We start from the raw sequence: 55,793 nt of genomic DNA, 5'->3' as shown, positions 1-55,793 counted from the left end.
AACACTTAACGTTTTTATAGTATGTAAATGTGCGCGCCGGATGGACTCTTACAGTTGTGCAACTAAGCAACACGTTACTTGTTTTTTTTTACAGCTGAACATTTTTTTTCCTCTTTTTCGGAAATTTTGAAGCAAGAAGAAAATACAGAACAAAATTGATCGCAACTGTTGGTCATGTAGGCAAAACGATGCGCGCCCCAGAACAGTAATATTACTGCATCCTTTGGTGATTAGTTTTCCGTGGTTTAGCTGCTGGCCGCTATTATGATGCATAAAAGACAGCTACAGGTATAGTAGATACGAGAAAAACGATGCCTCAAAATGGTCAGTATCTTTGTCGTTCTGAAGGATTGCTGTTTCTGTGAACGTTTCATGACAACGGGTTTGAATGGTTCTGAAGCGCAATTCGTACTCCGGTCAAGATTATTTGCAACGATCACAAAATGCGACTGGGTATAAGGATAAAAGAAATGCAATTTCCAGATTAACCAACATTTTCACAACTAAGTATTGTAAAGATTCCTTCGATTTTGGGCGCCAGTGTCCTTCTTCTTTCAGGACCTAAGCCCAACAAGTATATGAATGTTTACCAGATAAGCACAAACTAACTATCAAGGTAAGTACAAATATTTTGTTTTCGTAAAGAACAAATAGATTTAACTCTGTGTGGGAGCAAGACGGAATATAAGCTGGTGAGTGATATTGTTGCGATCAGCAGAACTGATATCTGTGCAAGAGAGGCAGCCATGAATGTAAGAACATTTGCAAACAAAGTCCGAAAGAATCACTCACGTTTACCCCAAATGCAGCACGTGGCCAAATAATAAGACCAGCTATCCAAGAAAAGCATAGATCGGTGACCAGCAAGTGCACTTAAAAAACTCTTGAAATTGAGCAACGTCTTTGTTTTGGCTTTAAGAAGAACAATAAGAGACAAAGTGGGGGGTTACCGATTGTTCCGAAAGTTAATAAAGGCAGGGAATACCTATCCAGTAATAAGTACAAATATATTTTATACTCGATAAACTGGTCTAAAACTGCCATTTTTAATTTGATACATTGACTATCTATTTTTTCTTATGTCATTAGAATTCGGGTTGCCGGAGTACTGTCATCATTTTTACAACACTCCCCTGGCTTGCTCTTTTCAAACACTAAACTAATATTAACAGTGTGTCCATAAAACCATAGTACGCCTGTCCATGTCTGCCTATCTGAAAAAAGAAGTTATTTTATCAGACTTTTGTTTTTACAATGAAAGATTATTTAATCTGCATTAGAAAATAATTATGCGGTTTAGATTCAATGACCAACAAATGAATAGCTATAAAGCAGTTTCGTGAATATATGATCAAGCCATCTACAATACATTAAAGAATTGTTAAGCGTTTGTGGAGTTGGTAGTTTCCTTTAATTAAACAGACCAAAATGCGTTGTTTTGGTATTATTTATCTTCAATTTTTTTCCGAATACTGTTTATTTTATTTCAAATATTTCCAATTATTTATTTTAATTTACTTTGTTAAGGACACGCATGCTGTTAATGGTCATTTTGGAAAAAATGTTTCAATTGAATGTATTTATTATGTTGATAGCAAAATTTATCAATTTCAAATCCACTTTTGTTTTAGAATTTGTGATTCGCATTTAACATACTGCACAGGACATAAAGACTATTAAGAGAAAAAAAAAATGTATATCTTTCTTCTTCATTTAATTTTTATAATAAAAAAGCTGAAAATGTACATAGCAATTATTAATGTGTTGTGTTAATGTTTTGGTAATTACAATATGTTTAAATCAAAGATTACCGACAATTTTGAGCAGTGTTTCGTATATGAAAATAAGTAAGTAAACACATATCTAATTAATGCACACTGTCATGAGTAAATATACTGAAAACAAGAAGAAAAAAAAGGAATACAGCATTCTTACACAAGTATATACCTTGACATTGTGTCTAATTGGGAATTTGCTTACAGTTATTCTCCCACACAAAACGGGTCTAGAAACATCAACATATTGTTCACAAACTTGCCAACAGTGAACTATGCAGTTTCCCCGAGATAATTGTGACGTAACGGTTGTTAAGTTTCACTCGACACATAATATAAACCCGCCTACTATCACGCCCGTTATCATGTCGCGAGTAGGACAACTCAATCTAGGTAGAATTTACTACTTAAACGCCAGTTTGAAACAGTATTAAAACGATTTTTTCTTCTTTATGTCTCTTTTTATAGACATAATTGTGTATAATATACTGTGCAGAGGTCGATTGCAGATAAAAATCTTACTAAGCGCACAACTGTTCTACGGGCAACCAACATATCTACTTACAACCAGTTAACGTGTGTGTTTATACACCTAGGTCAAAATTTACAAAATAAAACGTTGCAACGGTTTAAAATAACGGCATGATAAACATTGCAAGACGTTGTTTCAACAGACAAGACATGTATTAGTCATCTAATTTAATATAGATGTACGAGCCTGTCGCGAAATCTTTTCTTTTGATGACATTTTATTCCAAAAGAATTAAATTTACTATGTGTGGGATAGAAGGTTTTAATTGAATAACATTAATTTTAAAAATCAATATCAGATGTAAGTTATAATGTATTATTTGGCGAATAAGTGTGAAATCCTTTTATCAACATATATCACTAAGGATTAAGCATGTATGTTGGGAAAGTATCATTTTAACCTGATACAGAAAACAACTATAGGATTGGCGATTCAGAAGACTGTAAAACATATAACACGTTAAATGAGTATATGCATAAAAACAAGATAAAAAGCAATACTGTTGAGACTGTTAAAATTACGGAATATCTATAAGTGAATATAGTTATATTGTATCTTTGCATACTTGTGACAAGTACTTTAAACAATGCTTATTTAATTCAGCCAGAAAAAACGTGATTTTTTTGCATTTTACAGTCTTTTCACTTTACTTTGAAGAAAAAAAATCATAAATGATGAAAATGAAATCTGACCAAACATATTCAATATAATAAGCGTAGCAAGAGTAGAAAGGTATTATTGATAAACTTGTAAGAAAATCAAATAAAAAATCAAATTGAGGATTTTGATTGATTTGAAAAGTACATTGACATGGTAAAAGCTTTTTCCTAACATTTGTTCCCTTTAGATCATTATGTTCATTACAAATAAGACACGATTACTTTTTAATTTTCGAATAATAATGACAATTCATGTAAATGTTTTACAGGTAAGGCTTATTCCAAAAAAAAATTAACATCGTTTCTGGCTATTCTCTCTATGTTTATTTGTAAAACAAAAACCTTTATTTACTTATTTTTATTTGCTAGTACAACACGGAAACACGCATATATTTTAAAGCTTCTAAATACCGTTGTAGAATATAAATTGATAAGTTCAATCAATCTTTATTTAAGTAGAAAGCCTCCAATATCAACGCAATTCATTCTGCATTCCAACGAATGTCAATGTATTCCAATGTGTTCCAAGTTAAATGAGGTTTTCAACGGGGATAAGTTTTAATAATTTAAAGATATTACATTTAACTGCTTTCAAAATTGTTAAAAAAATTGTATCGAGAATATAGTATCAATAGACCGGTGACCGTCGAAGACCGGAGACCCGAGGACACTTATCAGTACCATCCAGACGTTTGAGCTTTCTTTTGCAGACGCCTTGATGATACAGACTACAATACTATTTTCATATTAACATTTAATGTTTTTGGCTTGCAGCCACGGCTGCAAGCCATTTCATATGGAAAACTTGTTCCGGTTAGGTGGTTTCCTGCTTACATCTGTTGGTGCATGATTGAACGGGAAACCACCTGCAATCGTGCCAATCGCAACCTTTCGGCCTTTTCCGTCACTCTTCGGATTAATGATAATAGCCGATGTAGTTCCGATTGCAATCGTGACAATTCGGGCGATTCCGTCATACTAAGTAATATAACGGAAATCTAAGCTATTTTAGTTACTTCGGTAATCCCAGTTTGTTTATGTAAATAGGATTTCTATTTTTACTTGATTACCGTAATAAATTATAAACGAAATTGTTCCGTTTCAATTGTTTTTCAAGACGCAAAGGTTAGTTTCTTTATTATTGTTTTTTGTCTGTATCAGTTTTATACAATAGAGAATGGTAGTACTTAGTATTCCGTCTTCAAAGGGTGGTCCTGCATGATCGAGTTATATTTAGATCTACTGAACTGGTGAGGTAATCTAAAAATAGCCCATGCATATCATTAACCTTGCCACATAGCGCATCGTCTATTTGTGATCGTGTAACATAGTTGATACATGCTTATTAATTAGTGCAGAGACATAGATGTTATCTATGTCTCTGATTAGTGCATTTACTTGTCTATAAAGCAAAGGAATGATTTCGCTGCGAAAAAGGGGAAATGAAATGTGCACACTTGTTTTCCTTCAGTATCACGTTAGTATTTTTACGATTGATCATTTTCTTTATCAGTTTTATACAATACAGTAGAGATAAGAGAACTAAATAAACCCTTTATGATATACAAATACCGTAATTAAAAAAAATGTGATAATAAATTGAAACCAAAAAAAAAAACAATTTTAAAGGGTTGGGATGAATTAAGACACAACTGTGCAAGCCTTTCCTTTTAAAAGGAAACTTTATTAATATTTTAATGCACTTATATATTTTTTCTTGTACATATTTGAAACTACCATATGCACATGAAGTATAGGTTTCAATAATTTATTTAAAAAATAAATTTACAACTTTGACTAACCAATCAAGAACTGTTTACAGATCACGTGCTGCTACATGTACAGAAAACAAGTTATGTGCTCCTCCCTGCCTTTGAAATTATTCGCATATCAATTCCCTGCAGGCTTTAGCCTGCGGGGAATAAAGGTGAGGCTTCTTATACGTGAAATTAAACACATGGAACAAATATCGCGACGCTTTTATCGCCTTTGCATATTCATTTGAAAATTGATCTTTAGAAACGCAATATGAAGTGTTTTATTGTTCATTTGTTGCAGTGTGATAGCGTGAATATCTTTTTCTATTTTTGATAGGATCGCACTGAAAACGAGTTATAGATATATAAGTCAAAGGTAATCATTTGCGTTCGAGTTCGGTTTCATAAGCCAAACCTTATCTTCTTTGTAATGGACTCTACTACTTTATCAGCTAGAAAAAATCCATCGATAAATCATAGAAAGGTGGAACCATTTCTTTACTGATTCATTTTATAACGCATTTATGCCATGTTATTAAAGCGGGGCAAAGACTTCAGTGTTGTTATATGTTTTTGTCATTCAGGATCATTGTGTCCACTACTGTTACATGTTGACAATTTAGTACAGCTCAAGCCGTGCTAGTGTTGCACTTTTACATTATCCGTCATGTACAGATATTTGTAAAAACTGGTCATAAAATCGATCCACTTTATTGCAAAGGAAATATAAACGTTATCATAGAAGACGAAAGAAAAGAAGAAGACATAATTTTACATATTTTATATAATCCTGTTAAAATATATAAATATATTTGAGTATGTTTAATTCCATTCAAAAACAAAATGACTGTAATCTTTATTTCATTTCGATTCACGAAACCAATAAAGCCAATGGTGGAGGTTTTACTAAGTTGTGTTATAATACTAGTTTACGTTGTTTCATCTAATTTGTTTTCATTACTTTGAAGTAACAGACGTTAATGAAAAAATCATAAAGATGCCACACCAGGCATAGAAGTTAAATAGCAAACAATTGTTTTGTTAAGTGCCGTAAACATGTGTTTAATAAATATCATTTCATCATGTTCTTGTTGGTTACACGTTACATTATGATCGACCTGGGGTCATTTTTAGCCTCTCACAAGTCCTAAATTTTCTTGGCGATGAGGGGGACTCCGCCCCCTTCCAACCCCCCTTACATAAGGGGGCACATCCTCCTTCTGGCAACCCCCTGATGTATCTTTTAGATGGGGGGCGGCACCAAAAAAGTGCTCATTTTTTTAGCAACATTTCTCAAACGAAAACATGTGTTTGGGCCCAAATAGGACATTTTTTCACTATTTGAGGCCTAAAAAAAGGGGGGGGTCGAAAGTGCGTTGTTTCGCGTATATATGAGGTAAAGGGTTAACAAATATTAAAGCTGTAACGCTTGTACCTTCAGGCAATAAGATTTTTTTTATTTACTATATATATATATATATTGAAAATCAATGAACCCCGGGGCCAGGGCAATTTTGACCCCATGGCTATAATTTGAACAATCTTGCTAGAAGTTCACTTCACAATGTTTCATGCCAAATATCTAAAATCTAGCATTTGTCAATTGCTAGAAGAAATTGTTTTAAAGTTTTTACAATATTTTTTTACTATATTCATTTAAGGAAAACCAATGACCCCCGGGGCGGGGCCGATTATCATCCAAGGGCTATAATTTGAACAATCTTGGTAAGGGTCTACCAGACAATGCCTTATGCAAAATATCTAAGCTCTAGGCTATTTGGGTCTTAACAAGAAGGTATATTAAGTTTTTACTATATGTACATATAGTGAAAATCAGTGACCCCCAGGGCGGAGCCGATTTTGACTCCAGAGCTATAATTTGAACAATCTTGGTAAGGGTTTACCAGACAATGCCTTATGCAAAATATCTAAGCTCTAAGCCTTTTGGGTCTTTACAAGAAGGTATTTTAGTCTTTACTATATGAACATATAGTGAAAATCAATGACCCCCGGGGCCGGGCCGATTTTGACCCCATGGCTATAATTTGAACAAACTTGGTAAAGGTCTACAAGACAATGCCTTATGCAAAATATCTAAGCTTTAGGCCTTTACAAATATATTTTTTAAATTTATTCTTATAATTCCTTTTGGTTGCCATGGCAACCAGATTTCTGCATGGAATGAAATTCTTAAAAAGCTTTGGAAGCCCTTTACCCGAGGATCAATCCTGCCAAGTTTGGTTGAAATTGGACCAGTGGTTTTTCACAAGAAGATTTTTTAAGTTCACTATATAATCTATATTACACACACAAACACACACACACGCACACACCAACACGCACACCAACGCACACACACGCACGCACACACGCACCCACACACACACACACACACACACACACCCACCCACCCACACACACACACACACACACAGGTGAATCGCTATATGCCACCGCATCGCAGATACTATTTACCTGTTTTGTAAATGTCGTATACAGAAGGGCCTGGTTATAAACTTTTACTTCTATGCGTGCAGATTTATGTAAATCTTCCGTCGGTACAAGAAACCAACAGTTATCTATATCTAATATTTGAGAGTCTATGAAGCAAGTTTTCAACACACAGTTGCATCTCTCAACTTGTTCACAAGCGTCAGAAGACTGTAATAAAATTATTTCGAAATGATAATTATGTTATAATTAAGAAATAATATATCCCAAACTGTGATTTTATTGCTCAATAATATCACTGTTTGGAGTTCGGATGCAGGGAATTATATCACGAGGGCGTAGCCCGAGTGATATAATGATGCGCATCCGAACGACAAACAGTGATGTTATCAAGCAATAAAATCATCGATTTGGATATATTATTTCGATTCTAACACGACATCAACAAATAAATGCTACCGTACATGATAATTAGCTAAATTGCGTCTGATTTGTTTCCGTACTTATTGTCAGTGCGTCACATTTTTAGTGGTTACGTCACGTGTATAATGATTACGTCACATGTCTAAATATAGAACGTTAAAACAGTGATTTTTTAGCATATTTAACACAAATTTCGGTTTCTTTTCAATGTTAAAAAAAATGGGGGAAAAATTTAAAACTTTTTAAAATTAAAGGGTTGGTATTTAACAAGGGGTTAAAATTGGGGTTTGAAAATATATGAATATTTGAAATTCTTGTACATATTAATTAATTTACCAATTTTATTTAAATAAAATAAAAATATATTTTTGTTACTTAAATTTTACCCGGAATTGTTTTTTTCCCAAAAGTTTTTAAATTATTTGTTAACCCCCTGATCATTGAGGGTTGAAGAATTTTTTTGAAAATTAAAGTTTAAAAATATATTGTATTTGGGTTAGTTTATTTTATAAAAATTTATTTGGGGTTCTAACAAATTAGTATTTCTAAAATGAAATTAGAAATTAAGTAAATGTTATAAACTTACTACCGATAAAATTTTATATTATAGTTTTCCTCAACTTCATTTATTATCAAAAACTTTGTCTTTTTTGAGTTCTCTCCATGTAATATTTATATGTTCATGGAAGCTGCACTTATAATTAATTTTATAGTTTTCATGACGGAAAAACGAGAGAGCATTTTCAACTCTCACTAAACCTAAGTTTAGTAATATGGAGTGAATATTGCGTTCGAGGGGCCTGCTAAGGGTTTTATTACTGACTGTTTTCATAAACCTTTTTTAAAAAAATATCGAAAAAAGTTTAAAAAAAATTTCAAGGTTAATTAAAAAAGCTCCTGTATACATAATGCTCTTAAAATAATCGCGTTTTATACAACTAAAAATATAATACAAATTTAATATTTGAATTTATCTAGAACATTCACTTCCTTCACTTATCAATGGGAGACAAACTGCAATAAATGATTAAGAATGCACAACCAATGCCAAACTCCAGAATCGTAAGAAAAATACATGAATATCTTTGTCGTGCGACTTAAATTTACTGAATAGGACAGAAAATACCTTGAGGTATGTGTATAAGTTCCATTGACAATATTTGTATGTAAATGATCACTAGCTACTACAGGAGGTGTGTTATCTATGTGCACTTCTGGGTAATCGGCAAGGGTGTGGTTCATGATATCTGTTGCTCGAACCCATAACCTAACATGACTACCATCATCGAGTTCATTAATTTCATATTTTTCTGACAAATCGTGTTTTATCCACCCTGATTGTGGCACCTTTCGCAAAGTAAGAATAAGGTTGTATAAGGTTGTATAAACATACATTATTTCAGAATCTAAGTTATCTAAAGGTGCTTTAAGTTAGTCAAGATACTTAAGTTTGATAATAGTTTCCGTCTTTAAATCTTCATTCAATAAAATGTAATTATGTTATAAGTTTGTAAATTAATAACCCTCAACAGAATCCTAGATATAATAAAATAAGCACTAGGTAAATTAGAAATAATTTTGTTAATGTATCGTAATTTTTTAAACGTATTCATGTCATGTGGACATACGTTCACCAAATTTATAATTGGATAACATTTATTGTACCTTTCTATCATCTGTGTTAACCTTGTTTATTTCAAATTTTACAATTCCATGAATGTTTTCAATGGCACTGCGTGTTCTTGCCCCATCGTCATCTGTTAAATTCACATACTTTTCGCAAATAGATTCAAGTCTACAAGGAAATATATATTATGATTAATAAAAGCAAATCAAACTAATAAATTAAAGCAAATCAAAAAAGATGTGTGGCCTAGTGATTATAGTCGTCGAATTCAAACCACTTGCCTATTACGTATATAGGTTCGAATGCAGCTAGAGATATTGATTTCTTTCATATGAAGAAGGTAGCTTCCTAATCTGTGCTTCTTCTTAATTGTTCGTTTGTATCTGAAACGATGCAAAGACTGAAATTTAGGAATTCTTCTACCAGTTAAGCTGGAAAGTTGTCATACGAAAGCTAATATGCAGTGTATACAATTAATTGTTACATTATTTATATGAATCTATTCCACATTTACACCAAAATCACGTTAAAGCATTTAGTTTCAATTTTGAAAAAAATGCATTACCAATGTATTCCATGCGAAGTGTGTGGTTGCTTTTTGATTTTAGCAAGATATGCCAAATGATTAAGAAAAATATACTTTATTATAAATTTGCTGTGGCCATCAATATAGGAATAAGTAACGACACACCGGGGGAATTAGAATGCAAATAAATATTATAACCTACTTCTTTCTGATAAGGTCACCTTCATTTTGTATTTCTACAAACTGTGCAGTGTATGTCAATACCCTATTAAGTAACTTGTCTTGGTCATAAATTCTGTTCACAAAGTGGTTTCCCAATTCAAAACAATCCGCGTTTTTGTATCATTATTTGAAGACACATGTATCCAGTTTCAGGTATAGCTGTTATCACATGCATACCACCATCTCCAATCTTTACGTCTGACACGTCAATCGACATGTTTGGATTAAAGGCAGGTTTAGTTAAGGTTATAAAAGAGTCGTTGTCATATAAGACCAATCTCCTTGCAATTTTGGAGTTACTTTAGTTTAAACATATTTTATTCATAATCATACACAGTACATAATATACAATCATTCAATATATACAATGATGAAATGGATTAGAATGAAAGATATAAAATCTTATATAGTTCTTCTCCGACTCTTTTTTGAATTAACAACAAAGTGATGAATTCATATACATATATTAGATATACATATGTTAGAGAAAAAAAACCCTTAAGGATACATACATATTCAGACATATATAATAAATTGGGGGAATTAGTTGTAATTATAACGTTATCCTAGCACATTAAGAACTGACTTGCTTTGGCTGATTCTGGAGAATACAAATTTAATGGTAAAAAAACGACTGTGATAATGAGTACAAGATGTTTCAATAAATCATGTTTCGAACCTCTTACTTAGTTTGATATATTTATGAACTGCAGAAAATATAATCTCATTTGCTTCACTTGATTTGGATTCAGTTCCGCACAAGATGATCTCTAGTGAAGGAGCTATAATATTTGATACTGTATTAAACAGAATACGTCTTATTTTATCAAATCTTAGACATTCATAAAAATAGTGGTAGGTTGACTCAATTTCACCACACTGACAAAGGGGCGACTGAACAATATTCTTTAAAAATAAATGTTGATTGAGAGGGCTGCAATTTCTCCGGAGTCGCGTGTGAAGTATTTGATATTTCCTGTCACCGTAATAGAAAAAAGAATTGCTTTTGCTACTTTCCTGATTTAGGAGAGACTTAAAATTGTTTAATGAGTTTGCATTTCTTACATTGAGTGGTAACTCATTCCATTCTTTTAATGTTGAAGGAACAAAAGAATTAGCGTATAGAGAAGTTCTTGTAGGTATAATTTGGAGATTTGTTGAGTTACGAAGATTATACTGACTTGTTTCACCTACTGTATTAGGAACAAGATTACACAGATATTCAGGAGAAATCCCATTTACCATCTTAAAGAAAAAAAATAATCTATGTTTACGACGGCGCTCAGCAAGACTTTCCCAGCATATTTCGTGATAGAGCTCTGATATGTAAACAAGTTTAGTGCATCCACTACAATTCTTGCAGCATCATGCTGTATCTTTTCGAGTTCTTCCTTTTCAAAGTTTGAACAGTTGTCCCAAACTACATCAGAATATTCTAAAACTGGTCGAATAAAAGCAAAATATATAACCTCCAATGATCTACGATCAAGCAAATACTTAAAATGTCTCATAACATTTATTCGTGACCAAGCCTTGTTTTTAATGTAAGAAATATGTTCATGCCAGGAATTTTGGAATTATTAGCTTTGTCTGATACTTGCAAAAGTATGGAATACATTCCTGTTTCAGGAGGATAGTAAGTTGGAAAGTTTATAGAAGACGTTTTGTTTGTTTTGAACTGATGAATTGGATTTAATGGCTCTAGTTCCGTAAGCTCAATGTGTGCATTTGGTTCCAACTTGAAAACCTCAAGGTAGTAATAAGCTATTCCAGATAAAGCGTCCGACCATCAATCCCAACTGATGTGAATAGGTTTCTAGATCGAAAAAAAAAACACTTTCAAAACAGTTACAATAACACATTTTGAAAAGAAAAGAAAATTGAGTATTAACTAGATTTGTATTTAGAATATAAAAAGGTGTTCAACTATATCTACCTGCGTAATATCATTTCCAACATGAATGGGTTTTTCCCCGTTGTTACACATGTTTCTGGATATTATTTCAGAACAATGTTCAGGCGAAATGAAATCGAACTTGAATTCTATGATTTTGGTAGTACTTTGTCCCTTGTAGATTTGTGTTGACCCAATTTTGCCAGTATTCGTGTCCAAAAGCTTCCTAAAGCCTCCACTTTTTGTAGAGAACGTGACAGTCAAACTAGATAACATTTAAACAGAAGTGTTTTATTCATTTGGAACAACAACATCAGAGACCATTATAAAAACTATACTTGCATGTGAGCATAACAGGAAAAATCGTTTTGTTTTCTTCTAAAGAACCCGACGAGTGTTTGCTGTAAATTCTCCGCGAATTTCAAGGAATTTAATAAAGTTAAGGAGAGAAATATAATGTATTGTGATCATATGTACAAAGAAGCCGCATTTTAACAATCTTTTGTAGCCTTAAAACACTTTCAAAATGACTAAAAGAAGCATAATTAAACCACATCAGTTAATTGTTAGATTTCCCGATAACAATTAAAACAAAGTTTAAAAAAAGAATATATCAGGCTCAGACAAATTTAATTGGAAATGTAAAAGTAAAGTGCAAACTTTTCCAGTCATAATATCTACATAACATGTTTTTATTCATAGGATTGCTTTCAAACAACTGAGCTTTGTATGAGAACGCCGATATAAAATTGTATACAGCATCATAACATTTTGAAACTGTATCTTGGATATCTTGTGGACTAGCTAACTTACAAGTCATCTTGTTCAGTATGAATTTGGCAGTTTTCCTCGATATCTTTACATGATGAAATATTCTCTTCAGGTGATACATCTGATACGTTTGCACATTTGTAGTCCAAGTTGAAATCAACATGCCTTTCGTTTTTATTATCTAAATATTTATAAAAGTATGTTTAAAAAAATGAAAGAAAAAATATATATTAAATAAATAAAAATTAAATAAATAAATAATAAATATTAAATATTTTATAGATATGTTTAACCGAGTTTATGCCATATTGACCGCAGGCTATAATTTCTTTTGTTAAGTACTACACAATGACCATTCAATAACGGTCTATTCATAATTGATGTAATTTATCACCTTTCTAGCGACTGTGTTTCAGTTCAATTTTTGATTACTATACAGTACACACGTATTGAGATTTTGTGCTCGATTGTGTGCACATTATACATGTAATACACCCTGATGAAGGCATTAATACGCCGAAAGTACTTGGGTATTTATACTTTAGCACTGTATGAATGTTTATTTCCTCCAAATTTATTATATATAATATAAATTTAAAGTTTCGGCTGAAGATATGCGAAGAAAGCATTGAAAGCGCTACCGAATTTACATAGAGTTTGTTATTTCTTAAACATTATAACTTTATATATATATTTATATTTTTTGGCCCAAAGTTTTAACCTAATATATATATATATATATATATATATATATATATATATATATATATATATATATATATATATATATATATATATATATATATATATATATATATATTATATTTTTTGGCCCAAAGTTTTAACCTATTATTTATAATTCGTGTAAAGAGTTTAACAAGACTTCTTAAAAGTGTTATACCACGATAATTTTCCACATTGTTTACACTTCCCTTTTCATGCAGTGGAATAACAAAGCCTTCAGACCACCTTGTCGGAAAATGACAAATTTCAATAATCTTGTTAAACAATATATAAAACACATTCTTCAAAACATCTTTGCCTGTAGTAAAAACTTCATTTATCAAACAATCTGGACCCCCTGACCTATCATTGTTAAGTTGTTTAATGGCTGTCGTAATTTCAGTAACAGATATACACGTGTTTAATTCATTAACCATCATTTTAAATTCATCACTTTCATATATTTTAATACAATATATAACATTTTCATCAGGTGAAAAATAACCATCATCTGGATTATTAAAAGCTTTTAAATACTTCTCAAACATTTACATTGGTATATTAGACTGTTTAATATCCGCAGCCTCTTTCAACATATTCCAATATATTTATGTGTCTATTACTCAACTATTTTATGCCTTTATCGTAATTGTATCTACATTTTCTAATGGTTGACTTATAATCTGACATGGCTTTTACCATATTTACTTTCGTACACTCGTTTTGGATTATTCTGTATTGATTAAGACATAATTAAAAAAATATTGTTTTCGTTAAACCAGGGCTGTGTGCTTTCAGAGTTAACATAACTGTTGTTATCTGGTCAAATGCTCGAACAAAAGGGAAGGCTACTTTATTAAAAATGCCATCAAAAACATGTATACAATTATCTATATCATCATCATGTGACGTGCTAGCTATTATATTGCTCGTTAAATCATGTAAATCTCTTAAGCTGTCGTCGCTCTCTAAATTCTCAATATATTTTGTTTTCTTTTAATTGTGGTGCCATACATGCTTATGATTTATACGCTCAAAATCGTTTTAATCACAAATATTATCATTATGTTCCGTTATATCATTAATAAATATGATTGTGTAAATTTGTACAATGAATGATTCACATGAACAACTACATAATTGTTAAGTTTCGAAAAATTTAATAAAAACAAGTTATACAATATAAAAAGAAAATGTAAAAAAATCATGATTAGAAGTTTTGAAACTAACGCTAGTAGGCAAGTGCTACATAGTTACTTCAATATTGTCAAACAATAAATAAGTTAAGCGATTGACCTCTTTTAGGTGGTGCTAAAGCTAAAAGTAAAAAATCCTTTGAACATCATCATCTACTGAAATAATTGATTTGTTACACCCAAGGTCAATGTCACACTTACAGGTCAAGTGTTTCAAAGTCTACATTTCGCGTCTGTCCATAACAGTTAAACCGCAGCGATGTTTTTAAGATAACTTGCCAGATATGATCATCATTATGACACCATTGGCAGAGCACAATTATAAAGTCACAACCCTGAAGGTCAGGATCACACTCAAAGATCCAATGTTAAAAAAAACATCTTTTTTTCATGTCCGCTCTATAACTTAATGACAATTCAAAGGTTTTAAATTTTCTTTGAACAAATGATCACCACCATGACACAATCTGCAGGTTGCTACCCCTAAGGTTTAGGTTATATGTTCTCAATAACTTTTTTTACTTTATGGAAGATTTTAAATAACATGGCACAAATAATCATCATCATGAGACAATAGCTTATGATATGCATGGCATAACATCAATTTCGTGGCTGGTAAAAGGTCAAGAAGTACACATTCATGTTCAGTGCGGAAGGGCATTTAGCTGTCATTCAGACTCCCTTGTACACATTGACCTGGTTTGATACATGTTGATCTCTAACCTCTGTTTCACCAGGGGGGCGGTCTCGCGACGAAAGAAAAATTCAGAATACCGAGGTGAGTTCAGTAAGATCACACATCGGCACAACATCTTAATAGCGTTTTAAGCATCCTGTAAACAAATGCTGTTACTTGGTGTTCTGATAAGAATGCAGTGAGATCGCAGTAAGGACGCTGTAGCAACTCAGTAGCATCTCCTTCAACGCAACAGGAGCTTTATACATGTTGACATGACATTATACACACTCACCTGACATTAGATAGATTGACCTGGCTTGATACCTGTTGTCCTGACATTATACACATTCACCTGACATGAAATACATTGACCTGGCTTGATACCTGTTGTCCTGACATTATACACATTCACCTGACATGAAATACATTGACCTGGCTTGATACCTGTTGTCCTGACATTATACACATTCACCTGACATGAAATACATTGACCTGCTTGATACCTGTTGTCCTGACATTATACACATTCACCTGACATGAAATACATTGACCTGGCTTGATACCTGTTGTCCTGACATTATACACATTCACCTGACATGAAATACATTGACCTGGCTTGATACCTGTTGTCCTGACATTATACACATTCACCTGACATGAAATACATTGACCTGGCTTGATACCTGTTGACCTGACATTATACACATTCACCTGACATGAAATACATTGACCTGGCTTGATACCTGTTGACCTGACATTATACACATTCACCTGACATGAAATAAATTGACCTGGCTTGATACCTTTTGACCTGACATTATACACGTTCACCTTCTCTGGCCTGCCTGGTCATATGGTCTTGTGCACAAGACGAAGGATTGTGTTACAGTTTTTTTATTCTCGAAAGTTTCAGATATGACCATGCATGATACTTTATTGATACAGAAATACAGATAAATATTACAGTGTGTAATCATTTCTTTAAAATGTGTTGTATATCATTTGATAGAAATATACAAGGCCAAAGTAGAGTATTTTGGGGTACCGAATCCTGGCTCACGGAGACAAGCACTACAGTTCAAAATCAACGCGATTATAGAAGTTACACAGAAAGAACATGATTGGTGGAGAGGAAAATATGATGATAAAGAAGGCTGGTTCCCGTCTAAGTATGTGGAGGAAATAAGAAGTGAGTTCAAAGTGGGTACAAGCCTGTCTTAATATAACAGTCAGAAAATATGTAATACAACAACAATTTACATTTATAACAGGTTTAGTATGGTATACAGAAGTATTACATTTATAAGGGATTTAGCAATGTATCTTTGGAAATATTACATTTAAAAGGGGTTTAGATATGTATCTATGAAAATATTACATTTATAAGAGGTTTAGCAATTAATGTATCTATGAAAATATTACATTTATAAGGGGTTTAGCAATGTATCTATGGAAGTATTACATTCATAAGGGGTTTATGAATGTATCTATGGAAATATTAGATTGATAAGGGGTTTAGCAATGTATCTATGGAAGTGTTCCATTTATAAAGGGTTTAGCAATGTATCTTTAGAAACGTTACATTTTTAACCGTCTTATCAATCTATCTATGGAAGTATTACATTTAAAAGGGGTTAAGCAATGTATTTTTGTTTTATTTGTTTTGGATTTTACGTCACATCGACACAGTATAGGTCATATCGCGACATTCCAGCTTTACTGGTGGAGGAAGACCTCAGGTGCCCTTCCGTGCATTATTTCAGGCATGAACGGGCACCTAAGTAGAACCACCGACGTTCCGTAAGCTAGCTGGATAGTTTCCTCACATGAAAGAATCCAAAGTCCCTATCGGGATTCGAACCCACAGCGGTGAGGGCAAGTGATCAATGTATCTAAGGAAGTATTATATTTATAAGGGGTTTAGCTATGTATCTATGGAAATGACATTTTTAAGGGGTTAAGCAAGGTATCTATGGAAGTATTACATTGATATGGGGTTTAGCAATTTATCTATGGAAGAATTACATTTATAAGGGGTTTATCAATGTATCTCTAGAAACATTACATTTATAAGGGGTTTAGCAATGTATATGTGGAAATATTACATTGATAAGGGGTTTATCTATATCCATGAAAGTATAACAATTTTAAGGGGTGCATCCGTGAAAGTATTACATATATATGGGGTTTAGTAATGTGTCTATGGATGTATTACTTTTATGATATGTTTATAAGTGTTTCTATGTAGGAGTGTATTTACAAAAGTTTTATCAGTGTATCTTTGGAAATAATTTACTTACAATAAATTTATCGGTGTATCTATGGAAGGATTGTATTGAAACCTTTTTTGTATTTAAAAATAAAGTATTATGGTAGTATTGTAAATATATATACATTGAAGTTTTATATTTATGATTGTTTTATCTAAATACATACTTTCCTTACATACAAATTTGTACATGGGAATGTGATAAAACATGAAAACTTTTGTCACTCTTGCATGTAGTTTAGTGAAATACCATATTGGTTCTAATAGTGATCAGCAAGAAACAGCTTTCGTCTTTCATTTAACATTATCCTGCTGAATTCTGAGGTGATTAGCCTTTGCCACCGGTAAAGAACCTATGTGGCATATATGTGCAAATTGACCAGGCTTTATTCTTTTAGTAGTTTGATATTGAAATCCCTCAAACTTCAAATAGACTGTTACAGATTCAGATTCTTTACAACCCATTGCTGCATGTTCAGTGCTATCTATTCACTTGTTAAACATGTAACATGCTCTTAAACCATTATCAAAACTTTATGAAACAAGCGCTTGTCTTTTCTAGAGAATATTGATTTGATTTTCTGAGGCATAATGTGCCTTGTGTAGTATAGTGATGTGTTTGTTTATAAGCATTAAGGGAATTAAGTTGCTCTGGCCCGGGGTAGACAAGTGACAGATTTAGTATCAACAGATTCAGTATTGGTTAAAGTGTAGCTGTTGTCAGCAGTGATTTAGGAAACTACATTTGTCTGGCACGACACATTCGTACAACCGATTTTATCGAATGCTGACTTAACAAACATAAGCCTACTAAGTGGTTGACATTATGTTTTGACTCTTTTCTCAAGAAGGAGTATAAAACATTAAATTAAATAGATAATACTGAGTTACAAAAAAGGTGCCGATAAATTAATTGTATCATAGTTTGGGGAACTTTCTTTTGAAAATGTTTCACAGTTAAATCGTATACATATAGATGCACAGTGCGTTAACTGGAGTGCAGGTATTAGTTACCCACACTCCAGAGCATGCCCATTGATTGGCTCATTTTGGCTGGGGTTTACATATTGTGACGACAGAGAAAGGGAAAGCGACAAAAATATCATATTAAGATGCTTGTTCATTGGTTCCTATTTGCCGGGGTTTAATATTATGACAACAGGGAACGTGTTTTTATGTTTGACTATGATACAAAATAGTAAGAACATCAAAACACTCGGCGAGCTGATTAATACTCGTGGGGTACGCCTCCTCGTACAAATCAGATAGCCTCGTGTTTCGATGCTCTTTCTATTACTTATAATTAAAAAAAAAAGCACCACTAAATTTGAAACAAAAACTACCATCTTATGAGACAACATATAATTTCAACCACTTATTCTAGCATTATATATGTATTTCAAATGTAAATTGTTTTTGAATTGTGTGTAATATTTACAGATTTGTCTTTTACAGTTTTGCTCTTTTTATAAAAATTCAATTTTCTGAACAAATTTTTTTTTATTCCGATGATACCTTATTTTGTATTTTTTACAGGAAATCAATGTATAGAAAGCTAGGCGTACGTTATAAGTCATAAGTTATTTTGGCAGGTTATATTGCCCAGTATAACGAGCTTTAAGTATATAACCCAAGTCACCAGGTGATGGTTATATAGCAAACCACATTTTATCATCAACCATATAACATTTCAGAAGTCATTATAACCAAATTATAATATTTCTCTCCTGTCGCCATTATTTTGAAACAAATCAATTTGCACTTGCTACAATTATGTTTATTCTTAGTTATAAACATTCTGGATTTGTTACGGCTGTTTGCATATATAACCCGAGCTGCTAGGAGAGAATTATTTAGCTTACAACCTTTTATATTAGTAGCTATAAATATTTTTGACAGGTTATATGGCCCTATATTAACGGTTGTATGAAAATATAACCGCTAGGCAAGGGTTATATTGCAAACAACCGTTTATATACTGCCATATAACATGTCAGAAATATTTATAACGAATTTTTAATACAACACGCCTCATGTTTAAGAGAAAAAAGCGAGATGTCTTTAAAAATCAATAGCAGCCGTGTATATTATACAAATATGGACTTTTTAGCTGTTGAATATGATGTGATATGTACTAAAAAATTAACATTGACCGAGGCGATAGCCGAGGTCAATATTAATATTTTAGTACATATCACATCATATTCAACAGCTAAAAAGTACATATCTGTTTTATTATATAATTTATAAATAGCTTTTATATGGCTTATCACATCTGCCATTGCATACGACGGAAATCATTATTTTTCAGCTTGTCTACTGTTTCCATAATTCATGTAATTTGGCCATTTCCATTGGCATGCTAATCCCTATTGTTCTTAAAAATGAAAAACGGCAACTAAAATAGACTAATATGACTCTTATGTACACCCACACAAAGTTTTATTCAGAATAATAACAACAAATTTGGCGTGACGTCACGTAAAAGTCTCGCGTCTTTAAGGGATTTCCAGAAAATCTATTTTTAGAAGAAAAACCGGTGAATATACTCTGAAAATCTATTTTTAGGGAAAAAAAAACAGTGAATATACTCTGATATTGACCTGTTATTTTTTACAAAAAGTTGCTTGTTAGCCAATCAGGGAAAGGCATTTCAAAGCTATTTATAGATTATATAATAAAAAACTATATAAACGTCAAGATTATCCATTGAAAAGCGACGTTACAAACGTATTATAAACGTTTATAGAATCTTATAATGAATTTGTAATACAGAAAACATCCTTCATTACAGAAAAAAAATATATTTCATATATTGACATATATTGAGCGGTGTATATAGTATATATAAATGTCATGAAATGTCATGATTATCCAATGAAGAGTGACATTTCGAGTATGCAGTATTATAAGAATTAAACATGTATATATTGTATATTTGAGTTACCATTGATTTAATTTCAGCTAGTGAATGTTTTATCTTATTTATAAATAATCATTGTTCGGAGTGATGTCACTTTAAAGCTGCTTGCCTCATAGATATGGACTACTGTAGAATATTGTACAATTTGGAGATAAATTGATGACAATGTTAGCAGACTTGAGTATTTTAATTACAATACATAGTTCACTTCTGACCAATAGCATTCACAACATGAAATTGCATATTTATTCTAAACTGTACATAATATTTACAATGGATAAATATGATACGAATAGCATGCATTTTAATATTATAATAATAATTATAAACGTCAATTTTTTCTGAAGAAGACTAAACGTTGAAAGCTTAAGAAAAGCGTTTGTTTTTATTGAACTGATTAAATATTATAATATGAATTATTCATTTTTTGTTCACACAATAATCATAACGTTTGGCTTATATCAGCTTGAATATTTATGGATGAATATTTTTCAAAGATTAGAGTAAAAGGAAATCCTTAAAGAACGCCCAAACAGACAAAATTAAAAAAAAATGTTGCAGGCTCGGAATTATTAAGGTTATTGCCGTTCCATGTGTCTTTGTTAATATACAGTAATTGATAGACATAATTTCACCAAGGGAGATAATTATATAGAGGATATTTGTTTGTTTTGCATGAAATGGAAAATAATTTTACTGAGTGGACACAAGATGCAATATTTTTTCTTATATGTAAAACAAATGAACTTTTTATTTTATGCTTTCTAAGTGATTATAAGTACTTTTTACTGATTTTTCAGCGTAACGTCGCGCATTCTCCTTTGTGACGTCACATCATCAATTTTGAAACATAGGTATGTTTAATTTTTCTAATTTTGTTACATTTTTAACATGATGTATGATGACATCGACTTTCTTTTCTTAAAGAAGTAAAATTTACGCATGACGACATTATTTTTGCCTGTCATTCCATTTAGTTATAATTTACTTTTCATCCGCATTCAGATATAGTCCGGCTACAGTGAAAACTATATTTTATAAATTTCACTTGTGGTTTATCAGAATATAATCATCTGATATATAACAATAAAACACTGGAAAGCATGAAACAAATTGTGTTATTGTTGTTTATACACATAATTTCAACAAGGAAGATAATTATATCATGTCACTTTTTTTTTGTTTTAATGATTATACTGTTAGCAGTGAACTAAGCAATTAGGATATTTTAACATTATATTTCATTGCTTAATGAATAATACTCAATGCTTATAAAATATTGTTTTCTATATATTTTATGATAATAAAATTGTGTAACAAGAGTCGACTTATTTTTATCACTAAAGGGACTCGGACACTTTTTTGACATGATGGGACTGAAAATATTTTTTTCCAGATAAATGGACCATTTGAAGTAGATTTTGACCACTAATCTTTGTGCAAAATTTCTCGCACTTTGCTTTTCCGGAATAATTATTCAAATTGCAAAACGGGCTGAGAAAAGCATATCAATACGATTTTCAATTTATTTCAAAGTATATTTCTTAACTATCTTTGCATTTATTTCTGTTTAAAGTGCCCCAGCTCATGTATGTAAGAAATATCTTTTTAGGCTTTTAAATCTCAGTGGTGTCCCTTTATCACATGTACTTACTATGGTGGCCTTGATGTTAAAACGCCTGCAGTGTACAAGGGTTTGAGCTTTACTTGCAGAAATTAATATTTTATTACATCAGTACCGGGTTACCTCATGAATTATTTTATTTATTTTACAACTTTCTAAGCAACTGAGCTGAAATAATATACTTGCTAGTACTTCATTAGTTCAAGACAATAGCGATTAGTGATCACATGTGTCGCCTTATAATAGCCATGAAAAAAATTTAACCTAAAAACCTGGGTAATATGCACAAGAACATAGCTACGGATTAATCCTGTGGTTTCATTGAAATTGCATTAACGGTATAACAAGTGTGGCCTGGACAAATAATAAAAATTAAAATCATTAAAGAGCAATTACTCCGATTAAAATCAATGAACCGAAAATGTCAATATAATGCAAAAGTAGACCTGATATTGATCATTCCTGTACAGTTTTGATGAAATAGCACCAGTAGTTTCTGAGAACAAGCTTCTGTGTAGCAGACAACACAAAAAATACCTTTTCTATTCAAGGGCCATAACTCGGTCAAAATCATTCAAGCACAAACCTTGTGTATTGTGCAGAAGAACTTTACCTACCAATCAATCCTTTAAATTGTAAATGAAATTGCATGTGGTAAAAGAGGAGTAGTCCGGGCAAATTTTATTAACACTTTTTTTATTTAAGGGCCACAACTCGGCCAAAAATCATTCAAGCAAAAAAACCCGGGTAATATGCGCAAGAACTTGGCTTACCAATCAATCCTGTAAAGTTTCATTGAAATTGCATTAGTGGTAAAAGAGGAGTAGCCCGGACAAATTTTAAAAATAAAAATAATTAAAGGGCCATCACTCCGACAAAAAATATTGAACCACAAAAGCCGCTAACATACACAACTAGACTTAGTACTAATTATTCCTGTAAAGTTTAAATAAAAACTGCACTAGTAGTTCGTGAGAAGTAGTGCGAACAACATTCTGTGTAGCTGGCAACACAAAAAACACATTTTTCATTAAAGGGCCATCACTTGGCCAAAAATCATTCAACGGGGAAACTCGTGTATTGTGCGAAAGTACTTGAGCTTCCAATCAATCCTGTAAAATTTCACAGAAATTTTAATGGTAGTATTAGAGAAATACTCCCGGCAAACTTTAAAAATGAATATTATTAAAGGGTCAGAACAAAACAAAAATCATTGAATCAGAAAATACCGACGATATACACGACTAGACTTGGTACTGATCATTTCCCTAAAGCTTGGATGAACTTGCATCACTTTTTAGGAGTAGTCCGGAGAAGTTACGTGATGAACGGACAGACAGGCGACTGAGAAATGATCTCTATATGTCACCACTACTCTGTAGTTCTAAGCGTCACAAACAATGTTATGGTTATGTAGATATAATAAGGGAGATATTAACTAGATACTTTTAGAAATTGTAGACAATGACAACAAACAATCCGTTACGCAAAAGCTCACCTTTTTGCCGCCATATAAGCTTTATCAATGAAGCATTTCGTAATAATATAATTTGCCCCTGCTTGCACAAGAGCGATTAGTAATCACATGGCCTTGTGATATCCATTTGCATGTTACAGCTACTGTGTTGCAGGAGACACAAAAATCATTAATGGACAAAACGCGTTTTTTTCAAGGGCCATAACCCAGCCAAAAATTATTCACCTGCAAACCCTGTCTAACATGCGCAAGTACTTGAACCACTGATCAATCTTTGAACTTTGCATTAGTGGTATTAGAGGAGTAGCCCGGTCAAATTAGAAAAATCATTAAAGGGTCATAACTCTGACAAAATCATTAAACCGGAAAATGTCGATGATATGCACAACTAGGCTAGGAACAGATCCTCTTCAATTTGGATGAAATTGCACCAGTAGTCTTGCAGGAGTAGTCGGGATAAATTTCTGACGGACGGACAGACAACGGAGAAGTGATCTCTTTATGTCGCCATTACTCTGTGCAGGCGTCATAAAAATACCAATATCAGAATCAATAATTTCATTCGATACAGATATATTTTAAAATTGATTCCTGTCATAAAATTACTTAGTGCACATGACTGTTTTGCTCAGTAGCTCAAATATTATTAATATTATTTCTACTAATGTTTCCTTATAATAATGATACCAGTTTTGTTTAGCTCCAAGAAACAGACATTAAGAGAATGGTTTAAAACAGCACCAAGCTTTTATAACCATAATTGGAAGCTTCAACTAACAAGAGGACCATTGTGACCTTGAATCGCTCACCTGAGATTCATGCAGTGCGCAGGTGAGCTAAATATGTCATGACAAGATAGATGGGATTTGAAACACAACTACAAACACAAGATATAAAACAATAGTGTTTATATTGTACTGTAACATACAATATTTGATACAGAATATTATTGGTCATATAAAACAATATTTGAAACTCAAACTCTTCTGAAAACACATCCATAAATCAAGAATTTCTACATTTCTACATTTTATTTTCAATCAACAGGAAATATTTTATTTTCAATCAACAGGAAATACTCCCCTTACATAAGTTTTCTTTCTTTTCAGCTTGTCCCTTTTTTTGTGATACAATAAGCTTTTAAAGGACTCCACAGACAATTTTTGACATGACTGGAAATATTTTTTTTTTGAGATTTATGTTCCATTTGATAAAGGTCTAGACCAATACTCTGAGTGCAAAATTTCAGAGCATTGGAACCACTCTGTTTTTCCAGAGTGATTTCTTCCCTAAATGTGAAAAATGAATCAAAATGAAAAGCTGTTAAAGGCATTTTATAGTTAAGACAATGTTTTATCAATGAAGCAGACAGACTGACCTTTAAATCAACAGGGACCATTAACTTGCCGGTCAAACCTTCACACCAAATCTTTGGACTGTACACTAAAGCGTCAAGTAATTGCCATTAGTGACCTTGACCTTAACAGTTAAATTCAACTAGGTTTAAGTTGTTCAAGTCTCAGGGACTTTAAACAAACAGACTAAAATTGACTAAAATCCTTAACAAAATTGTAAATCAAAGTGATCTCAAGTCATTGATGATGGTTTGTACTCGTAATTTAAGTCGAAATAGTCGTTTACATTTCTCTCAGCGTACGTAGTCTTTATTTAAAGTCGACGACGTCTGACTCTTACTCGTAGAGTTTTGGAAGTCGTCTACTTTTGTCACATTCACAAGACATAACAGTTGTATTCGTTGTTTTTGCTGTTGTAGCCGCAATTGAAAGTCATACGTACGAAGGACCGCTTGGGGCATTTCAACTTCATGAATTCCCGATATCAGTTCCATGAATTCTCGATTTTTTACTTCAAGAATTCACGATTTTCAACTTCATGAATTCACGATTTCATCTTCACGAATTCACGATACCAAATTCAAATCGTGAATTCGTGAACTTAGTGTCGTGAATTCATTGAAGCTGAATCGTGAATTCGTGAATTCCGTATTTTGAAAACGGGAATTCACGAAGTTTAAATTGTGAATTCATGAAGATGAAATCGGGAATTCATGAAATTTAAATGGCCCTACCGGTCTTACTTACATAAACGATAAAACTTGTACATTTTGTATTACAAGTATCTTACATTAAAGAATAGAGTTTCAATATTTTCTTGGTGGCGGTGGTGTCTGATAATCTGTATTCAATTTGTTGCAATTGACTGACTCATAAAGTGAACCTTGTGCAGAAAAAAAGTACACTATGATATTCATGAATGCTATTCTGGTCACATGATGCGATGTTGTTATTTCAATGCTGATTTGGCTATTTGTGTCCAGGCAGCGTGTAAATGTTTTCATTTGCTGATGACGTAATTGGCGTCTTCGTAATTGTCAGGAGACTTGACTTCCGCTTCCGGTATCGTCTGCGTATCAAAGAAAATTAACAAAATTTAACTATGAAGTTGGGCAAACAAAACAAATTTTAAAATACCTGATCAATATATGTAATCATAAAAACTACATGTATATATTTTTACATTTCTCGCATTAACCCGACGCAAGCTAAATATGGTACAGAAATTTTCAAATATTAAGACGGACAGACGAACAGAAAACGTGTTTTAATACAACTGTCAAACGGTCTTTTTCTTCATTTTATCACATGGGCTTAATATAAAGCAAGACGGGTTATATCTTAAATACTACAAATTATGATATATCTGCTAGGAAATTTGATGTGCTTATTATTCATGGTTATGTAAGTTATAAAAAATGTAAACTTTTTTTGTAGCTAAAGATAAGAAAATACGTTCAACACTAAATGATAAATTAACCGTTTATTACTTGACCTTTGTTTTCAAGAAGTAACACGTGTTCATGCACACAGAAATCCCCTCAAATACTGTAGTTCTAGCAATACCTTAGATAGATGAAAGAACCGACAACGAGCAGGGCTATCACACACAACACAGTTAATGTTGAAACAACTGGCACTGTAGATTTATTCTCATTTTGTCTCAACGTATCAGATTCTGTGGCTAAAGTAGTTGCTAGAGTTGTTGTTGTGGTAGTGGTTGTGGTGGACATATCTGGACAAAAATAGAAGATTTAATACACAAAAATGCATTCTTTTACATACATTTATTCTTTATTTCAATTCATTCCAGCTAAAATTTACTGTCAAATTCGCTAGAGATGACATTCAGTAATATTAAAATCTTAACAAACGTTTTTGTTTCGTAACATAAGCATATAGAGACATAAGTTTCTGGTATATCTTTAATGAGAAGGCCTGAGCCTTTATAGTTATAGTCTTAAACCGGTAACCGCGCGTGTTCCAAGGACTAAGCTTGCGAGTTTCCCGATCCAAATGCTTTAGTCATGATATCCCTTTTTTCTGTATATTTGAATTGATGTGTGTATTGTACTTCAAGCAATAAATAAATAGTAAAATAAATAGCTGGAAGATGCCATTTAGAGGGGAACACAGCCGCTTTAATTAATATGCTTGGCTAGGTCGTCCTACCCCCTCATTTCAGCCTTTTCTTTTGCTCATTGCCATCTACACAGAGTAAAAACTAAATCACTTTATCATTGTAGAAAGTTTATGGGTTCGATCCCCGGGAGATGCTTTGGTAGTTTAGCACGGAGAAAGGTAGTCTAGTACTGGTGTAACTCTCCAGGAACGATGGTTAGGAAACTACCCGCTTATATGACTGAAATACTGTTGGGAAAAGGCGTAAAATGAAACAAACAAACATACAGGAAGTAGATACGACCTACTAGTCTGCCTTATACTTAACTTTCCAGGCTTACCTTTCTTCTTGCATATAAATGGCATTCTTTCGTCGCAACTATAATCATTTAATTGGCCACGATATTTTGATTTAAGACTAATCTCTACACAGTCTTCCCCAAAGAATGAATCAAAGAACCCATCTTCAACATTGGCATTGTCTGGGTTTCCTGGAGAAAAAACGTTCCCAAATTTGGGTTTTAAATAAAGAAAAAAAACCCTTCCCACCTTAAAAATTTGTGCCCATTCAAATTGGTTATTAATAAACATCACCCCCTTTAAAAATGTATAAAGCACCCCCTTATATAAAAAAAATTGGTAAAAATGGACGCTTTTAATACATTATAGATCTTATGTATCATTTTTTTTGGGACCCGCGAAAACGAAAAACCCAAACAAAATTTGGGTTTGGGTAAACAAGGGGGTTTCCAGAAAAACCCTTTTCGCATCCGCGGGTTGATAGGATCCATGTTTGTTGCTTACAAACCCTATAGCGGGAAAGAGAAATGATAGCGAGCGGGCATGGATCCTGATCGACTGCGGGGGAAAAGGGCCCCAGGCGGGGTTGGGAAACCCATGCTTTTTCGAAAACCCAAAATTATTTTGGTTTTGTCATAAACGCGGCTCATTTTGTATTTTTTCGTTCCCAAGCCCTATTTTTATAATTGGCCAATGGGAATCCGGCCTTTTGAAAATTTACTTACGATAATTCATTGTCCTATCCTTGCAAAATCATATATTTTTCCGGGCCAAACATTCGCAATATAAACATTTTGGACTGTAAAATATACAAAGATTTTCTACTGTACGTTCAGTTAAATTAATATAGAGCGCGTAACTTGTAATTTTGCCTTTGTGTCACGCTTTTCGGGCTGGCCAACTAAATTTTAAAATTACTGACCAGTCTTTCGGATGAGACTTTAAATCGAGGTCCCGTGTATGAGTGCTTAAACCGTTGGCACGCTAAGAGCCAGGAGACGCTTCTGGAATTCTCTTTTATATCGTGCAAAATCTATAGAATGACTACATGTATTACACTTCTGGAGGACTCGCCCATATGGACAACCGGTGGCGGAAATGAATAATCACATCACGTATATGTTATCGTTACTTATCGGGTTTTTTACGGACGCCTCGTATCATTTTCCGAAATTAGACGGAAATATCTCCGAAGTTTGACGGAAAGATAATCGAGTTTACGAAGTTTGATGTAAAGTCTCCGTAGCTTGACGGAAATACTTCCGAAGTTTGACGGAAAAATCCGGTATCTTACCTGGCCACCACTCGAATCTGTCTATGTTTGCTCGTGAATTATTTACCCATCTCCAGTCACCTTCATCTCCATCATCAGATATTCCTATCCAGACACCATGTGCTCTGATTCTTCTTACCAAGTTATCTGTCAAAATATTTGACATTTAATGTAATTGCTAGTAGGTATTTGACATTTAATGAAATTGCTAGTAAATATTTGACATTTAATGTAATTGCTGGTAAATATTTGACATTTAATGTAATTGCTAGCAAAATATTTGACATTTAATGTAATTGCCAGTAAATATTTGAACTTTAATATAATTGCTAGTAAATATTTGACATTTAATGTTATTGCTAGTAAAATATTTGACATTTAATGTAAATGCCAGTAAGTATTTGACATTTAATGTAAATGCTAGTAAATTTTTGACATTTAATGTAACTGCTAGTAGATATTTGACCTTTAATGTAATTGCTAGTAAGTAGTTGACATTTAATGTAATTGCTAGTAAATATTTGACATTTAATGTGATTGCTATTAACTATTTGACATTTAATGTAATTGCTAGTACACATTTGACATTGTGCTAAATATTTGACATTGTGTGTTCATATTTGACATTGGACAAGAAGGAGACGCAATAGTCCTTGGTCAACGCTTTGGTTTTTACAACAACAACAACAACAACAAAAACATCAACAACAACAACGACGACGACGACGACAATAACAATAATAAGACATACCATTACAGGTAATATTCAAATATATATGATATATGAGCGAATTTATGGCGTTATAATTATGTTAAAGCAACTCAACTTAGGTCTTGAAGCCTAAAAAACATAAATTTTGAATTCCTACATAGATTAACTGGGGCATATAAAACAAAAAGATATACAAAACAAAGTAACAAATATACTTAAAAATAGATCGGAAATCGCATTTTTGTGCTTTTCGTATTCCGATTAAAGCTGTTCAGTTTTGGGACATTTTTTTCACAAGAGTTAACGAATGATCTTAAACTAATTTACACAAGCTACTGGTCTAGACCTCCATCAAATGGAGCATTGATTTTGAAAAATTTAATTCCAGTCTCGTCATGTAAAACAAAAACTCAGGGAAGTCCCTTTAAGGAGTTTACCTTTTACAAACATTTGCTCTGTGTAGTCATATAAATCTGTAAGTTCCGCGTCTTGTTTTGAGCAAAAGTCTTTAGCGTCTACCCATTCTAATCTTGGCGTTGTATATAGTCTGTAGCATACTCCAAGTCTGTCGTACGCAACCCATTTATCCTCGCAGCATTCCGGTGTTTGTATATAAATACCTGGAATATATAATTATATAGTTCTTTTATTTCATAATAGAAAAACAAGCCAGGAAAAGTTACATACATTATGCATCAGAAACAAAATAATTGTTTCCCTCTTTAAAAAGGGCGAAATGGCGTTATGTAACATCTAAATAATGGTATTAAAGCATGCCAGCTGATTTTATTACCTGTTGATTGTGAAATTATTTCTTATATAGTAGCAAAATGTAAACAATTTAGTATTTTGCTTCTATACAAAATAAAAAATCAAAATAATTGTACGTATTGCCAAACAGCAAAAGAAGCAAAATATGGTTCTGGTAACTGGCCAGTAAGTAACTCTTTAGACACCAACTTGGACATACGGGAACTTTGAAAAAATAAGTTCACATAGTTTAACGGCACACTACGCCTCAGAAATCAATATTTCTTTTAATTCTTTAGAAATGTCAAACATGTGTTAAATAGTGTTTGTATAATGGATATAGAACATGTTTGATGTTCAATAACTGAAGAAAGTAGCGCTGAACGTGCAGTAATGTATCATAAAGGTAGCAAAATGTAAACAATGTAAAGTTTTGACTTCCATACAAACAACTGATTCACTATAATAAAATAAATTGCCAACAAAAATATAGTTGCAAAAAATACTAGTAATCAATATGTAAGGCAAGTGAGTAATATCTGTAACAAGAAACCAAAAAAAAAGTTTTGAAAAATGAAATGAGTGGCATTTCTTAGGCACAATGGGCCTTTAAGTGATAGTTTACATGCAAACGATATCAGAATGAACCGCTTGATAACATTGGGGTATACTCTTAATGTAAAATATATTTGGCGAACTCATTTATAATGAGCACGTTAACAAATAGAACTTATCTAAAAGAATGTAAAAGATGTACACACATTGGTGGACACACACACACACACACATTCAATTGTTGGTAATTAGTGTACCTGTTCAAAGACGGTGCTTGTGCGCGCACACTCGCACACTTACACGCGTACAATGACCTAAAAGAAAGTATCCATAGTCTTTTCAATGCTGTCGGTTCATAGAAACCAAAACAATATTCTCTTTTACACATGGATACAAATAAATAATATTTCCTTTTATTTTTATAACGAACACATTAATTGTCATAGATTATACACGTGTGCATATGTTTCTATATACATGTATCTAAAGGATTTTTAGAAATGGAAATTTGTGCTTCATTTGGTTTAAGCTATGATATGTACTAACGAAGCTTTAACTATGCACTATAGAGAGGTTCAGAAACTGTTAGAATTATCTTGAAAATCGGAAATATTGTCCATTGACGGACCAAAAAAAAAAAACCCAACTGATTTTCGTAAAAAAAACAAACTTATTACCTATTACACATATCCATATTAAGAGATATACCATTTTGTTTAAGTAAAGATGCTCTTTGTTACACCATTGAACACTGGATATTACTAATACCACATTTGGTAAAATGAATGAAAAGTATGGAACGCAAAGTATGCCATTAGGAGTTATAATTGTCTTCTCTCAAAACGAGGCCAAAAACGTGCAGGGTTGGTTTTTTTTTTAAATCAAATATTTGTGATTCCCCTTTAAAGAAACGAAATTAGCTTATGAGATTTAATGCACTTGATTTATTTATAAGAGACATTTTTTACCAGTTTAACAGTCTTAGTGTTAGATACATTAATGTACATATAATACGTGTATAAAACACATTTTGCAATAAATAATAAGTTTATTTTTCTTCTTTAGGATGGGCAAATATGTGTTTCGTTATATTTCAATCATGGATTTATTTAAAGGATGCTTATCATCGGAAGTAAGTAGCTTTGTGTGGACTACCTAATCACTTAAACTGCACAAAAAGCAAGAAAAAAATACTTTGAAAATATGTTATAAGAAGAAATAACAGTAAATATTATACATATATGGACTTTTTTTGCTAGTGAATATGATGTGATATGTACTGAAGAAAGAAAAATAAAATCATTTGCATTTGGCGTTCCATAGAAGTATACGTGCGTTCTAATTATTACTTCCGGTTAGTAAGTCTTCTGACCGATCTGTTAAGTAGTCCCGGAAAGACAATAAGGTCATTACACTTAGTCATCAACGTTATGATGTTTATAATTTAGGTATATTAGTATAAATAGTTGTTTAACAATACGTCCATTATGAAATTGACACAAACACAAACATGGGTTGGGCAAGGCAGGGGGGGGGGGGTTACATCCCTGAAGCCAGCGACACTGCCATGTATTTTTAAAACACTTATTGTAAACACATGCTCAAATACTTACAAGCATGTCTAAATTTTAAAACCAAACGTCCAAATGTCTTAACGAATGTCACATGTACATGTATATGGCAAACGTTCAAATATGTACTTTCGCTAAACTAAATATAGTAAATAGAGGATATTGAATGAGTGTAAGTTCAATACTGAGTTTATTGCACGAGTTGAATAAAATGATATTATGCGAGCCCCTGGCGAGCATAATATTATTTTATTGAACGAGTGCAATAAATTCAGTAAAGACCTTACACGAATTTAATATTCTTTTTATCACATACCCAAAATAAAGACCGTTTAAAGTGAAATAAGAGTCATTTTTCATTGACGCGCCTATAGTTTAACGCCAACATTTAGCGCGTCTTTACACTATGTTTGTATAACGCTAATGACGTCACGTCAAAATATATGCACGGCCGTGCAATACCATATTTACGGAGTCGCAAAATCGGCAAGGGTGTGTGATAAATACATGTATGTACTCAATAAGTATAACGTGTTAGATTGACGTTAACATCAAATTCTTTTTACTTAACAAAAACTTCAAAATATCTAACAAAAACACACAAACTCCCAAATATTCATCCCAACGTTTAAATGAGCCGCGTCACGACAAAACCAACATAATGTGTTTGCGACCAGCATGGATCCAGACAAGCTAAAATGTATTTTCAAACGTATAAATGTGGAGATAAAAAATCCCTTCAAATCAGATTCACAACCAACAATATCTTGTGTTAGTCTAAGAACACACATGGGGCGAGTCCTTCCAAGGAATCCTATATATGTATTTGAGCCGCGTCACGACAAAACCAACATAATGGGTTTGCGACCAGCATGGATCCAGACCAGCTTGCGCATCCGCGCAGTCTGATCAGGATCCATACTGTTCGCTATCAGTGTCTCTACTTGTTATAGGGTTTGTAAGCGAACATCATGGATCCTGATCAGACTGCGCGGATGCGCAGGCTGGTCTGGATCCATGCTGGTCGCAAACCATTATGTTGGTTTTGTCGTGACGTGGCTCATTTCATTTTAATCGCATTACACTTCCTGACTTTTCTCTATTATCACTTTACTTCATTTTGTATGGGGTTTTCATGCAGTCATCCTTGAGAAATTCTTTCCGTCATGGTCCATGTGGATCAAAACAAAAGTTATATGCGTTTGAATGGACAGTGACAAAACTGGCTCAAAATATAAAGTTCTCACGAAATATGACTTAACATTCATGGAACATTGAGTTGAGCTTTAACAAAGGGAGACACGGGGCAAATTTTTGATATCTTAGGTTTGAATTTTTCATTCACTATTCTGTAAATGTCCTCAAAGTTGAAACACTAGACTGTCACAGGAACAAAACTTTTCTCCTTATAAAGAATAAATGACTTACACTTGCTTCAATCATACAATATTCACAATATCTGTTATTGTAACTTAGGGGACTTGTTTTAAAACCACTCTGTGATTCTATCGGCGCCTAAATTTCGTTCAGCATATATAGATACATTCACGCTTCAAACCCAAAATATGTAGAAAATATACAGTAGTTCATGCTAGGACTTTAAAAAATGTAATTTTAGCGTGATTTGAATACATAGAATAATTTTAATATTTCTGTCCTTAACTTAATTTGCCATTTAAAGGCATCAGGCGGAAGGTGGTTGTTTAATGTACGGACCCTGAACAGTGCCCGACACAAGATAAAGTAGTAAAGCACGCTCCATCATCAATGATTTATACTCTTTATCATTTCATACTTTCTTTTTTGTCTAGATTTTTTGAAGTTTTATCAGAAGAAAGCCTTGCTAAACTAACTGACTAGCTGACAGACCGGCCGGCCAGTCGTCTTGCTAACTGACTTATTAACTGACTAAATGGACAAACCACAGAACGAACAAATAAACCAGAATTACTCTGATAAGACTTTCAGAGACATATCACGGATTTTTTTAATGTTATACGTGTAATAAAATAATACAAAACTCGTTACTTTTATTCGATTAATGGCTGGCAATTCCAAGTTTAGTTTCCAACATGTATCAAGTTTCAATATTATTTCTACTAATCGTGTATGCCTCGACCAGCACGAGAAAAGCATGCGTTTCCGTGATTGAATTGTTCTACACATACGTGCAGACGACAGGGACAGCACAGCATGAAATATACACGTTCACTTATATTTTATGCTCTCATTTTGCAGACTTTGTGTTCAGGTAAGTGACATATTATTTTGATAAGCAGAGAAGACGGATCTTGTCGCATTAACACTGAATAAAACATAACAATACAAACAATACACGACTACAATCTAGCGATTCTAAGATATAGCCTGAAATTATGACAGTATATACGAGGGTGTGTCTGATATTTTTTTGATAATATTTCGGGTAGTTTGTGATATATGGGCAGGTCTAGGATTTCATGATATTTACGGACAGTCTGTAAATTTATGGACCATCTATAATTTTACAGATTTTTCTATCTGTAAATTTATAGACATTATAAATGCGAAAATAGTAGAAGTTGTATTAAAACAGGCTGGTGAAATTGCCAGATAGGGCTTAAAATGAAAAAATGTAATTTCTCAAAAACAGTCAAAGATATTGCTTTTAAACTTGTGATATATCTTAGGCATTATAATTAGATAGAATTAAACAAAGGTAACATTTTTTATTATGAGTAATACGGATTTCACATCACTTTTTTGTGCCCCCACGTTAGTGGCGGGCATTTAGATTTACCCTTGTCCGTCCGTCCTTCCGTCTGTCCGTCCGTTCACTTTTGTGTCGCACGTAACTCAAAAAGTATTTGATCTAGAGTCATGAAACTTTACAGGAATGTTGATCAGCATATGTCGTTGTGCACCTGGGTATTTTCGTGTGGATATTTTTAGTATTTTCAGAGTTATTGCCCTTGATTTAGTAAAATTTTGCAATTTTCAACTTGTGTCGCATGTAACTCAAAAAGTATTTGACCTAGAGTCATGAAACTTTACAGGAATGTTAATCAGCATGTGTAGTTGTGCACCTGGGTATTTTCGTCTGGATATTATTAGTATTTTCAAAGTTATTGCCCTTGACTTAGTAAAATTTGCAATTTTCAACTTGTGTTGCATGTAACTCAAAAAGTATTTGACCTAGAGTCATGAAACTTTACAGGAATGTTGATCAGCATGTGTAGTTGTGCACCTGGGTATTTTCGTCTGGATATTTTTAGTATTTTCAGAGTTATTGCCCTTGACTTATTAAAATTTTGCAATTTTCAACTTGTGTCGCACGTAACTCAAAAAGAATTTGACCTAGAGTCATGAAACTTTACAGGAATGTTGATCAGCGTGTGTAGTTGTGCACCTGGGTATTTTCGTCTGGATATTATTAGTATTTTCAAAGTTATTGCCCTTGACTTATTAAAATTTTGCAATTTTCAACTTGTGTCGCACGTAACTCAAAAAGAATTTGACCTAGAGTCATGAAACTTTACAGGAATGTTGATCAGCGTGTGTAGTTGTGCACCTGGGTATTTTCGTCTGGATATTATTAGTATTTTCAAAGTTATTGCCCTTGACTTAGTAAAATTTGCAATTTTCAACTTGTGTTGCATGTAACTCAAAAAGTATTTGACCTAGAGTCATGAAACTTTACAGGAATGTTGATCAGCATGTGTAGTTGTGCACCTGGGTATTTTCGTCTGGATATTTTTAGTATTTTCAGAGTTATTGCCCTTGACTTAGTAAAATTTTGCAATTTTCAACTTGTGTCGCATGTAACTCAAAAAGTATTTGACCTAGAGTCATGAAACTTTACAGGAATGTTGATCAGCATGTGTAGTTGTGCACCTGGGTATTTTCGTGTGGATATTTTTAGTATTTTCAGAGTTATTGCCCTTGACTTAGTAAAATTTTGCAATTTTCAACTTGTGTCGCACGTAACTCAAAAAGAATTTGACCTAGAGTCATGAAACTTTACAGGAATGTTGATCAGCATGTGTAGTTGTGCACCTGGGTATTTTCGTGTGGATATTTTTAGTATTTTCAGAGTTATTGCCCTTGACTTAGTAAAATTTGGCAATTTTCAACATGTGTCGCACGTAACTCAAAAAGTATTTGACCTAGAGTCATGTAACTTTACAGGAATATTGATCAGCATGTGCAGTTGTGCACCAGGTATTTTCGTCTGAATTTATTTAGTATTTTTAAAGTTATTGCCCTTCACTAAGAAAATTTTGCAATTTTCAACTTGGATTTGACATAGTCATTAAACCTTATGGGCATGTTGCTCAGCATATTTTAAATTTGCACCTGGGGTTTCGTTTGTGGATTTATCAAATATTTATAGAGTTATTTCCCTTGACTTAGTAAAAAGATTGACAGAACAGTGGCACGGTGGGGGCACCCGTGCCCTATGGACACATTTCTAGTTTCATTTTTATATGGGCCAATTTTTTTAAGTCCATAAACACATCTTTTGCATTTGCCTTTTTCCTCAAATCTGGATTATTTTGCATCCTGGGTATCTCTTCTAATGCGCCAGCACCTTAAATTTCTGTATTGTATGCTGTATTTTTAATTGCATAACAATTGTTGACCACAATCACCCACAGGGGTTACATGTTTTTGCTAAAAATTGTTTACACAGATTAGAACTGCCATAATTTACATGATGCCGCATTCAAATGAATATATCTGATCATATATTACTCAAAATTCAATTGGAATTCATTTTAAAAAGTCATGTTCTTGGACTTTTCATAAATATCATGAAATCCTAGACCTGATGGGTATAATTTCATTTATTTAATGATTATTTAAGGACTCTGGTGCCAATGGTTGAACTCCCAAGATTAGCGAAACTGAAATTCTGCTCAGGATTTTGTTGAGAATAATCACATTTAAACAAAATCACTGTACCCTGTCTTGTGAGCCTATATAATTCAATGTGTACCATGCCTTGCGAGTTAAAGCACATGTTACTTCTGACCACTGTACTTTACTTGCAGGCCTGTCTTCACGATTTTGTGATTTTGTGATTCATGCGTCCAATTTGGTGGTTCTACGAGGGCATGCTCCCCGTGAAATTCTTGTATTCTAGGATGCTCTCAAGAGAGTTTTCCTGTGTATTTGGCACAGTCTACAGTCTGCCATGAGTACACATTATTGTGGCATAATTGTCACTGATTTTTCGTGGTAAGTTTAAAGAGTAAAAGGTTGACTACTGATGGCATAACGGATGGACAGTTGTACATAAAATATGAATAATTAATATTTAACAAATGAAAAATAAACATTAATTGATGTTGATATAATTCTTCATTTTTATCTGATAATTATAAATTAACAAATATGAGAAGTCAGTGATTTTTTCCCTGTATTTTACAGCCGAATAAAGGCTGTTTACCCAGTAGCCCAAAATAGGTATATTTTCCCCTGAAAATGCTAATATTTGCCCTCCTAAAATGCCCTGTGCACATTCTTCACGAGAGCAGAGAGCAGCTTACTTGTATCAAAAGACAAAAAACTGTCCCTTTAGATAGCCTCTGCTATGAACCATGCATGTAAAACTGAAATTAAACATTTTATAAAATTTCATAATCTCAGTTGTTTGAATTTAATTTTTCCCTTTTCTGATTTCAAGCGTTATATTTTTCCGTTCAGAAAGCCACAGGTTGTTTTGAAAATTGGAAAAAAATCACTGGAAATATTACTTACAAGAGCAGTAGTACGCAGATTGTGTTTCACAATGGTTTAATTAAGTTTTATTATCAATTGGTCAGGATCTCATTTTATTATATGAATTTTTCAAAAACATTTCGCCGTTGTTCATTCTGGAAACAAAAATAATTTTGGTTGATTTGGTTCCGACGGAACTGTGTCACAATTATCATGATATCTTGATATTTTAAACTTTTGTATAAAAGAATTTGTATGTGAACAGCAGTAGAATTTATAGAATTGTGATGTTACATTTTCAATCATATACATTAATATATATAAACAGTAAACTGTCCGAAGCCACGTCGATATAATGCCAATTAAGATAACATTTGACTTCGTAGTACCCCTACATGTACGTACCTGGTAAGTTAACAGTATCCAGTTGTATAGCATCATGTTTGTATATTAATTACTGCGCCTTGCATATTAGGGACCAGTTCAGTGTCAAATTGCAGTGTTAGTGACACATGTTTTTGTTTTGGATTTTTTGGTTGTTAATTTGTCGTTTTTTTCCCACTAAGGACCAGATATTTTTTGGCCAAAATATTGATCCTGCCAAGACCGGACTGACCGGACCATTGACGATGGCCCTTACTTGAGAGCATATACATTTAAACTGGTACCTTACTTTTGATAACAGAGAGTAGACTTGTTCATATACTGTGATTACTGTCCTGGCTTGGGGTATGTTACTGTCTCGGGTATGTACCGGTAGGTATGGGATTTGGGTTTGAGCTCAACAAGGGTCACTTGTGATCTTATTATTGCTAATTTATCTGATCACAAATTGTACAGCATTGTTAAATTACATAATTTATGTATTTTGAAGAGGTATTTTTTTTTCAAGTTTCATAAGATGACATAAGCTGGCGTTTCTTGTAAATTTTGTTAGATACATTTATAAACAAATTATGTATTTATGATATCGAAAGAAAATTACCAATTCACCTAGAATATGGTAACTGTTCATCTTGATTTTGATATTTTTTCAACTTAATAAATTATGACAACTGTTCAACTTGAAACAACAGTTACTGTTCAACTTGATTTTGATAACATCTACATCTACACGATACTGCTTAACAATCAATTCTGATTATGACTAGCAGGCCAGGCGTTGTCAGGGAACTGTTAATAAAAGAAAATATTTATATGCAAATTTAACTGTTCAACTTCAGTATGAATTACTTTTCAACTTTTAATGATAACTGTTCAACTTGAAACACTAACTGCTCAACTTGAATATTATAACTCTTAAACATGATTTTCAGAAACATCTGACATCCAGTACAAAGCATGTAAAGTTGATACAAAGGGAGTCCCTTCATGTAGCCAGCTGTGTATAAATGGCAGGGGAGGTTACTCATGTTCCTGTTACAGTGGATATGTGTTAGAAGATGACAACCGGACATGTTTGGTTACAGGTAAGAAGAATGTCTTGATAATTGTTTGTACATGCTAGTAACCTGCTGATGGCTTTAAAGGAACTTGTCCAGCTTCCATTTTCATACTGGCACCAGATGGGGCTGTGCTCAGGAATCACTTTGTTGCACCCGTTGCTCAGTGTTTCCGTCGGCATTATTGAAGTAGGAAAAGGGGCCATCTAATTTTAAACAGGATTAAGACATAACAAATGAGTTCATTCTGTATCAATACTGAATAAAGGAATCAATGGCCCTTTATTAAACAAAATAAATAGTCCCTTATTCCATTTTGGGCAGGCTGTCTGCCTCCATAATTGTGTATGCTGTATAAACCTGTACCCCTTAAAGGAGTTTCTTCAAATGTTCCAATTTTACCTACACTACAAAACTTTACATTTTTGTTAGCATTTGAAAGGTAATTTAATGCTACAATTAGGAGTTGTTGACTAAATTTATTGTAATACATATATATCATATGAACTACTTTAATTAAGTATTTTTATAGGAACAAAAATAAACAGTCTATATTATTTAAATACTTATCATTATGGTTGTAGAAACTGAAAGTATATAAAGTTTTTACCTGTTGGCATTAATTCATAAACAGTTATAATGTGTAATCATACGTGGACATTTTAAATTGGTATTATATTGGTAATATATTGGAATTTGTAATTTCATTACGATGCATACATCGAGGACAAGACAGATCGCGATGCATCGATGAATCGTTACACCTCTATCCATTTCGGTAAAATTAGGAATGAAAATATGTCTGCAATACATATTTCACCTCCCGATGTATCGATACAGCGGGAATGTATCGCAATACACTAACAATATCTTCCAGGAATATAAGAACAAACGTATTTTTGAATGACTGAAGAAAGAAAAATAGCTCGGAATGAAAACAATAAACAAGCGCGACTATTATCATACTATCGTTGTCATCTCGTTTCCCCGTGTCCGCAATCAATCATTTAACGGTACTAACCAAGTTTTATCAATTCCATGTAAATGGGCTGGTGTTCTTAAGTTGAACTTGTTTATAATAAAACATATTTAGAGATCTGTGCGATTTCAAGAAAAAACAACTTACAAACATGGATTTGTAATTTTATTTTGTAGCACTAATTGTCGGATTAAAATAGTGATGATGACAACATCCCCATGTGATATTCGTCACGTATTTATACTTTCATTTCCGTTGACATCATTTTCCCGTAAAAAAACAACAAAACAAACAAACAGAAAACATGAAGACTGCAAAATATGTAGAAAGGGAAATTACAGTCAATCCTCCCCGGTCATATAATTCACGGGTTTTGGGAACATTGTAGTTTTTGGGGAACCATCAGACAGTGTTGTATAATGTGGAAGACCGGACGTGGAGTGTTTGCAAAATTTGCAAACTCAAAATAAAATACTCTGGGATTGAGCACAAATCTTTCGACTGAAACTTATAAACTGTCATTTTCACAGTTGTTGTTCTAATTGTAGATCACTTGTTACTATTTTTTTGACAAGAAAAATCTTTAGTCTGAAATTGTTAAACTGCCATATTTACAGTAGTGGATTTTAGTGTTAGAATAGCTAGTAGATATCAATTTGCTGTTATGGTATAATTAAAAATACCTTTAATCCTCAAGTAATCAGAAAAGTAAATTGTTGAAAGATCAAAATCGGAAACCAAGTTATAACAACAAGTTAAAGAGTTTTTTTTTGTTATTGTAATAGTTTTATATTATATTCGTATAATTATGCTGTAAACAAATGGCCAAATTTTTATATACTAAGTCTGAAAGTCAGTATCGTGATACGTATCGTATCGCAACATAAGAATCGCAATATGCATCGCATTTCTTCAAAGTATGCAATACATATCGTGAATCGCATCGTTTTGAAAAACAAATATCGTGATATGTATCGTGACAGAAAAAAATGGCAATGCACAGCCCTAGAAATGGACTTTATTTTCCTTTTCTGATATCAAATATAAATATTTGTAATACATTATCAAAGATTGACTTAGAGCTAACTGAAAAACATTTCGATGGCTCAGCGCAAAACTCAGCTAAGTCCATATTTCACCTAAAATGACTTTTCCATAAATTCTGAAAGTTAATCAAACATCCCTTGATCTCTGAAAATATTTTGAACATATTCCCTGTATTAGTAATTATATTTAAATTTCAAGCAAACATGCTAAGTCAAATTGATCAAATTAGTTACTGCAAAACTAGGTTAAGTCAAGTTAGTATGAGTTTTGCACCATTTTTTTTTTCAACCCACAAAAATTTGCCAGTGCAAAACTAGTCTAACTTGACTAAGCCTAAGTGTAACGCACTAAGTAATATTATGAAGCTATAGCATGTAGTTCTTTTATAACATAGAATATAAGAATATTAATTTAAAATTACATTTGTACCACCCTGTGTTAAACTTGCAATAGTTTAGATGACCCATATTTTAAACTTGCAATAGTTTTGAAGCCTTAATTCAGTGTGGCCATACATTAGTGTGACATTATTTTATTGCAAGAAGTCTACAATTTTTGCTATTATGACTTGACATCGCATCATTTGTAAAGAAGTTTTAGTCAAACAGTGTCATAGATAAAAAGAAGTATTGTTTTGTTACAAGGCATAGATAAGAATTTAGTTTATCCTGTGCATTCTTTGACAGACCCTAACCCTGAACAAAGTTTTGGAAAATTTAAAATCTAGATTTGTGTCTTATTCAGAACCAGATTTACAAAGGCATAATTAGAAGCTATTTTTAGATTTTATAATAAAGCAGATGAGGACTTAATTTTAGATGCACTGAATGAAAATAATATTCATAATTGGCAGTAGCCCCTCGAAAATTATTGATTTAGCTTTCATGTGGTTATTTTTTATATACCCTTCTAAATAAAAAGAATAGGAAGTGTTCTCTACTTGTATATAGCTTGACTTTGAATGATACTGCATAAAGTTGTTGAAATTTACAAACAATATTACTTTTAACAAAGTGCAAAATCTAAAATAACTCTCAAAAATAGATAATTAGAAGGACATAATATAAACAATTAAACTATGAAGTTAAGGTTATGTAGACCTTACCCTTTAACATAGTTCATAGTCTGTTAATATTGCAATATAAAACAATATGATTTTTCTTTGCAATACCAAGTCAGGGCTGTCGGAAAAAAGTTTAAAATAGTAAGATATCATGACGTGTGACACAGCTCCATAGAAACCAAATCAACCAAAATAATTTTTGTTTCCAAAACGAACGACGGCCATATGTTTTTTGAAAATTCACATAAAATGAGACTCTAATCAATTGATTATTAAGCTTAAACCATTGTGAACACAATCTGTGTACTACTGCTCTTATATGTAATATTCTTGTATTTGTTTATTTATGATAATCAGAAAAAAATGAAGAATTATAACAACATCAATTATTGTTTATTTTTCATTTGCCAAAATATTAATTATTCATATTTTATGTACAACTGTCCATCCGTTATGCGATTGGTAGTCAACCTTTTATTTTTGCACAAATCTTTGTAAAAAATCAGTGACATATGCCAAAATTATATGTACTAGTGGCAGACTTAAACTGTGTTAAATACACGGGGAAACGCTCCTAAGAGCATTTCAGAATATAAAATTTTCTGGGGGAGTAGCCCCTTAAGAACCACCAAATTGGCCATACAATCACAAAGTCATGAGGACGGGCCTGCCAGTCCAGATTAAATGAAAGATAAGTTAAACACGAAATTAAATAACAATTCTACACATGTGAAAGCTGTGATTCTCATTATTAACATAATAGTATTCAATATTTGAACTTAAGAATGATGTGGGAATTTGTTGATATTGAAAATTGTAAATGGAATTTGTTGATATTGAAAATTGTAAATGGTTTATTTCCTATACTATTGTTTTACAGAGCATGCTAAAATCAGAGTTTATAAAACTACAAACTGATGAATTTAATTTATCAATAGTAGGGCTGTTACTTTTACACAGATTAATATCCAGACCTTGATATTAATAAGGTTCCGGTATATGTTGTAAACCTCTATGATCACTGGCTCATGATTCAAACCTAATTATTAATCAAAATTCTAATAACTCCTTTAATTTATGCTTAAAACCTTTAAAAATGCTTTTTTGTTCTACAATTTTTAGCTCGACTATTCGCAGAATAATCGAGCTAATGCATTCACCCATTTGGCGCGTCAGCGTCCCAGTGGTAAAGTTTTTGCGTGAAAGCAAGTATCTCCATATAAACTACTGAAGGAAGTGGATTGAAACTTTACACACTTGTTCTCTGTGATTATCTAACATGATTGGCACAAGTCCCATAACTCTGATTACTTTTTTAGCATAATAATGCCCCTTTTTCAACTTCTTGGTTAAGTTTTTGCTTGTAAGCAAGTATCTCAATAACTACTGAAGGGAATGGATTGAAACCCCACACACTTATTCTTTGTGATTATCTAACATGATTAATTGGCACAAGTCCCATAACTCTGATTTGCTTTTTTGCATAATTATGCCTCTTTTTTCTACTTAGAAACTCTTGGTGTAAGCTGATATCTCCATAACTACAGAAGGGAATTGATTGAAACCCCACACACTTGTTCTTTGTGATTATCTAACATGATTGGCACAAGTCCCATAACTCTGATTTGCTTTTTCGCATAATTATGCCTCTTTTCTTTACTTAGAAATTCTTGGTGTAAGCTGGTATCTCTATAACTACTGAAGGGAATGGATTGAAACTTTACACACTTGTTCTCTGTAATTATCTAACATGATTGACACATTAAGTCCCATAACTCTGATTTGCTTTTTTGCATAATTATTCCCCATTTTTTGACTTAGAAATGTTTTGGTGTAAGCTGATATCTCCATAACTACTGAAGGGAATGGATTGAAACTTCACACACTTGTTCTCTGGAATTATCTAACATGATTGGCATAAGTCTAATAATTCTTATTTGTTTAAATTTACCAAATGTAGAATTTTAAAATAAATAGGTTCTCGTTTTAAATTTACAGTATATAAAAGTAAGTCTTTTGACCTGCCTTATCTACGTACTCCTACCAGTGAATATCACATAAGCCAGGTCATGAGTCCAAATATTTTCATTTTTTGATGAAGTTTTAACTTTTAATGTTAAATAATTATCTAAACATTTCAAACATGATTAAGGTGCAGAGCTTTAAACATTAAAAACATCTGTTCATAGCTATTACTTTACACTTTTTATAACATTTTTTTCATAGCAATCAATCTATTGCAATGCTGTACATAACAACAAGTTTTTTTGCATCCCAAAGAATAAGTCACTTAAAGAGTTGGATATAGTGAAATTTCAATTCAAGCTTTTGATATTTAAGATGAAACATTTAAAAGGGGGAAATTAACAATTTGTATTCTATAATAATAACTTCCAAGCTTAATAAAATTGGAACAATGTTTCTATAAAGTGGTATGCTATCAAAAATTTGTTTTATTGTTAGAGGAACAGAAACGTTAGATACACATGTACTAAAAATGAGAAACAGTTTGTGGCGCATGCCAGTATTGAATCAGTTAATTTCTCAAATATATTTGTTAAGTATAATTTATAAAACAGGCTCTCTCAGACAGAGCAGCTTACTTTAAAAAACAAAAACAAAAAAACATTTGATGTGAAGAAAATGAACCACAAAGATTTAGTTCAAATTGCCCTCTGATGGCTTGTGCAAAAATTACTCAAACATTACATATGAAGTGTTCAAAGGTCTTATTTATATGTTCACTTCAGGTATAATCCCTTATTCCCATCTTTCCCATTTTATAACACTACAAGTGTATAATACGTAATGATCAGTCTAAGTTACAAATATTGTCATATTTAAGTTGCATTGTTAAATAACTATTAAATAGAGAAATAGAAGTATCAATTTTGACAATTAAATTATTTAAATTGTTTCAGAATGTTCATTGTATGTAATTTTTTCCTCTTATTATATAATTCAAATAGATTTGTAAATTATGTTAACTTGACTTAGCACATATTTTACAACTTTAGTTTCAACAAATCATTCATTTGCAAGTGCAAAACTCATCCAAGTTGATTTAGCCTAGTTTTGCGCTAACTTGTTTTTAGGAAAGTCTTTGATTTTTAGTGCAAAACCCATGCTAACTCAAAAAATTGCATTTAAACCATTAAGAATTAATTCCACTAGAAAATGACTTATCATATAAGTTTCAAGACCTTTAGCATGATTAAAAAATATAAGAATATTTAAAAGATACATGTAGGGAAAAAAATTAGACAGTTTTTTCACCCTCCTGTAAAATTTCAAAAAATGGTGTTAGCTGAGTTTTGCACTGAGCCATCGATTTGTCCTAAGCAAAACTTTTAAATTCATAGAGAATGTGTATAGGAACCATTTAGTTATCTTGTAACACAAATTGTAATGAAAATATTGTGACTATAGTTGTGATACATGTATTTATTATTGACACAATATTTGCAATGTCAAGGTCACTAAAGCTGATTAAAGTTCCAGATATTTTCCAGAGCATAATTATCTCCTACATGCATTAGAGGAATTTTAATATTACTTTATAGAATTTTTGCACCATGAAATATAGTGCCCTGTAGGGGTGTGGATCGTCGGATAAGTGACGATCCGATTCGAACCACGAGTCAGCACATATGATTCCCAAATCAAACCACAAATCTTTTGTTATCAAGACACCCATAAAAACATGTACATCAGTTATAAAAACATGTTTATTTAAAAAAATTTGTGAGTACTCAGATACTTGCCTCAGCCCTTAAGTGCCCTGCACATGAACCAGCTACTCTAGGTAAAAGGTCACACTAATAGATCTCTTGACACCTGTCTGGAGCATTACTTCTATGTGCATTGATGGAGTTTAATATGTTTTTTCATCATTGTGAGGCAGAATGTCGCGTCCCTGCAAGGTCACACATAGAGGTAAAATTGTAGATAAAAATATGTATACTCACGTCAGGGACCAACTAATTGCTTGCCCACATATCTCCACCTAAAACTTTTGTGATGCATATTTTGTGACAATTAATGTCACACTTGTTTCAAGCGATGAATCCCCAAAAAGTACTTGATAAAGATTATAGAATGCTCCCTGATTTAACAATTGTTAACAAACATTTTGGAAATTATTAAAATGAAAACAGCAGTTAAGAGACATTTGATCAAATTTTGTGAAGTTAAATAAAACTACAAATATGATATGGTAATAATTTAAAACAAAATCCAATTTTGGCATCACACCACACATTTTTTACCCTGTATGACCTGACCCTAACCCTTTCCTAACATTCTTCAAATATCGCTGCTTTACTTCAGGTGCTTATAAGCATCTATTTTAAAACACGCAAGTTCCTTTTACAGAATGAATACAAATGTGTTTGTACCTGAGGGTAAATGTGCCATTCATTATTAATACATGTATTTAAGGGATTTTAATTTATTTGGTTGAATACTAACATTGAAATAATTCACAGGTGAACCATAATTATTTGCTTTAATACTGGACAATTTTTTACTGAAAAAAAAAAGAAAAAAAGAAAAAAACCCCCACAAAATGATACTACAAAATGATGCATGAAGTAAAACAGAAGCTATTGCAGTGGAGTCATACTCTTAATGAGATGTATAGACATACATATATAGATGTGTATTATTCTGTAAGTGTGTATTAATTAAGTGATATTTTAACAATTAGGAACTGCCTGGCAGGAAGCGACCACTTCCTGTGGAGTCTTTAATCATTAAAATGTTCTCTTAACAAAAACTAACTTCTTAGTGTTTAACCTCATTTGACCCTGCTGGATCCAGTCTATAGAAAGTTTGTGTTTGTCTTAATATATTTTCTCAATGAAGTTACGAGCAAAACAATACTGCCATCAAAATCGAATACCACTTTCATTGTATGAAGGAGCGCTGGTCTACTAATCTTCCTTAGTATTTTACCAATGTCACATCATTTTATGAGACAGGGTTTTAACTACTTTCAGTTTACAGTCATGATCACTTTTATCCAAACTATAAAGTGTTCGACTTAATGAATAGTTATTTTTAGTGACAAAATGTTCCTGTCAATACAATAAGAATGGCATTTTTTTTTTAAATTAGAGCAATTTCATTGGTCGGCAAATGATGTTGAACACTTATATTAGTTATAAGCATGATAATATGTGCCTTTCTTTATGAGAAATTATGTTGATTCATTTTTGTTGGATAGGAAATGAACCAGTGATAATTTTGGTGACCAGCAAGACAGTTGATGTGTACTATACTGAAACAGAGGATATTGACACATTGACAAATCTTCCAGATAGTCATGTAACAGCACTAGGTAAGTGATATTGTCAGAAAGTTATGTTACGGCACTAGGTAAGTGATGTTGTCAGGTAGTCATGTCAAACCACTAGGATAGTGATGTTGTCAGAAAGTCATGTCAAACCACTAATGATAGTGATATTGTCAGAAAGTCATGTCACATCACTAGGTAAGTGATATTGTCAGAAAGTCATGGCAAACCACTAGGATAGTGATGTTGTCAGAAGGTCATGTCAAACCACTAGGATAGTGATGTTGTCAGAAAGCCATGTCAAATCACTAGGATAGTGATATTGTCAGGTAGTCATGTCAAACCACTAGGATAGTGATGTTGTCAGAAAGTCATGTCAAACTACTAGGATAGTGATGGTGTCAGAAAGTCATGTCAAACCACTAGGGAAGTGATGTTGTCAGAAAGTCATGTCAAACCACTAGGATAGTGATGTTGTAAGGTTGTCATGTCAAACCACTAGGATAGTGATGGTGTCAGAAAGTCATGTCAAACCACTAGGGTAGTGATGTTGTCAGAAGGTCATGTCAAGCCACTAGGGTAGTGATGTTGTCAGAAAGTCATGTCAAACCACTAGGATAGTGATGTTGTCAGGTTGTCATGTCAAACCACTAGGATAGTGATGTTGTCAGAAAGTCATGTCAAACCACTAGGATAGTGATGTTGTCAGAAAGTCATGTCAAACCACTAGGATAGTGATGTTGTCAAGTAGTCTTATTAAAGTTCCATATTATTAGGAAAGTGTTATTGTCATGTAGTCATATACATCAATAGGATAGTTATATTATCTTAGCATTGTTCTTAACATATTTTAGTGATAAAAGTTAAGAACAACTCAATTTCAGGGCCAGGTAACTCCAAAAGTAGGATTGGTTGCACACTGTCCCCAGAAATTTATTTTTTAATCATATGTTTCTATAATAATGATATTTAAGCACTGGTTTTGTTTTCTTTTTGTCTTTGTCTATGTAAAAATAAGGCAATTCTGTAGTAGAAAAAGTATTTTTATTAAGGCAACATTTATGCCTCAGAAATGAATAGTTTTTTCCCTTCTTTAGAAACATTAAAAAAATCATTTAGAGCAGGTAAAAGGTTTATTACTTTAGAAAAGTAGCGCTGAGTGAGAAATAGTCTGTAATGAATTAGCAAAATGACACTAAATAAAGAAGTATTTTAACTTTTACACAAAAACAATAAATTATTGTAATTGTATTTATCGTCAAAGTTAACAGAGGCAAAAGATGGTTCAGGTAACTGGCCAATTAGTTGTTGTTTTGAGACCTTAATTAACAGGACACCAAACATAAAAAGAATTCTGTGGCATAATGGGCCTTTAAGTTAGTTTTACAATGTATATTATAAATGATAAGGTAACTTTTTAACTATATATTAACCTGTTGTAAAATTTTCTTGCTGCAGGTTTTGGTCCAGATGACATAATGTTGATTGTATCTAGACATGGCAAAGCTGTATATAAAACAAAATTAGATGTTAAAAACCAAAAGGAAGAACCCGAAATGTTAATAGATACAGGTATTTTTCAATTTTAAAGTTTTCAAATTAAGGTTTCTATGTTGTTTGTTTGTTGTTGTTATTAATATTTTGATATATGTTAACAAGCTTAAGATACTTTTAAGCAATGTGAATAAACCTGCTAAAGGAGTCTCAACTGTCTTAATTATTGAATCAAAATATTGATATGGAGAATTGAAGACTATATTTTATTAAATTTCACCATAACAATTGTTCTTGACATTGTGTCCCTTTGTCATTTGTCTGTCTGCGGGCATCTTCTGATTAAGAAATCCTGTTTGAATGGTTTTTTTTCAGTCTGTCACTTCTGGAAAAATTAGTTTTTATTAGTTATGTCCATGAGAATAATAATTAATTTTAAATTTATGTGTGATGTTTTCTGAAAAATAAAGCCAATTTTATCAGTTATTGCATATTTTAGAATATATAGAGACTGCAAAATGCGTAAAATGTATTAAAACTAAATGTCCTCTTTGTGAATACCTACTCGAACAGTTGTTTAAAAGCTTTGCAAAATTGTTTGTGATATAAATTCTTTTCCTGATGCAGGGTAATAGATGATAATGGAAATATGCAAAAATAGGGATTACGAAATCGATAATGTTGACTCTTCCAAAAACAAATGTTGGTCATATCCATTTAAGAAGTTAAATAGGTCAAGGATTATATGAAATTAGATGATAATTACAACTTGTGAAATATTTTAAAGCTGCATGCCTCCAGATGAGCAAACAATTTTCAAGAAAATCAGCCTTGAGAAAATGTGCAAAGAATTTCAGAAAATTAAACGTATTCAGATTTCCATAATACCTAACATAATTATAATATGCAATTATATAATGTCTGATTTTGCAGTATTTATCACAATATTTCGACTAATTATGAGGACTGTTTTTGCATATTTTGACCTTTTTTGGTTATTTTCAAAGATTTAAAGTGCTTTTTACAAAAGTGTAAATTATTTAATTCTTTGTTACTTGACAAAATTATTTTACTTTTTAATCGTACATTTTAGAATTTTTATGAAAATTGTTATGTATCTTTAGGCATTTATGAGAATGTTCATTGAAGGCACGCTTATCATTTCAGGTCTGAGGCATGTAACTGGTGTGGCAGTTGACTGGGTCACGTCTAATATATATCTGGTTGACAAAGACGCTGGTCAAATTATCGTGTGTTCATGGAAGGGAGATAACTGCTCAATTCTTGTAACAAATCTGGAACGCCCATACTCGGTTCTGGTGAACGTAAACTCAAGGTAAGTTTGTCTTCAATATTGTTTTACCTTGCATTGACTTAATTTGCCTGGTCTTTCACTGTTGCATGATATATGCATCAGTTAATAAGCAATTCTATTTATCAGAGTGATATTCTTTTTAGGCTTTTCACAGTTTTCATTTAGCCCAGTTCACTCTCCATCCTGGAATCAGGATAGATATATTTTTCTCAATTGTGAATGATGACTCCCTTCAGGAGTATATATTATATAAAATAGAAATAAAATAATGATAAAGTTATGGACTGAATATTATGATAATTTAGATAACAGAGTCAATAATTGGTGTAAGAAAAAAGTATTATTATTACTTTAATATTGATAACGGTTATTAAGAATCATCCTAAAATGTTTTATTATGCCCCCCTTCGAAGAAGAGGGGGTATATTGTTTTGCTAATGTCGGTCCGTTGGTAGACCACATGGTTTCCGCTGATTATCTTGAAAAGTAATTATCACAAAGTCTTCATATTTCACATAGTGATTGGCCATCACTAGTAGATGACCCCTATTGATTTTGGGGTCACTAGGTCAAAGGTCAAGGTCACAGGGGCCTTAAATGTCAAAATGGTTTCTGCTGATAATCTAGAAAAATATGTATCACAAAGTCTTCATATTTCACAAAGTGATTGGACATCACTAGTAGATGACCCCTATTGATTTTGGGGTCACTAGATTAAAGTTCAAGGTCACAGGGACCTTAAATGTCAAAATGGTTTCCGCTGATTATCTTGAAAAGTATTTATCACAAAGTCTTCATATTTCACATAGTGATTGGTCATAACTAGTAGATGACCCCTATTGATTTTGGGGTCACTAGGTCAAAGGTCAAGGTCACAGGGGCCTTAAATGTCAAAATGGTTTCCGCTGATTATCTTGAAAAGTATGTATCACAAAGTCTTCATATTTCACATAGTGATTGGTCATAACTAGTAGATGACCCCTATTGATTTTGGGGTCACTAGGTCAAAGGTCAAGGTCACAGGGACCTTAAATGTCAAAATGGTTTCCGCTGATTATCTTGAAAAGTATTTATCACAAAGTCTTCATATTTCACACAGTGATTGGTCATAACTAGTAGATGACCCCTATTGATTTTGGGGTCACTAGGTCAAAGGTCAAGGTCACAGGACTTTAAATGTCAAAATGGTCTCCGCTGATTATCTTGAAAAGTATGTATCACAAAGTCTTCATATTTCACATAGTGATTGGTCATCACTAGTAGATGACCCCTATTGATTTTTGGGCCAAAGGTCAAGGTCACAGGGGCCTTAAATGTCAAAAGGGTTTCCGCTGATTATCTTGAAAAGTATTCATCACAAAGTCTTCATATTTCACCTAGTTATTGGTCATAAGTAGTAGATGACCTCTGTTGATTTAGGGGTCATAGGTCAAAGGTCAATGTCACATGGGCCTTAAATGTTAAAATGGTTTTCGTGATTTTTCCATGATTGAACACTTCCATGTACCCTTTTTTGGCAATTTTTTGTAATAAAATTACCAATTATGTGAGTCAATGGCTAGAAAGGGGGGTATATGTGTCGTTCGACATTCTTGTTTTACACTTTATTTCGTTTATAAGGCTTATAAATTGTCTAGGTACATGCACAGAATTCTGATATACTAGTAATTTTCTGTCCTTTAAATACTTGTAGTTTAGTTTAAATGAATGTATTATAGTTTGATTGAAGTTACAAGTTTATTGAAACACTCTCATGGTTGTGTAACACAGACAATAATGACATATGAGCCGTGCCACGACAAAACCAACATAGTGGGTTTGCGACCAGCATGGATCCAGACCAGCCTGCGCCTCAGCGCAGTCTGATCAGGATCCATGCTGTTCGCTGTCAGTTTCTCTACTTGTAATAGGGTTTGTAAGGGAACAGCATGGATCCTGATCAGACTGCACGGAGGCGCTTGCTGGTCTGGATCCATGCTGGTCGCAAACACATTACATTGGTTTTGTTGTGACACGCCTCAATTATGTAGTTATAAAAGATCATATTGACACAGATTATACCATAATGTATCTGTATTACAGGAAATTACTGTGGTCTGAATGGGGTGCAAATGGCAGTGATGGCTCCATTGTGTCTTCAAATCTTGATGGCTCTACGTTAAAAATGATGATAAATAACCTTGCCAAGCCACAGGATCTGGTATTAGATGGTACCAGTAATGTTCTGCATTGGTTGGCAAGACTTCATGGTGTATATATTATACAGTCCATCAATCTTCACACCGGTTACAGACAGGTATGTTCTGAAAGTTATGATTTTATTATGTTTGTAAAATAAAATTTTTGATATAAATTCTTTACCTTGTAATATAAATGCCCTAACTTAACATGCTGAATTTGTGCAGTGAAATTTAACATTTGTTGTGAATTTAAAAGAATTCTTCCATTTAAAGGTTTAAAAAGATGTCAGGAAAGTCTGATCAGCATGTGGTGTTGTGCACCTAAGAATTGGGTTTCGCATAATGGATCATTTTGGTTTTATCAGAGTTATTGCCCTTGATTAAGTACAATTTTGCAATTTTCAAATTGTTGTGTGTAGCTAAAAAATTAAATAACCTAGATTCATGACTTCAAACCACTTGTCTCTCACTGCTGTTTGTTCAATTCCCCGATGGGGACTTTGGATAATCTTTTCATGTGAAGAAGCTATTTGGCTAGGTAACTGAACTTCAATGGTTCTACTTCGATGCTCTTTCAGGTCTTCCTCTACAGTTATGCTAGAAAGTGACCGTTATGAAGATCTCTTCTGTGTGAGTTCAATGTAAAACCCATCAAAAGAAACACATAATAATGAAAAGATATTATCATATATAAAATAACATTTGTTTTTTCAGATATATAGTGTAGAGAGTGATGGTCATGCTGCCCCAACATTATCTTTACTGACGGATCATTTGTATTGGACCATGTCCAACAGCACTTTGATAATAAACAAGTTTACAGGTGTTATAGAAAAATCACTGGCTACAGGAAGTGCTCTCAGAGCCTCAATATACCACCCTGTTTTATATAGGAGTTTAACATCACAAGGTTTGTTTTAAGTATGCCTTTTGAAGATTTAGTATAAGAGCAGATAGAGAAAATAAGTTAATGAAAATAATTGAGTGCGTACCAAGATCAGACAGCACATCAGTGTCTTTTGATCAGGATCTACTGTTGTTCTATATTCACTCCTTAAATGTTTTGGAATAATCCCTACACAATTTAAATGGTGAATGATTTTGTCCAAATTGAATGATGGACAAGTCCATTTAAGATATATAGGGTGCTAAGGGTTAATGTTATGATATTATTGAATGAATTACGTCTTGTAGATCTTCTTAAGATATCTTTGCTAATCAACAATTGAGCCGTCACCTTGGCAACAATTCAGTCCTAATCTTGGCATGCAACAATGGAGTGTCTCTTTGCAAAAGTTCAGTCCTGTTTTTTTAGCAGCTATTTAGTTCTCAATAGCAACAATTTAGACCTTATAAACTACAATTGATCAATGAACCCTTATCAACGTTTGAATCCTCGTAAGAACCAGGTCGTCTTAGAAACTAGTGACTGATCTCAACAATGTTAAAATGTTTAATTTCAGCAAATCCATGTGACAATTCTTCATGCAGTCACCTTTGTGTGCCTAGCAACAATCACTATGGCTACAGATGTCTCTGCCCAGTTGATATGTACCTGGATGTAGAAGGAAACTGCTCACGTTAGTGTTGATTTAATTTATCTGAGTATAAATAGTATATAATATTATATAGTATAGTATAAATATAATTTGACTCTAAATAGATTTCAGTTTTGGTTTAAGTTTTGTTTATCATTACCTTGAGTGCCAAACACATTATTACATTATTATACCCCCAAAAATGAAGTTTGGGGGGGTATATAGGAGTCACCTGGTGGTTGGTCGGTCGGTCGGTTGGTCGGTCGGGCGGTTGGTCGGTCGGTCGGTCGGTCCAGACGTCCGTTGCATTTTCCTTGTCCGGAGCATAACTTAAAGACTAATGGTTGGAATTCAATATAACTACACACAATGGTCAAGCACATTGAGAGGAAGTGCAGTGCACAAGAACCATAACTCTATCTTGACTAATTACAGAGTTATTGCCCTTTGTTACTTTTCCTTGTCCAGGGCATAACTTGAAAACTACTGATTGGAATTCAAAACAACTTCATACAATTGTCAAACACAATAAGGGGAAGTGCAGTGCACAAGAACCATAACTCTATCTAAAATAATTACAGAGTTATTGCCCTTTGTTACTTTTCCATTGCTTTCTTTTGTCCGGACCATAACTTGAAGACTAATGGTTGGAATTCAATATAACTACATACAATGGTCAAGCACATTGAGAGGAAGTGCAGTGCACAAGAACCATAACTCTATCTAAAGTAATTACAGAGTTATTGCCCTTTGTTACTTATCCATTGCTTTCTTTTGTCCGGATCATAACTTGAAGACTAATTGTTAGAATTCATTATAACTTTATAAAATGGTCAAGCACATTGAGAGGAAGTGCAGTGCACAAGAACCATAACTCCATCTTGACTTATTACAGAGTTATTGCCCTTTGTTACTTTTCTGTGTCCGGGGCATAACTTGAAAACTACTGGTTGGAATTCAAAACAACTTCATACAATTGTCAAACACAATAAGGGGAAGTGCAGTGCACAAGAACCATAACTCTATCTAAAGTAATTAAAGAGTTATTGCCCTTTGTTACTTTTCCATTGCTTTCTTTTGTCCGGACCATAACTTGAAGACTAATGGTTGGAATTCAAGATAACTACATACAATGGTCAAGCAAATTCAGAGAAAGTGCAGTGCACAAGAACCATAACTCTATCTTGACTAATTACAGAGTTATTGCCCTTTGTTTCTTGTTATTTTCCGGGGCTTAACTTGAAAACTACTGGATGGAATTCAAAACAACTTCATACAATTGTCAAACACAATAGGGGGAAGTGCAGTGCACAAGAACCATAACTCTATCTAAAGTAATTTCAGAGTTATTGCCCTTTGGTTCTTTTCCATTGCTTTCTTTTGTCCGGACCATAACTTGAAGACTAATTGTTGGAATTCATTATAACTTAATACAATGATCAAGCACATTGAGAGGAAGTGCAGTGCACAAGAACCATAACTCCATCTTGACTTATTACAGAGTTACTGCCCTTTGTTACTTTTCTGTGTCCGGGGCATAACTTGAAAACTACTGGTTGGAATTCAAAACA

General features: G+C 32.8%; 2 protein-coding genes across 2 annotated transcripts; one reads left to right on the top strand and one right to left on the bottom strand.

Moving 5' to 3' along the window:
• Positions 1-27,119: 27,119 nt before the first annotated feature.
• LOC132736881 (C-type lectin domain family 4 member F-like) lies at positions 27,120-31,380 on the bottom strand. The gene is made up of 4 exons (XM_060724097.1): positions 31,272-31,380; positions 29,727-29,909; positions 28,599-28,724; positions 27,120-27,495 (listed from the first exon to the last, which is right to left on the bottom strand). Exons 1-4 carry the CDS (start codon positions 31,303-31,305, stop codon positions 27,230-27,232), a joined length of 609 nt encoding a protein of 202 aa, XP_060580080.1. The 5' UTR covers positions 31,306-31,380; the 3' UTR covers positions 27,120-27,229.
• Positions 31,381-34,252: 2,872 nt separating this feature from the next.
• LOC132736880 (low-density lipoprotein receptor-related protein 4-like) lies at positions 34,253-53,594 on the top strand (the record flags this gene model as incomplete). The annotated part of the gene is given in 7 exon segments (XM_060724096.1): positions 34,253-34,416; positions 39,185-39,337; positions 47,627-47,740; positions 49,154-49,267; positions 50,357-50,525; positions 52,587-52,800; positions 53,399-53,594. Coding segments are annotated over 7 exon segments (1,018 nt in total), but the record flags the coding sequence as incomplete, so codon positions are not given.
• Positions 53,595-55,793: the final 2,199 nt, after the last annotated feature.

Source organism: Ruditapes philippinarum, unplaced genomic scaffold (genome assembly GCF_026571515.1).
Source record: "Ruditapes philippinarum isolate M1 unplaced genomic scaffold, ASM2657151v2 ctg5905_1_1_1_1, whole genome shotgun sequence".
In the NCBI taxonomy this organism is placed as follows: Eukaryota; Metazoa; Mollusca; class Bivalvia; order Venerida; family Veneridae; genus Ruditapes; species Ruditapes philippinarum.
This window is presented reverse-complemented; position numbering and strand designations above follow the sequence as displayed.

Bases quoted from the DNA above. Each gene is read 5' to 3' on its own strand.
- LOC132736881 (XM_060724097.1), bottom strand. From the start codon at position 31,305: ATGGTATATCTCTTAATATGGATATGTGTAATAG. The intron at 28,725-29,726 runs GTAAACTCCTTA...ATATTTTGACAG, and splicing joins AGAGCAAATGTTTGTAAAAG to ATAACTTGGTAAGAAGAATC. The intron at 27,496-28,598 runs GTAAGATACCGG...TTTTTTCTCCAG, and splicing joins CAGATTCGAGTGGTGGCCAG to GAAACCCAGACAATGCCAAT.